This window comes from Triticum aestivum, chromosome 2B (assembly GCF_018294505.1).
Source record: "Triticum aestivum cultivar Chinese Spring chromosome 2B, IWGSC CS RefSeq v2.1, whole genome shotgun sequence".
Lineage (NCBI taxonomy): Eukaryota > Viridiplantae > Streptophyta > Magnoliopsida > Poales > Poaceae > Triticum > Triticum aestivum.
Genome location: NC_057798.1, coordinates 119,383,943 through 119,456,031, shown reverse-complemented (window position 1 = coordinate 119,456,031; position 72,089 = coordinate 119,383,943). Strand labels below are relative to the sequence as shown.

General features: G+C 48.0%; 2 protein-coding genes across 2 annotated transcripts; one reads left to right on the top strand and one right to left on the bottom strand.

The window, feature by feature from the left end:
- Positions 1-13,409: 13,409 nt before the first annotated feature.
- On the top strand, positions 13,410-22,033 carry LOC123043822 (4-alpha-glucanotransferase DPE2). The gene is made up of 23 exons (XM_044466414.1): positions 13,410-13,698; positions 14,243-14,562; positions 14,814-14,931; positions 16,205-16,257; positions 16,393-16,520; positions 16,612-16,741; positions 16,992-17,188; positions 17,293-17,371; positions 17,492-17,530; positions 17,781-17,900; positions 17,982-18,083; positions 18,241-18,324; positions 18,406-18,648; positions 18,734-18,859; positions 18,949-19,023; positions 19,107-19,178; positions 19,404-19,523; positions 19,663-19,760; positions 20,139-20,298; positions 20,386-20,484; positions 20,644-20,841; positions 21,165-21,258; positions 21,703-22,033. Exons 2-23 carry the CDS (start codon positions 14,245-14,247, stop codon positions 21,816-21,818), a joined length of 2,769 nt encoding a protein of 922 aa, XP_044322349.1. The 5' UTR covers positions 13,410-13,698; positions 14,243-14,244; the 3' UTR covers positions 21,819-22,033.
- A 5,060-nt stretch (positions 22,034-27,093) lies between these two features.
- LOC123040761 (uncharacterized) lies at positions 27,094-28,631 on the bottom strand. Its single transcript, XM_044463522.1, has 2 exons — positions 27,782-28,631; positions 27,094-27,578 (listed from the first exon to the last, which is right to left on the bottom strand). The coding sequence occupies exon 1, from the start codon at positions 28,344-28,346 to the stop codon at positions 27,873-27,875; it is 474 nt and encodes a 157-aa protein (XP_044319457.1). The 5' UTR covers positions 28,347-28,631; the 3' UTR covers positions 27,094-27,578; positions 27,782-27,872.
- Between the last annotated feature and the right edge of the window lie 43,458 nt (positions 28,632-72,089).

The following is a 72,089-nucleotide window of genomic DNA, read 5'->3' as shown; positions in this document are numbered from 1 at the left end:
AGTCTTTGGTTGGTTTCTGCTCTCGGATCGGCTCAACACAAGGAACATGCTCAAACGGCGTCACTACAATATTGGTAACAACTTTGATTGTCTTCTTTGCGGGCAGCACATTGAAGAAACGGTGGAGCATCTCTTCTTTCATTGTACCTTCAGTCAGGAATGTTGGGGCCTGCTGAATATATCTTGGGCCGCACACGGGAATAGGTTGCATCTGCTAGAGAACCTAAAGACGCAACACCCCAGGAAAATGATCATGGAAATATTCCTCACTACTGCTTGGAGCCTTTGGAAGGAACGCAACAACAATTACTTTAGACGTGTGTTGCCCTCCGTTCCCTCTTGGTTCACTAGATTCAAGGAAGACTTTGGCAATATCAGCTATAGGCTGCCTAGTAGAAAGAAACATGTTGTCTCCTCCTTTTTACAAAATCTACCACAACTTAGTTAGGATTGTGTCTTCCTGCTAACCCTTCCCCCCCCCATTGTAAAAATCACCATGTAACTGCTCCTTTGCTTATTTATATATACATGTAGTAGGAGCCTCTCCTACTGTCTTAACCCTCAAAAAAAATCTTCTTTCTCCACGGGTTCTGTAGTCGTTGTTCCAGTCCGAAAACCCCTCATACCACGGAATAGAGCCCTTGCCTCGTGTTCTTCCCGGGTGTTCAAGATTTCCCAGGGCATGCGTAAGCTCGTCGTTCTCTCTGTTGGGCTGGAACACCCCCGATCGTGCCTCTTCTATTGCAACAAGTATCGCATCGTCGGCTCCCTTCAGACTTGCCCTCGTCGAAACATTGCCTGTCTTCGGGTCCAACTCCCCCTCATGCGCATAGAACCAAGTCCTGGCCCTGGGGGGCCAGCTCTTAGTAACCGGAGTGGCACCTGCATCCTCCATCTCTTTCTCAGACTTATCCCACTTAGGCATTGCCACCGCATAGCCACCTGGCCCCAGCTTATGGAACTTATCCTTTTTTTCGGCATTCTTCTTGTTTATTCTCGACCGTTCCTTAGCTAATTCCGAATCCTTGAATTTCATGAAATCGTCCCAATGAGCACGTTGGTTCTCTAGTGTTCCCTCGAATACTGGAGTCTTCCTTCCTCCCTTGACGTACTTGTCCCATTCATGATTCTTGTGGTTCTTGAATGCAACCGCCATCTTCCTAAGAGCAGCGTCCTTGACTTTCTGCACATCTGCTTCTGTGAAATGATCTGGTAGGGTGAAATGTTCCATGAGAGTATCCCAAAGCAGATCTTTTTGATTCTTGTCGACAAAAGTAACATCTGGACGTGGAGCAGCGTCCTCTTTGCCTTTTTGTCTTTTGTCTTTTGCTGGCTCTCTCCATTCTTGAAGGGAGATCGGGAGTTGGTCCTTCACAAGAACTCCGCACTGACGAACGAACTTGTCCGCAATCTCCTTAGGCACTAATGGTTCGCCATTAGGTCTGACTGCCTCGATATTGTACTTTACGCCCTCGTTCAACTTTTTGTTCGGGCCTCGTTTCATCGTTTTGCCTGAAGATTTGCTCGATCCGGATGGCTGAAAGAACAAAGATCAATTCGTTAATATATCTTCAAGTCATTTAAAACATGTGATGATCACCAGATACCTGCTTATATAAATATATATACCTCGCCGGTCTTTGTTGTTTCAGGATCAACATGTTCTTCGTCATCGTCATAATCGTAGTTCATGACTTCATCAATTCGGTCGTCGCGGTCGAATATCATATCACTCTCTCCGGTGTTGTTTAGAAATTCGGAGCCGTCATAATCTTCTTCATTCTGATCATCATCTGGCCCGCGTATCATATCGAACATGGTCTGTTCTCCCTCTCTGTCGGTATTGTCTGCCATAGCTTTTATTTAACTAATTCAAAAGAAATATAAAACAATTTAGTATTCAAATTACATCGTCTCGAATAATAGATATAATCTCGAATACTTCGTCTAGAATAATAGATATAATCTCGAATACATCGTCTCGAATAATATATAATATTGAATAGTACATCACTGGCTAGCTAATTAAAGATCGAATACTACAGAAGAATCTAGGACACTCGCGGTTCCTGCGGCGCGGGCGGTGGACACCCAAAGAGAAGGAACCCTCACAGGATCATAGCTGAAGTGAGATCCCCGAAGATACTGCCAGGTATTGGAGAACCTGCCGTCCTCTAACGCAACCATGTAGCGATGGACGTGCTCGTCCTCCTCCCTGACACGGCGACGTACCACCTCCAGCGGGGCCGGATCCCTCTGCACCGAAACTGGTCCACGCAAACGCCACCAAACGAGATCAGGGTCGACGACGGGACCCGGGGCCGGGTTCCTCATCAAGCGGCGCGCCCCTCCAGGCAGCACCTCCCAGTGCCAGCCCGGCGGAGCCCAGTCCCGGACATGGGTCGGCTGGACATCGTCGCGGACGGGTCGACGGCGAGGATGCGGGCCGGGCATCGTCGAGAACAAATACTAGCTATATGCACGCAAAAAGTAATATTTTTTTAATGATTGGATTTTGATAACTAAAATTTCTAACATTTCTACTATTTCAAAAATCTATATACTATTTCATACTAATTAAGCATCTAACACTAAAAACAGAAAACACAACTTCTATACATCCATTAAAAAACTGAAAAACAACATTATATAAAAAATTTCCATACTAATTAAACACTAATTATATACTAATAATAATAATCTAAATTATATACTAATTAAACATAAAAAATTTCCATACTAATTAAACACTAATTTCCATATAAATTTTTTTGATAACTAAAACAATAATAATCTAAATAATCTAAACTAATTAAACATACAAAATACGTATATACTAATATATACATGCCTTAATTCATACATATGTGTGTGTGTGTTCCATATAAAAAAATTTGATAACTAAAACAACAATAATCTAAATAATCTAAATTATATACTAATTCATGCTTGTGTGTGTGTGTTTTGATAACTAAAACAATAATAATCTAAATAATCTAAATTATATACTAATTTATGCGCTTGTGTGTGTGTGTGTGTGCTCAGGGCCGGGAGGGGCGGCGCCCATGGTGGCCGCCGGGGGCGAGGGAGAGAGGTTAGAGGGGGAGAGCTCACAGCGGGGCGACGGCGACGGCAAGGCGACGGCGGCGACGGGGACGGGGGCGGCGACGGGGATGGGGGGCGGCGACGGAGACGAGGGCGGCGACGGGGACGGGGGCGGCGACGGGGACGGGGGCGGGCCCGGGGCGGCGACGGAGATGACGGCGGCGGCGACGAGGGGCGGGGACGGCCGGGGTCGGCGACGAGGGGCGGGGGCGGCGACGTCGACGGGGACGGTATCGATTGGGGCAGGGCGGCGCGACTGAGAGGGAGAGGAAACAGAGGGAAGAAACAGAGGGAAACTGAAATTTTTTAAGTGTTGTATATATAGGATGGACCTTTACTACCGGTTGGAGCCACCAACCGGTACTAAAGGTCTGTTTTGGCCAGGCCAAGCGGCGGGAAGCGACCCCCTTTAGTACCGGGTGGTGGCACAAACCGGTACTAAAGCCCCCCCCCCCTTTAGTACCGGTTTGTGCCACGACCCGGTACTAAAGGGGGTGCGCTGGCGCAGGTGCGGTGCGGCAAGTTTAGTCCCACCTCGCTAGCCGAGGGGCGACCGCACTGGTTTATAAACCCCCGTGCGGTCGCTCTCTCGAGCTCCTCTCCAAAGCAGGCTTACTGGGCCTACGTGTTCTTTGCAGCCCTGTGGGCCCACTTGGCCTTTGCGGGCCTGCATCCTGGCCCAACGACAGGTTGGGTTTCTAGTCATATGTAGGCCGCTCTGGCCTAGTAGGCGGGCTTTTTTTATTTTATTTTTTGCTTTATTTATTTTTGTGTTTTTTTTGTGTATTTAGAGTTTCTTTGTGAACATTTTCGTTTTAGGTACAAAAAATTACAAACTTTCTGTTAGGGCTTTTTTTTATTTTTTTGATTTATTTATTTTTGTGTTGTTTTTTGTGTATTTAGAGTTTCTTTGTGAACATTTTTGTTTTAGGTACAAAAAATTACAAACTTTCTGTTAGGGCTTTTTTTATTTTTTTGCTTTATTTATTTTTGTGTTTTTTTTGTGTATTTAGAGTTTCTTTGTGAACATTTTTGTTTTAGGTATAAAAAATTACAAACTTTCTGTTAGGGCTTTTTTTATTATTTTTTTGCTTTATTTATTTTTGTGTTGTTTTTTTGTGTATTTAGAGTTTCTTTGTGAACATTTTTGTTTTAGGTACAAAAAATTACAAACTTTCTGTTAGTGCCCGTAGTTTTCAAATTTGAATAGTTTAAATTTTGAATTATTTGAAATTAGTGTGAATCACTAGTTTGTGAATAACTTAACTTTAAAAATCAGTAAAGGCATGAAAGAATTTGTTTGCACATAAAATTTCTTCGCGTTTCAAATGCCAAAACACATAACTACCCTAACTATTATAGAGATTCCCCTCTCGGTGCGAAACAGAGAAGAAAGTGATGATAATGAAGCCGATCACATCCCAGATCTTTGGGTGTGAAACTTTTTCTTCGTGTGTGTCCCTTTGCGCCGTAACCATGGAAAATCTTCATCATTTAACGGGATGCTCGGGTCAATATTCACTGTGAATGGAGCAATTTCATCAAACTTTTCATAATCTTCTGACTTGTCTGTCTTGTCATCCACTCCCATGATGTTTCTCTTCCCAGAAAGAACTATGTGCCGCCTTGGCTCATCGTACGATGCATTCGCTTCCTTATCTTTTCTTTTTCTTGGCTTGGTAGACATGTCCTTCACATAGAAAACCTGTGCCACATCATTGGCTAGGACGAATGGTTCGTCTGCATACACAAGATTGTTGAGATCCACTATTGTCATTCTGTACTGCAGGTCTTCCGTTACCCCGCCTCGTGTCATATTGACCCATTTGCACCGAAACAAAGGGACCTTTAAACCACGTCGATAGTCAAGCTTCCATATGTCCTGTATATAACCATAATATGTTTCCTTTCCCGTCTTGGTTTCTGCATCAAAGCGGACACCACTGTTTTGGTTGGTGCTCTTCTTATCTTGGGCGATCGTGTAAAATGTATTACCATTTATCTCGTACCCTTTCAAAGTCATTATATTCGAAGATGGTAACTGGGACAGCAAGTACAGGTCATGTTCAATAGAGGTGTCATGCATGGTACGTGTCTGCAACCAGCTGGCAAAACTCCTGGTTTGTTCACGTGTAATCCAGTCATCAGACCGCTCCGGGTGTTTGGAGCGTAGCAAATTCTTGTGTTCATCCATATACGGAGCCACCAAGGCGGAATTATATAGAACTGTGTAGTGTACTTCAGTGAGAGAATGTCCGTCCATACATATTATTTGTTCCCCTCCTAGCGTGTCTTTTCCATCCAGTCTGCCCTTATGCCGCGATTCAGGAACACCAATCGGCTTAAGGTCAGGAATAAAGTCAATACAAAACTCAATGACCTCCTCATTTTGATGGCCCTTGGAGATGCTTCCTTCTGGCCTAGCACGGTTATGAACACATTTCTTTAAGACTCCCATGAACCTCTCAAAGGGGAACATATTGTGTAGAAATACAGGACCCAAAACGTTAATCTCTTCGCATAGGTGAACTAGGACGTGCGTCATGATGTTGAAGAAGGATGGTGGGAACACCAACTCGAAACTGACAAGACATTGCACCAAATCATTCTGTAACCTTGGTAAGATTTCTGGATCGATTACCTTCTGAGAAATTGCATTGAGAAATGCACATAGCTTCACAATGGCTAATCGAACGTTTTCCGGTAGAAGCCCCCTCAATGCAACCGGAAGCAGTTGCGTCATAATCATGTGGCAGTCATGAGACTTTAGGTTCTGGAACTTTTTCTCTGCCATGTTTATTATTCCCTTTATATTCGACGAGAAGCCAGACGGTACCTTAATACTGAGCAGGCATTCAAAGAAGATTTCCTTCTCTTCTTTGGTAAGAGTGTAGCTTGCATGACCCTGATGTATGCCGTCTTCTCCGTGCATACGTTGCTGGTCCTCCCGTGCCTCAGGTGTATCTTTTGTCTTCCCATACACGCCCAAGAAGCCAAGCAGGGTCACGCAAAGATTCTTCGTCACGTGCATCACGTCGATTGCGGAGCGGACCTCTAGGTCTTTCCAATATGGCAGGTCCCAAAATATAGATTTCTTCTTCCACATGGGTGCGCGTCCGTCAGCGTCCTTTGGAATAGGTTGTCCGCAGGACCCTTTCCAAATATCACCTTCAAATCCTTGACCATATCATGTACATCAGCACCATTCCGCTGGCGAGGCTTCGTCCGGTGATCCGCCTCACCTTTGAAATGCTTGCCTTTCTTTCTTACGGGATGCCTGCTCGGAAGAAATCGACGATGTCCCAGGTACACATTCTTCTTACAACTATTCAAATATATATTGTCGGTATCATCCAAACAGTGCGTGCATCCGTGGTATCCCTTGTTTGTCTGTCCTGAAAGGTTACTGAGAGCAGGCCAATCATTGATGGTCACGAACAGCAATGCCTTTAGGTTAAATTCTTCCTGTTTGTGCTCATCCCATGCACGTACACCTGTTCCATTCCACAGTTGTAAGAGTTCTTCAACTAATGGCCTTAGGTACACATCAATGTCGTTGTCGGGTTGTTTAGGGCCTTGGATGAGCACTGGCATCATAATGAACTTCCGCTTCATGCACAACCAAGGAGGAAGGTTATACAAACATAGAGTCACAGGCCAGGTGCTATGGTTGCTGCTCTGCTCCCCAAAAGGATTAATGCCATCTGCGCTTAGACCAAACCATATGCTCCTTGCGTCATCTGCAAACTCCTTTCCCGTACTTTCTTTCGATTTTTCTCCACTGCGACCCGTCAGCGGGTACTCTCAACTTTCCTCTTTCTTATGGTCTTCTCTGTGCCATCGCATCGCCTTGGCATGCTCTTTGTTTTGGAACAAACGTTTCAACCGTGGTATTATAGGAGAATACCACATCACCTTGGCAGGAATCTTCTTCCTGGGGCGCTCGCCCTCGACATCACCATGCTCATCGCGGCTGATCTTATAGCGCAATGCACCACATACCGGGCAAGCATTCAAATCCTCGTACTCACCGCGGTAGAGGATGCAATCATTAGGGCATGCATGTATCTTCTGCACCTCTAACCCTAGAGGGCAGACAACCTTCTTTGCTTCGTACGTACTCTCGGGCAATTCGTTGTCCTTTGGAAGCATATCCTTTATCATTACCAGCAACTTTCCAAATCCCTTGTCAGATACACCATTCTCTGCCTTCCATTGCAGCAATTCCAGTGTGGTGCCCAGCTTTTTCTTGTCACCTACGCAATTCGGGTACAACAATTTTTTGTGATCCTCTAACATGCGCTGCAACTCCTTCTTCTCCAAATCACTTGCGCAGTTTGTCTTTGCATCGGCAATGGCCCGACCTAGATCATCAACGGGCTCATCTGATGCCTCTTCTTCAGCTTCTTCCCGCATTGTCGGCTCAGCTTCTTCCCGCATTACCGGCTCAGCTTCTTCCCCCATTGTTGTATCATCGTATTCAGGGAACCCATGGCCAGGATAGCTGTCGTCGTCCTCTTCTTCTTCATTGTCTTCCATCATAACCCCTCTTTCTCCGTGCTTGGTCCAAACATTATAGTGGGGCATGAAACCGGACTCAAACAGGTGGACATGAATGGTTCTTGACGTAGAGTAATTGCGATCATTCTTACAGCCAGCACATGGACAAGGCATAAAACCATCCGCCCGCTTGTTTGCCTCAGCCGCAAGCAGAAAAGTATGCACGCCCTCAACGAACTGGGGAGAGCATCGGTCATCGTACATCCATTGCCGGCTCATCTTCATTACACAACACCGAATAGACCAAATTAATACAAGTTCATACATAAAGTTCATACAACACTTACATGCAACAAACAAATAACTCTCTAGCTAAAGCATTTAAATGCAACAACAAATGCGATCAAGATCGCAACTAAGGTAACAATTGATCCAACAGCATAATGATACCAAGCCTCACTATCGATGGCATATTTTCTAATCTTTCTAATCTTCAAGTGCATTTTCTCCATCTTGATCTTGTGATCATCGACGACATTGGCAACATGCAACTCCAATTCCATCTTCTCCCCCTCAATTCTTTTCAATTTTTCTTTCAAGTACTCGTTTTCTCTTTCAACTAAATTTAACCTCTCAACAATAGGGTCGGTTGGAATTTCCGGTTCACATACCTCCTAGATAAAAATATCTATGTCAACTTGATGGGCATAATTATTTGTCATAAACACGAAATGCAACAAATAGTTTTAAAAGAGAATATACCACATCCGAATCATAACAAGGACGAGGGCCGACGGGGACGGATATCAAAACCATGGCACTATGTATAACAAACAACGTACGAGTAAGATAATTATTATACGAGTAACTATATATCCAAATCACACAAACATCATTTTTTTATATAAAATTTCATGAACAAGAGGCTCACCACAAGGTGGTGCCGGCGACGGGACGGTGCGGGCGATCGACGGTGGTTACGACGGAGATTTAGAAGGCACTAAATAAACCACACCTACATATGCAAACTAAGTGTTATTTTGACCTCAAATTGCATATAAATCAAATACTACCACATATAATTCCTCCAAAATTACTAAAACCCACAATTAATCACTATATAAACCAATGCAAGAGCTAATCTAGCAATGAGAGATGAAAGGACAAAGTTGCTAACCTTGGTGATCATTTGAATGGATGAGGGCCTGCAAATCTTGACAAATTTGAGGCAATTTTTGTGATGAACTCGAGAGGAAGAAGGGAAGAACAAAAGAGAGGGAGAGGGGAAAGGGGGAAGAACAGAGTGCGGGTGGACGAAGGATTTATATAGGACGACCTTTAGTACCAGTTCGTGCCACGAACCGGTACTAAAGGTGCTAGAAGGGCCCCACTCTGACAACATCCTGCCACCACTCTCATTAGTACCGGTTCGTGGCACGAACCGGTGCTAAAGGTTTGCCATGAACCGGTACTAAAGAGCTCCTCCCGGCTAGCCGTTGGAACCGGCACTAATGGACATATTAGTGCCGGTTCTGTTACAAACCGGGACTGATGTGTCTCACATTTGACCCTTTTTCTACTAGTGCAACTTATGCATGAACTCGGCCATTTTCGTCGAAATTTTTACAAAAACTTAAAAACATGCATGAACTAACTTAAAAACAAACTAAAAAGCCTAGCCACTGCCGCCACCGTCGCCGCTGTCGCCGTCTACATGCCAAGAAGCCTATAGAAGCGGGTGTAGTCGTCGCCGCTGCCGTCGTCGTTGTCGTCGCGCGCCTCGCCTGCGACGTCCCTGCTGCATCCCTCGCCGTGGTCGCCGACAGCGCTTGACGGCCCGGCCTCGCCCTCGTCGTCGCTGTCGATGACGATAACGCCGCCCTCCTCGATGCGGCAACGCTACTCGGCGCGGCGACGGGCCCCGGCGCGGCTACTGGCCTAGGTCTCCAGGTACGCCCGACACTGGCGGCGCACCTGCTCGCGGACGTAGTCCTCCCTCGCCCATTTGAGGGCGGACTCATCGTCGAGGGCCATCATGCCGGCGTGCTCCGGCTTCACGGGGAGCATCTCCGGCTCGGGTTTCGGCCGGACCAGGCGGAGGGAGCGCCTCGCCGATGCCGTCGCAGGTGAGGGCTCGTTGATGACGAGGGTGCCGATGCAAGCGCGACGCCCGAGCGGTGTCTCCTCCGGCTCGGGTTTGACGGGGCGGGGGGCTGTTGAGCCAGAGCCCGACGACGAGGACGACCCCGGCTCCATGCGGGGAGGGGGCGCCTTTTATAGCCGAAGCGGGGTGGTGGGGCGGCATGCGGGAGGACGCGTGGCGCAGGTGGGCGGGACGCGCGTCGGCGGCATCTTCACTGCGCCGCCCGTGAGGCATCAATGGAGGTTGACCGGTGCGACAGCGCGGCAACCTTTGCATTAATTCCCGCGAGAACCGAGGCGATGAGGTCGAGGAAGCGGCCGTCTCGCTGACTCGGCAGGCCCGCGACTGTTTTGCGCCAAAACACTCGCCCCGGCGCCCCCGAGCATCCCCTGGCGCGTCAGGTTCGCCTGGGTCCGCCGGCGCTGATTTCGGCCCAAGCCGGCGAAAAACAGGCTCCTGGGGGCGCGACTGGGCCGTTTTTTGGCGCCTGCGCAAAAAATCGCCTGGGGAGGCCGTTGTGGGGGCGCGGCTGGAGATGCTCTTGTCCCCTCCTCTTTCTTCTCGTACTCTCGTCCTCTCGTCCTCTTTCAGAGCGTAACCCACCCACCCACCCCCCCCCCGCTCCAGATCGGCAAGAAAGCCATGGCTACCACCTGCTCCTCCCGACCAAGCTCACGCAAATCGCCGGGAGGCGACCACCACCATGCTTTTCCACGCACACGAGACATGAACTAGGGCGAGGTGCTCTATGCTCGAGCAGATCGCCTAAGGAAGGAGGAGATGATGCAGCAGGGGAGCTGCAGGCGCTGCTGCGTGCCGGCGGTGCTACGAGGTCCTGTACCACGCCGGCGATGGCGAACCTCCCATGCGCAAAACCGGCGAGCGTCGAAGCTGGCCCTTACTATGGCGGAGTTGCAGCCGACAAGGGACAAAAGCTGCAACCGGTAAGCGGCGGAGCTGGAACCATGTCCCAGTTTTGCTACAACAAGCATTTTTTTCTTATGCATGGGAGATGATGCATCATTGTTGTTTTTGCTGGAACGATGTCCCAATTTGCTGGAACCATGCCCAAATTTTGCTGGAACCGACATTTTCTTCTGATGCATACGAGAGTCTGCATCGTTGTTTTTTTGCTGGAACAATGTCTTAGTTTTGCTGGAACCGATAATCTTTTTGATACATGGGAGAGGCTGCATTTTTGTGTTTTGCTGGAAATCCATTTTCATTGTAGAGCTGTGACCTATGATGGTCGGGCGATGATGATATTTTGCTACAACCATCATCTCCTTTTGCTACAAGCGGGGGGTTATTTGCTACATCCATTCACGGAGCCGAGACGGCAGCCAGATGATTTTTGCTACAACCGCCTTCATGTCTTGCTACGGCCAACGAAGCTTTTTGCTACATCCATGCATGGCACCAGAATCGGCGAGAAAGACAGGAAATGATGACGGCGAGGGGCGGCAACCGGCGGCGACCGGCGGCAAGGGCTAGGACCAGCGAGACGCGAGCGTCTGCTGCAGGTCACGGAGGCAGCGCTGCGTTCCCACGAGGAAGGAGGAACCGAGATCGAAAGCGGAGCGCGATGCACTTTTTTTCTATTCCGAGACCCAAATCGAACGGGTCAAATACATTGAATCGGTTGCTCGCGCGATGACCGGCCCAACTGTTCGGCCGGCGCGCCGGCGCCTATGAGCGCCCAACTCGAAGCACTTGCGCTTGTGCACGGACGAAGCCGCACTCCTCACCAGCCACTGCAGTAAACAAGCGGTGGTTCGTGTGCTAAGGCCAACTCCACCGCGCGACACCATCCTGTCCGGGCCCATCCGTTTGGGGTAAAATGGACAAACCAGGCGGCCCAGCGCGCGGGAGTAAACGGACTTTTGTCCGTTTTGTGTCCGCTTTCGACCCATCCGCGGCCCAAGTTTGGCGCCGCTTTTGGGGTGAAACGGACACCACGCGGACGCGCCGTCTGTTTGCGCGTGTCCTCCCCTGGCCCGCCCGTCGGTGGCATAGAACGGGCCTTTTTCTATCCGCCCCCTCCCTCCCTCCGGACGCATCCCGCTCCACTCTTTTCCACTCTTCACCACTCTTCCCCTCGCCGCCGCCGCCACCACTGCCATTGCAGCCGTGCAACTCGGACGCGCGCTCGCCCAGCCCCTTCCCCTCGTCGCCGCCGAGCTACCCAACCACGGTCACCAGGTTTGCGCACCCGCCGGCCGAATTTGGGACGGATCCGGTCGGTCTTGAGCTCGCCCGGCTGTGGGAGGCCGGGCCGCGCCATGGACTGGCTGGGCACCTCGCCGGAAGGCCCTGGCAGGGCCGCAAGGCCACATGCAGGCAGTGGCTCGTCCTCTAGCCGCTCGGATCTGCACCGTCGGTGGTCCGCTGGCAGATACACGAATGGCGGCCAGCCGGGCTCGGTGCTTGCCCAAAAGCTCGTCGGCGCACCGTTGCCCCTCATCAAGTGCGACCACTGCCCAAGGATGGTCGTGCGCCGCATGTCCACAACGCCGGAGCATCCCGGATGGGTGTTCATCAAGTGCTTAAACGATGGGGTATGTGTTCTTTTTAGCTTCGATTTGTGCTCTGGGATTAGATTAGTTGTGCTAACTTTAAATTTTATTGTGTAGAATGGATGCAAGTTTTGGTATTGGGAAGAAGAGTACATCGATATATTGATAGAGCGAAATTTAGTACATATTTGTGCACTTTTAGCTAGCCTAGAGGCTGTAGATGAGACAAGTGCACTTGTTGCTAGATTAGAGGCTAGGCACGATACTACGTGTGAGGAAGCAACATCGACTTCTGGCTTGAAGAAGAAAGGAGGGTCCAACGTCGAGCCTCCTCCACAGATCAACAATGAGTGCATCGAGAAGACCCTAACCCAACTCAAGGAAGCAGTTATGGAAGTTGGGTATCTTCTCAAATGTATTCTTTATGGTTCTTGTTTTTTTGACCTTATTTTACTAGTCAAAATGCGATGATGTATTGTCATGTAACAAAAATGAATGATAAAAAAGTTTAAGGGCTTGCAAAGAAATGTGCACACGGACAAGATGCGGCCGGGATGCGGCCGCGCGCTGAGCGCACGGCCACCGCATCCCGAAAACTGCCCAGACACGACCCCATTGCCCTACTCAAATAGACAGAATCCGGACAAAACGTACGTCCCTTTGAGGTCGCGCGGTAGAGTTGGCCTAAGTTTTGCCTGAATCGGCAGTTCCAGATCCCATCAGCCATGCCGTTTACGGCGAGAAAATAAACTTATCTTGGGACCAAATCGCACACTGACAGACTGCCAGTCTGACGCGCAGTTTAATTTACGGTAAAGATTTCAGATCGGGTACAGCCCAGATTTGTTGCGCTCCTCATCCCTTCCAGATGGGACAACTTGCCCTATGGACACCCACAGCCACACACAAAAAACCTCTCTCTTCCCCGTGCAGATCCGTCTCAAGTTGCAGCCGTAGGCAGCCGTAGCAGAGCAGAGCATCGAGACGGACGGCATGGCATGGACAACTGCGGTTCGTCTCGTCCTCACGTGTCGCCGTGTCAGCGGGAGCTACCTCCTCCCCAGCCACACAAAAAATGGCGAGCTTTTACCGCCTCGGGCTCGCCGCTCTGCCCGTGTGGCCGTCCGGGGAAGAAGCGTTCCGCCCGTCGCCCGCCCGGATCCACAAACCCGGGGGAAGGGAAGCAACGGACCAGAAAGGCCGCCTTTTTTTAGTCCCGTCACCGCGGCTCACAGGTGCCGCTGCCCATGCCCGCCCGCCTCGCCCTCCGTCGTTAACGTCACCCTCACCCCCGTCCTCTTCACCATCCCTTGGCACCTTCTCCCCCGTGCCTCCATCCATGCTCTCACTCTCCTGAGCCTCCTCCCTCCTTGTTCTGCCGCTGATTCCCTCCCCGTCCGTGGCCGCCATTGGCGCCGTCCGTGCTCTGTGAAGGTAACCTCACCCGCTTCCTCCCTCCTCCTCCTCCTCTGTTTCTCGGTTCGTAGGCAGGCAGGGCCTCGGTGAGTGAGCGAGCGAGTGAGCGGTGCTCTGATTCGTTCCTCCGTTCGCCTCTGAGCTACCTTGGCCGTGGCGGCGCCGGGATGGGGGGAATTGGTAGAATGCGGGGGGATTCGGCGATTCTCCGAATCTGGTCCACGTCTCTCCGCCGCGAAACCAAAAAAAGATGCACACTACTGAGTACTACTGATTCTCGAATCTCTCTACGACGCTGATAAGATATTCGGAGGAATGGGGAGCGGGAGGGCCGGAATCACGGAAACATTTAACAATGAGTAGTGTGCGGGGATCACAGAGCCACCCCTCCCTTGGATCCGTGATTCATCTCCAAGGAACAAATGGCGGATTCATTCTTTTTTTTTCGAGATTGAATGGCGGATTCATTCTTACGCTAGCAAATCTTCTTTTCTTTGTTTGCCATTGATGCATTCAGCTCCTAACCTTGCTGCGCCTGTGTTTCTGCCTGCCTGTTCTGAAGAGATGGCGAAAGTGACCCTGATCTTCAAGCTACCGTACTACACGCAATGGGGGCAGAGCATCATCATCGCCGGCTCCGCGCCGGCGCTCGGGTCCTGGAACGTCAAGCAGGGGCTGCCCCTGAGCCCGGTTCACGAGGGGAACGCGCTGGTCTGGCGCGGCCAGGTTTTAGTCCCCGCTGTCTTCACCTGTGAGTACAGCTACCATGTGGTGGACGACCACAAGAACGTTCTCAGATGGGAGTCTGGGGAGAAGAAGAAGCTAGTGGTGCCGGAGGGCGTCAAGGACGGCGACGTCGTCGAGGTCCGCGACTGGTGGCAGGTACTGATTTTCAAACTTCCATGTGTTCATTCAACCGTCTTCTTACTTGTTACTGTATATTTGCATGCTGTACAAACAATAGTTGCATTAGCAGCAACCATGAGGCTTATCAACTTAGCTGAATGCTATGTATCTTTTGTTGGTATGTTACTGCTTCTATGACCACTTGGCAATGCTGTTCGTCAGACTAGTCCTAGAAGCTTGTTGTTCCTAAAAATTGCCGTTTATGATTGGCCGTCGTCTGGATTCAGGATGCTTCTGAAGCTCTTTTCCTCCGAAGTGCGTTCAAGAACGTCATTTTCAGCGCAACTGATAATGCTAAAAGGCAATTGCAGCCTTCTTCCCTCAACAAAAGTTTGGATCCTGAAGGTACTATTTTAAAACTGAAAGTCTCAAACCGATGGAATCAACTGGCACCGGAGAAGTCAATCAACACATACCTGATTTTAAAACAAATGCTAGCTAAATGCTCGTGCGTTGCTACAGAATTTATATCTGTTGTATATTATTCATTGTTTAAATGCTTGTGCCGCCATAGTCCACGAGTTCGTGCAAAGTGAAGAACTATTATCTGAATATCTAGATCAATGGAAACAACCATACGTGCTCCGTGCTAATTTTGTAATAACTTAAGAGGTAAATGAACCGCCAACCAGCTCAGATCTTTATAAGAGTAAAGGTACTGCTAGGAGCCCGTGTTGCTACGGGTCGACAATAAATTTAGTTGAAAGATTACTTGAAACCTGTTAAAGTATTTATAATAATCATGCAAGTCCAGTTGGATTGATTGTCAAGTCACTGGCTCCAAATAGTAAAAGGTCATCGTAATTTGTTGAAGAAAAATGCTATGAACATTAGTTTTTGCAGATTGCCTTATTGGCAATGCTTGAAACATCGGGATCTCTACAGGAATCAAGATAAATGCAATAATTTTTTTAGATTTTAGGACTGCCGTTTGATGCATTTCTGATGGTTGGTATAGTCCGAGATGAGCGGACTGCCGCCACAATAATAAACAGCCACTGCAATTATTTGAAGAAAAATGGTATGAACATTATTTTTGCAGATTGTTTATTGGCAATGCTTGCAACATTGGCATCTCTACAGGAATCAAGATAAATACAAGGACACAAAAATAGGGTATAGGACTGCCGTTTGGTGCAGATCTGGTGGTTGGTATAGTCCAAGATGAACGGACCTCCGCCATCGGTTTTGATCTTTACAAAAGTAAAGATTTGCTGAATAATAAAGAATGTAGCATAAGCTCTTTCCATGCTAAATACATGTTAAGTAAAACTTTGTTTTCCTTCCTACTTTATAGCATTTGTAGAACGTTCCAGGTGATGTCTCGTGCTTGTAATATTTACTATTTAAAGGAATTTTTCTAGTTAGTCTTTACCAATGGAGTATCTGAAAGTAAACAAAGAAATGAACTAATTCTGCTTTGATGGTTAGATACAACATTAGCATTGAGCTGTGCCCTCAGCAGAACCTTATCGTACTTGGTGTGTGTGTGGCCTGGACTTGTTTGTTACCTTGTTTGGCTCTGGTGGTTTGCTTTATATATAAAGCGGGGCGAAAGCCTTTTTCGGTACAACATTAGCATTATTTGAATTTGTCTTATATGATCTTTGTTGGACAGATATTGTCGTGCAATTTATTATCAGTTGTCCTCGGCTAGCAGCTGGTTCTACTGTAAGTATTATTCGTACACTTATGTTTCCGTTTATAAGCTATGATTAGTTGTACTTAGCGCCCTTATCGCATCATAGTTCAATGAGTTATACTTACTTGCTGGTGTCCTAACTATTGCCAATCACAAAACTTCAGGTTGTCGTCACAGGAAGTAACCCCGCGATAGGAAATTGGAAAGAGCAAAATGGTCTCAAGCTCAACTATGTTGGAGATTCCATTTGGAAAGCCTACTGTGTGTTGCGGAAGTCTGAGTTCCCAGTAAAATATCCTTGTGCAAAAAACTATTTTCTTAGTTCGTTATTTTGTATTATTTGTTGTACCAACACTAATGTGTTGTCCTTAATAATATTCCACATATAAGTACTGTCAAGTTAGTGAAGCAGGAGTCTTTTCATTGGAGTTCGGCCCAAACAGAGAGGTTGATGTGGATTTATCATCACCCAAGCCATCCAGACACATCTTATTATCTGATGGCTCCCTCCGGGTAACGTCTGCATTCATAATGAGTCATCCAATATGAATGTTCTAGCAATTCATATATTCCTTGCCAGAAAGCTTGGTAGGTACATGCTACTATTTAGTTCCCGCAACCGTTTACCATGCTATGGTGTATTAGGAAATGAACCATATTCAGATAGAACCCTGCCACGTTGTGCTTAGGCAAGAAAGCTGAGGATGTAGTATGCATCATACACAACTAGCGTGTCAGACTAATTTATCATTTGTTTTATCAGGAAGCACCATGGAGGGGTGCTGGTGTTGCCGTACCGATGTTCTCAATCAGGTCAAATGAGGATCTTGGTGTTGGAGAATTCCCAGATCTTAAACTTCTTGTTGACTGGGCAGTCAATTCGGGTTTTCATCTTGTTCAGCTCCTTCCTATCAATGATACTTCTGTTAACAAGATGTGGTGGGATTCATATCCATATAGGTACTACTAAGATACACTGCTTCATCCTCCCTTGTGCTTTCGCTTGAAGTATGAAAGACACATTTCTGAAGAGAAAATAATGTCCTACATGTTTTTATTTACAGCTCACTCTCCGTATTTGCGTTGCACCCCTTGTACCTGAGAGTGCAGGCACTTTCAGATGCTATTCCAGCAGATGTTAAGGTATAACTTTGTGTGCCTTTAATATTAACTTTTATACTAGTCTGTTTTGGCCTCTCGTTTCACTGATCTCTTCAATTCTGAATCACTTGATCCGGTACTCAATTTTTCATATTGTCACAGGAAGAGATTTCGAAGGCAAAGAAGGAGTTGGACAAAAAGGTAAATGCATTTTCACGTGTATAAAGTATCATTTATTTTCTGTCATCACTGCAAATGTAAAGATCTGAATATGCTTTGCATTTGGGCTGGATGCACTTCGTGTCCTTGCTGCTCTTTTGCTATGCTTGCTCTTTAAATCAGATCATCCACTGTATTTGAAAAACTTCAAAAAGTGTGAATTTGCTCATGGAACCCAAATGGTTCTTGGAGTTTTTTGCAGATCTAACATTTTCCCCTAATGTTAAAATAGGACGTCGACTATGAGGCAGCATTGGCCACGAAACTCAGAATTGCCCAAAAAATGTTTAATTTAGAAAAGGACAAAGTGCTAAATTCAGCTCCGTTCAAGCAGTTCTTATCTGAAAATGAGGTATAACTACTGGCATTTCATATTTTTTTAGTCCACTTATTTCAAACTACATTTGATTGCTTTCATACCATGTTTCAATAGGAATGGTTGAAGCCATATGCTGCATTTTGCTTTCTTCGGGATTTCTTCGAGACATCAGATCACAGCCAGTGGGGTCGGTTTTCTCAGTTTTCCAAGGAGAAGGTATTGGAAATGATATGCTAATAATCTCATATTTCCTGCATAGCTTGCTAATAACATTCTATTTAGTAAATTCTGCGATTTGGTCTAGTTCTTTCTGAGAGCGCATATGGAAAATACACAGCTACTTAGAGATGTCTCTTTATGCAATTTCTTGCAGCTTGACAAGCTAGTCGCAGCAGATGCTTTGCACCATGATATTATACGCTTCCACTACTATGTCCAATATCATCTATTTACACAAGTAAGTATTGGCCGTTGTCATTCAGAACTCTATAAATGTGTATATATTTGTGGACATTCATTCTCATTCCCTCCTTATTAGTTATCAGAGGCAGCTGCATATGCAAGGAAGAACAAGGTTATTCTGAAAGGAGATTTACCTATTGGTGTTGATAGGAACAGTGTGGATACTTGGGTATACCCTACATTATTTCGCATGAATACCGCTACTGGTGCACCTCCAGATTACTTTGCCAAAAGTGGACAAAATTGGGGTTTTCCTACATATAACTGGGAGGAGATGTCAAAGGATAATTATGGGTGGTGGCGAGCTCGTCTGACACAGGTTATTAACAGCGCTGTTTTATTTTTTTCCCTGTCTGGCAGTCACATTTGCTTGCCATTACTCATCTGCTATTAGCATGTTGCAGCTATCAAAATTCTTCACAGCGTATAGGATAGACCATATTTTGGGTTTCTTTAGGATCTGGGAGCTTCCAGATCATGCTGCCACAGGTCTTTGTGGAAAATTTAGACCTTCAATTCCTCTTAGTCAGGTTTGTTTCTTATCCGTTAAAAAAAACAAAATGGACCAGAGAAAACCTCTATAGTAGTTTATCTGACTTGTTTCTGAGTTCACTTACAGGAGGAGCTTCTAGGTGATGGTATCTGGGATTTTGATCGGATGAGCCGCCCATATATTCGTCAGGACATGCTGGAGGTAACCATGTTCAAACCGATGTTCTGGAATTGTTTCAATAAAGATGAGGGTGCCAGCAGCATGACGTTTCTATCATTTTTCAGGAGAAGTTTGGATCTCTTTGGACAGTTGTTGCAGCCAACTTTCTGCACGAGTATCAGAAACACTGCTACGAGGTAATGCAAAGCAGTTATATTCTCCTTTTATAACAGTTGGACATATGGGCTACTTGAGTCTGCATGTCAAATTATTATTGATAGCAACATATTATTAGTTCAGTAATTATTACAAGCATATCTATTTCTCAATCTAAGGCATGTGAAATTTTTCCTGATGTTCTTTTACATGCCATTGCTTCCTTTAATTTCACTTGTCTTTGACTGGTTCATTCATGCATATAGTTCAAAGAGGAATGCAACACCGAGAAAAAGATTGTTACAAAGCTTAATACCAGTCCCGAAAAATCACTCTGGCTGGAGAAAGAAGACAGTATTCGGCGTGGTCTGTTCGATCTTCTACAGGTAATTCGGCCTTCTGTTGTGCACACACTGTATCCTCGTGTTAATATTTTTCTCCTAACATCCACCTCATTTTTTTTAACAAAATTTGACTATTATTTTTGAAAACATATTAAAGTAGATCTGTTTGTTTGTTCTGCAGAATATAGTCCTCATCAGAGATCCCGAGGACTCCACAAAGTACTATCCCCGCTTTAACCTGGAAGATACTTCAAGTTTTAGGGACTTGGATGAACATAGGTAATATTTTTTTTCACAGTTATACGTGCTTCTGGTTGATCTGTAAAGTTTCTTCTGGCTTGTTGATATTGATTAAGTATTTAGTGCAACAGACTAACGGCATATGAGCATTGTGATGTTGTAACCTGGAAGATACTTCAATTTTTATCTTCATCGTACTGCTATAACCTCTTAGTTGCATAGTCATGGTTCATATTATGCATTTCCTCAAGGAAAATGAATTATATCTTTAGTAGGCAGTTTGCTATCAAGATAATCAAAATAGTGTTCAACCAACTTTAGTTTCTTGCTTATAGTACGCTCTTGATTTTAACATTATGTCCTAACCAAATCTGTATTTATTGACTATTTCATCTTCTCATCCATGTTTTTTTACAGCAAAAATGTCCTTAGAAGATTATACCATGACTATTATTTCGTTCGCCAAGAAAATCTTTGGCGACAAAATGCACTGAAGACTCTACCTGTTCTATTGAACTGTTCGGATATGTTGGCATGCGGGGAAGATCTTGGCCTTATCCCTGCTTGTGTTCACCCTGTATGGCATCTTTCCTGCACATGCTAAAAAATAACTATTGGGTCATGCTGACTATGTTCTTAAAATAACAGTAAGATATTTATCCAGGTTATGCTAGAACTCGGGTTGATTGGATTGCGTATCCAGAGAATGCCTAGTGAACCAGGCTTGGAATTTGATATTCCGTCCAAGTACAGCTATATGACGGTGTGTTTCACTTTTTTGCCAGTATTACACTCTAAATTTTTAGAAGAAAATTTACAGTATTATGTTCTGATTTTTTAAGAAAAATTTTAAAGTAATAGTTGGAAATATAAGTAAAAGTATGCTACATCACATGATAAATTGTGTTGGATGACCTTCCAGGTTTGTGCTCCCTCATGTCATGATTGCTCCACATTACGTGCTTGGTGGGAAGGAGATGAAGGGACAAGAAGTCGTTTTTACAAGACTGTAATTGGCAGCGACAAAGAGGCCCCATCTCGTTGCACCCCAGAAGTAGTGAACTTCATTCTTCAGCAGCATTTCGATGCACCGTCAATGTGGGCAATCTTTCCGCTACAGGTATAGGACTTCAACCTGTATCATATAGTCCATCCAGTAAAAACATGTCATTTGGACATAATTTTGGCTAAACTTTTACAGCATTGACAGCCAATAAATTTGAAAATATTGGATTGGATTTGTCTCAAAATTTATTTTCAAATGTTAACATTTTTCGGTTTTTATAATTATATTGCAGTACAAAATAATTATCAAAGTTATCTTTTGGAGACTATCAGATGTCCAAACATCATATTTTTAAGTACTGGAGGGGGGGGGGTACTATGATTGGGTTTTTAACAGAAACAAGTACATGAATATACCTGGGGTTTCTTCTTTACCAGGATCTGCTCGCGCTGAAAGACAAATACACCGCAAGACCAGCAGCGGAGGAAACAATCAACGACCCCACTAACCCGAGGCATTATTGGAGATTCCGTGAGTTGTTTTTTCCTGACACAATGCCTCTTTTTCGTGCAAATACAATATACTACCTGTTTCGTGATTTGTCTGGTTTTAGTGGCAAGGTTGAAACATTTTTACAGTTCAGCATATGTGCTGCTGCCTGTGTCTACTTAACCATTTGATGTGGAGCTATACACATCACTGGAGGTGGCACGGTGGACCAATTTAATATCTGGGGACAAAAGCATCATCAAAATGCTGTCCCATCAACTTCAGACGAATAGATAACACCCGGCAGAACTTGTAGGACACTATCGTTTTCGAACGATTCGTCAGCGTAGCCTTTCTAAGCTAAAGCGACACCTTTGAAGCCTCGCATGCGATTTGTGTTCCCATTGTGTATACTATTTAACCCCGGAAAGCATATCTTTTTTCCCCTTGGATCTAACTTCTTCTCCCAAAATACATGTGCTGCAGGCCTACATGTGCCACTGGAGTCCATACTGGAGGACAAGGACATCCAGGCGAGCATCAAGAACCTCGTCACAAGCAGCGGGAGGTCATTCCCTGGCAAGAAAACGGACAAGGCCTAGTCGTCGCCGGGCGGGATCATGATCATGAGGAATATATAGGATAATAAGGTGGTGTATTACCACCATGCCCGTTGAGCTGATGTTTGTTTCAGCTAGAGAAATCGTTACGCCCGCTCATAATTCCTTTTTCGACGCTCTGGAGAATAATAACTACTGGTATATCATTCTATATCAAAGCCGGCTTGTGAAATAAATGATCCGCCGTCTTGCCTTCACTTGTTTTTGTTTTCCGCGTGTTTTTTACTTGTGTGTGTGTGATCCAAGGCCCTGAAATGGAGTTCCTGATGCAGCTTCTGCATGTTTTCATTTGCTCTTTGCTCTCTCAGAAAGCTGTTTTTTTTTGTTTGTTTTTTTATAATCCTGTTGTGAACCGTGACCTCTGAAGTCTGAACGTGGGTTCTGGCTAAGATGCGATTCCATTTTCTTTGGTGCGGAGCGAAAGGGAAAACAGAAACGTCACCTTGTTGCTTTGCATCATGGCCCTTTATTATTCTATGAAAAAAGGGTTAGCTTTTTGAAGCTTAGGTTTAGTTAGGTTGTACCAGATGCCAATTCATCGCTGAAACATTTAGCGAAAAGTGTCGCTGGCTTTTTGAAGGTTAGGGTCGCACTCATCCTGCCTGTGAGATAAGCATGGCTGGCCGTGCCGTGCGTAGTTAGTTTAACTGTTCCCTTCCATACCGGCATGGCGTATGGTGGATCTTGCTTGCTTGCCCTTTGTTGGTAGCACGGTGGCACCGCAAGGTGCGGCAGCACTAGGGATTCTACTCCTACATGACTTTTATTTGTGGACAGGTGGCGTGCCATCTTTTGCCGCCGGCCATTTTGATGGCAACAGAGAAAACTTCAGAAACTGAAATTGACGCAAGTAGTAGATCCGGCTCTGCTCGCTGGCTCAGCAAGCACTTGTCCGGAGAGGCGTGGCCTAAACTAGGATGTAGTGCTCTCTATAGTATCACTAGTTAATTGCCCGTGGGTTGCAATTGTGGCCAGTTCAGCACTAGTTATATCTGACATATGGCTTACACCCATCACATTCTTCGTTTTGATAAGATTTAATCTGAATGCAACGAAAGGTTTGATTCAGTTAAGGTTTTGATAAACAGTTGATTTGATTTGGGTATTCGTAGGGGAGGGAAAGGAAAGCTTTGATATTATTGTGATTTTGAAAAGATTTAATTTGATTGAGTTAATGCAGGATGTGATTTTGGGAAAGTACCGATTTGACTTAGATTATTCCAGATTTCTCTATTTATGTTGGTTCAAATTTTCCACGGCATCAGTTGAGATATCAAAAAATCAACTGAAAACTAAGAGGGACGGGATGCGTGGGGACCAAAAAAACAAGGATGGGGGGGGGGGGGGCAACTTTTCTATAAAAGCATAAGTCTATAATACAAATGTAGTACTCGGTCTGACCGTGAAAGTTTGAAAATGTTAACGCCCACACGTGTGGGCGTTTGCACATCGCCCACACGCCTACATCACCACTCATTTTGCCACGTATGAATAGTTGACATCAGCAGATTTTTTTTGGTTTTCGGCTTAAAAATATTGTATCTCCTAAATAAAAAAGCGAACTAAAAATCCGTTTTCACCATTAAATCCGTCTCGACGAGATCTTCAAAACTAGACCCCATGTTGATATGTTTCAACGAATTATTTTTTTGCCAGAAGTTGCCACGATGTTTACACTGCAGTTGCCATAGGGCTTAAACTAAAGTTGCCATGTGGCAATTTTAGTTTGTAGATCATGGCAATTTTAATATTTTGATGATGGCAACTCCAGTACTTTGACCATGAAAATTATTTTTTGTATGAACCATGACAATTTTACGTGCATGTATCATGGCAATTTTTGTTTATGGTTCATGGCAAGTCTAGTTTCTTAATTCCCCGTTTTATAAATGTCAAAATTTACTTTTAAATGTAGAAGAAAATAACTGAAACATATCATGGCAACTTCAGTGTAAACATCATGGCAATTCATATGCAATAGACATGGCAACTTTTAATCCAAATTTTTTTTCATCAAAACATATCAACATGGGATCTAGTTTCGAAAATCTCATCGTGAGGGATTTAATGGTGAAAACGGATTTTCAATCGGATTTTTCGTTTAAGAGATAAAACATTTTAAAAACTGGAAATCCAAAAAGATTCCTGCATGCATGCGATGACGTGGCAATCTGTTTACATTAGAGACGTGTGGTGGCTCGTGGATTAAGGACATGGATCATGGACGGTTTGTTTCCGCAACTACCCTAATAAAATGCATCTCTTCCTCGCTGGTAGCAATGTGTGTCTTCCCGTTTCCCGTGTCAGCCAATTGAGAAAATAGCATTGTTGTTCTTTTATTAGAAAACGTTTCCTTTTACCCGATTATAATCTATCGGCCCATCGGCTGCCTTCGATGCCCTTGGATCTCGCTCGATCGTGCGGCATAGAGCGCTCATCTCTCTCGGCAAAGCACCAATGTGAAGTACGCTTGCAAGGTAAAGTTGTCACCACGTACACAGTGGCGGAGGCAGGGCGTCCAGCATGGGCCAAGGCCCTTCCCAACATGATGACTTTGTTGCTATATGCATGTGAACACTAGCATTTTATTTTGTTTTTTCCTTCAACCGCCCCTCTTCCACACAAGGATTTGACGAATGCTGCCTCCGCCACTTGCACGCACCCCATCATTCCCCACTAATCAAAAAACACCACCCCCTCATCTTCCGTTTATTGCTCTTTTGGCTCTTCCTATTGACTATCGTCCCCATCTCTCTTCCCAGCGCCCTTCCACCTAATCGAGCAAGCTAGCTGACTCGATCGTGTGCACGGAGAGCTGGGGAGACGCCGAATGCGATGCTGCAAGCCCAACCTCACCATCGTCTTGCGAGCGAAGAAGATGTTGCAAGTCGTGTTGCCCGGGCGCAACAATGTTGCAAGAGGAGGCGTTGTCGCTGCTCGTTGTGTGCTCATGCCAATCCAGGTGTCAACGCTATAAGGTTGGGCTCGGCTGCTACAAGGAGTGGAGGACAACCACCTGGTGCTTTATGGGCACCCCCCTTGTTTCCAACAACTCTAGTGTTGCAAGGCCCCGGCGAGTGCACAAACCCTCCATTCCCCTTCTCTATCAACCGGATGGGGTACCTGATGCTACAGGGGACAAACATTGCAACCGCAGAACCTCACTGGAGTGGTACAACCAGTGGTCGGTGTTACACGAAGTGATAACAACAACCATTATTCCTCCAAGGCAGTGAATGATGCTGCAAGGTGGCTCTCTCTCAACGGTGTTGCAACCGCATGACCTCGTGGCCACTGCAACCATAGAGTGCATCACCGCTGCAAGGGGTGGTCGTAGCAATCATCGTTGTAACGAGGTACAACCGGCACTGCAAGGGGCTAGTCATAGCATCGACGTTGCTACAATCCAGTGTTGCAAGGATGGACGCCTCGTCGATGTGCTGTGGGGGGTAGGCACTAGGATGTGCAAGCGATGCCGCAATGTTTTAAGGGGTTGCTGCAAGTGTCCAAGGACGTTGCGAGGTAGGCCGGCGCTGTTGTGTGGCCGTAGCGCTGAGCGAGCGGAGATGGACGCCATAATGATGGTTGATGCTGCAAAGGGGGCGGCTGTTGTGCGTGGCGGGGAATGGAGCACGGGCGATGCGAGGCGGGATGAGGACGATGTGGTGCATGGGATGCGAGGGTGCAAGGTCTGGAGGACGATGCGCTGACTCAAACGGACGGCCATACACGTGATAATCGGATGGTTGTATAGGTGGCTGGCCTTTTCTTCCCGTACAACCGGTTGACGCCTAGCGCTCTCCTTTTTGGTTCACCGGGTAACAAGGACAGTTCATGCAGTTAGCACAAAGTTGGGATGTGACACCCTTCTTTGACGAAAAAATGCGAGATCGTGTACACCTTTGCCTAAGGATGAAAACTGAGCGAAAACAGACAGAACTGAATGCTGCCGCATTTGTTTTTATTTTCGAAGGCGGAAGCTAATGCAAAAGCCTCGGAAACAAATAGTACCAGAAACAAAATCGAAGCGAATACAGAATGGAAACTGAGATGAAATCGAGTGTTCACCAAAATTAAAGACCCCTTGAACCGTAGAAAAATACACAATGAAACCAACAAAGTACCATTGAACTTTGACAACACAGAACTTAGAAGGCATTAAAATATTAAGATATGCCGTGGATATATAGTGAGATGTCAATTTGTGCATAATTATACAACTTTGGCAACATAAAAACCTGGAAACCATCAAACATCCAAACATTGCATCTCAAATCACAATAGTGCTCATACGGTCATACTGGTGACATACTGAATTGACAACTTGAGGTCTCCTTTGGTTCATAGGGTAGGAAAATTATAGCAATAGAAAAGTCATAGAAAATGAGATGACATGTACCTCAAATTCTATGAGTAGGAATAAGAAAGGAGATGCCCTTTAATTCACATCATATGATTTTTTCATTGAGTCTAGGCTAATATTTATTTTCCTATGAAATGTGAATGATAGGAAGAATTCCTCCATAGGAATAGGATTCCATTCCTACAAGCCAAAGGGCTCTGAAGGAATTTTTCCTATAGAAATCCTATCCTATGAAATTCTTACAAGATTACTCTAGACCAAAGGAGAGCTGAATAGTACTCCCTTCGTCCCAAAATTCTTGTCTTAGATTTGTCTAGATGCGGATGTATCAAGTCACGTTTTAGTATTAGATACATCCGTATCTAAACAAATCTAAAACAAGAATTTTGGGACGGAGGGAGTAGTATTGTAGCAAGAATAGTGTCCACGATGCATTAGTTCTATGGAAGTTGGGCCATATGGGTCATTCTGCTCACTATCCGAAGGGCCTAATTATGTGTTTGTTGGGCTACAAAATAGCCATATGATATTCAAAACAAAAATTCCCACATGAATGAATTAACAAAAATGGAAAATTCCGTTTCTGCGTCCGTTCCACCAGAAAAGGCTGTTCCGTTTCCGCACAAAAAAAATCCATTTCCGTTTCTGTTTTGTGAATTGCGCTTTCATTTTCCTTTTTTCCTCTCCATTTCTATTTTCCTGCTGAAAAAACCGGAAAGTTTCCGCTTCATTTTCGTCTCTTCATATGCCTGTTTTTTAAGCGACGAGTTTCCTGGGAAGCCGGCACCTATGACAATGCCTCGGTGCTAGGCATTCTGGAAAACATGGTCAAGGGCGTGCCACACGTGCTGTCTTTGTATAAGCCAACTACAGTACTAGCTGTAGCTCGGAAAGAAAGAAAGAAAGAAGCCACCGGTTTATAACATAATTAAAAGGGAAAACCATCTTTCCATTGGACAAGCAACCGCAGCTTGGCTTTGCCCCCTTTAAATAACTCTGGCCGCTTTACGCACCAAACCCATCATAAACACACATGGTTACGCGGCCGAGCTTGGACCATACTCGCCACCGGTCGTTGGCGCGCGCAACTGACGCACGTTCCACAGGCCCCGCGATCCGGGCTAGGACCTACATGAACATGAGCCTAGGACGCACGGACGGACGGAATGCGATGCTCCGTCGGTGATCGGCCACCGTCTGTCTGTCCAATTGGGAGTTTGACGAGGAAGGGCGGGAATTTAAAGCGGACGAGAGATCTCCTTGCCTGCCACCTCTCCTGCACCCATGTCCCATGTCTCTCCACCGGTTGGTGGCCGCCGGCAATGCCATTGGCCACTGGCTTTGGCGTCCCACCGCTGCTTTAATTGACCACCCCCCATCTAAAACAAGGAACAAAAATGCACAGTGTTTTCTACTTACTAGGTTTGCACAGAAATTCAATCCTTTCACCCTCAACAACAACTAAAGAGAAGATCAATTCTTTCTGTAAAGCTTGCGGGGGTCAAAATACGCCACCCAATGACTTGTTGAGGAGTTGAATATTCTGTACAAAGAAAAGAAACAAAAAAAAAGGTAGACATACGCTTGGGTCGGGCTGCAGTTTCGGTTAGCGGCGCTCATGGCTTTTTGCCATGGCCTTTGCATGCCGAGCTATGGCTTCCCCCGGGGTCCGTTCATGGGTACCCTGTGGCGAGGCAGTCCGCCCAGAACTTGCGGTCCTCCTCCTGCCGCGCCGCCGCCCGCTTCGGGTCCTCCGCCTTCTTCTCCTCCCCCTCACGCCCCACCGCCGAGGGGAACGCGCCGCCGGCCCTACCAGCCGCCGCCGCCGCCCGTTTCTTCTTCCACCAGACGCTCGCCGTGCTGACCTCCTCCTCTTCGTCGGCTTCCTGCGGATGCTGCTGCTGCTGGTAGTACCCCCAGTACTCGTCCGCCTCCACGCAGCTGCCGCTGCACCCGTCCTCCTCCTCCTCCTCCTCGTCCCCGCTCGCCGTCGGCCGGCGCGGGTGCGGGCACGACGACTCCGCCACGCTCTCGCTGTCGCTGCCGCCGTCGTCGGGGAGGAGGGCGACGGCGCTGTCGGCGGCGTGCGGCCTTGGAAGCGCGTGGGCGATGGGCGGCGGCGGCGGGTAACAGTGTGCCGTGGCCATCGGCGCCGCGCTCGCTGTGGAAGGAGGAGGGGAGGGGATGCGTGGGTTTGGTGGTTGTCTCCGGCGGCGAGGTGGACGGAGACCCTTGGTATTTATAGCGCGCACCCACGGTTTTAAAAAGGATGTAAATGGAGTGCGGTCGATGGCACGAGTGCTGGAGTTTCCCACTGCTTCCCACACGCAAAAATTGTAAAAAAGACGATGCCGATGCCGATGCCGATAAAACTATTGGATTTTAGTTGGTCTACTGAAACCCTCAGATTATGTTGGACAGTTGGTGTGAGTTCAGGATAATATATATAGGAAATCCTTGGTCAGCCTTTGCATCATTTCTATTGTACTTCTTTAGAACAATGTACTCCCTCCGTTCATAAATATAAAATCTTTTGGACATTTTAATATGATCTACACACGGACTAAAATGAGCGAATAAACACATTAAAATATGTCTATATACATTCAATTCAGAAAAAGTTAGAATATCCGTTCCGATTTACTCGTCATGGTTTTAGTAAAACCACGACGAGTAAATCGGAACGGATGGAGTATTTGTGAACGGAGGAAGCAATGGTCAATCTTGTTTACGATTTCCCTGCAATTTTTTGTTTGGCATTTTTATATGAGGATCTTTTTTTCAATTTTTAATAATTAATGACATTGATCATATAATCTTCACCTAGTACGTACAAGTATGGAAGAAAATAATATGTAATTAGTAGATGATGCTAAATAAGTAAATAACAATGGTAATTGATGATATTGATCATATAATCTTCACCTGGTACATATAAGGAAGATAATATTGTGTAACCAATGGTTGAGGCCTTGAGGGTACGTAAGCAAATAACCGTGGTAATTATTGATATTGATCATATAATATTCACCTCGTTCAAATAAGGAAAAATAATACAAAATTAATGGCTGGTGATAATAAGGAAATGTAACAATGGTAATTATTGATACTGATCATATAATCTACACCTTAGAAAAATAAGGAAGAAAATAACACATAATTAATGGATGATGATAGGTAAGGAAAGTAAACAATGGTAGTTATTGATATTGATCATATAATCTTCACATTGCACAAATAAGGAAGAAAATAATACATAAATAATACTCCCTCCATAAACTAATATAAGAGCGTAACGCTCTTATATCAGTTTACAGAGGGAATAGATGTTAATAAGTAAGGAAATACAAAATTAATAATTAGAAATATTGATCATACAATCTTTACCTTGTACAAACAAAGAAGAAAATAATTGTACATTGTTGGAAATATGCCCTAGAGGCAATAATAAATTAGTTATTATTATATTTCCTTGTTCATGATAATCGTTTATTATCCATGCTATAATTGTATTGATAGGAAACACAGATACATGTGTGGATACATAGATAACACCATGTCCCTAGTAAGCCTCTAGTTGACTAGCTCGTTGATCAATAGATGGTTACGGTTTCCTAACCATGGACATTAAGATGTCATTGATAACGGGATCACATCATTAGGAGAATGATGTGATGGACAAGACCCAATCCTAAGCCTAGCACAAAGATCGTAGTTCGTATGCTAAAGCTTTTCTAATGTCAAGTATCATTTCCTTAGACCATGAGATTGTGCAACTCCCGGATACCATAGGAATGCTTTGGGTGTACCAAACGTCACAACGTAATTGGGTGGCTATAAAGGTGCACTACAGGTATCTCCGAAAGTGTCTGTTGGGTTGGCACGAATCGAGACTGGGATTTGTCACTCCGGTAAACGGAGAGGTATCTCTGGGCCCACTCGGTAGGACATCATCATAATGTGCACAATGTGACCAAGGGGTTGATCACGGGATGATGTGTTACGGAACGAGTAAAGAGACTTGCCGGTAACGAGATTGAACAAGGTATCGGGATACCGACGATCGAATCTCGGGCAAGTACAATACCGCTAGACGAAGGGAATTGTATACGGGATCGATTGAGTCCTTGACATCGTGGTTCATCCGATGAGATCATCGTGGAACATGTGGGAGCCAACATGAGTATCCAGATACCGCTGTTGGTTATTGACCGGAGAACGTCTCGGTCATGTCTGCATGGTTCCCGAACCCGTAGGGTCTACACACTTAAGGTTCGATGACGCTAGGGTTATAAAGGAAGTTTGTATGTGGTTACCAAATGTTGTTCGGGGTCCCGGATGAGATCCCAGACGTCACGAGGAGTTCCGGAATGGTCCGGAGGCAAAGATTTATATATGGGAAGTCCTGTTTTGGTCACCGGAAAAGTTTCGGGTTTTTCCGGTAACGTACCGGGACCACCGGGAGGGTCCCGGGGGTCCACCAAGTGGGGCCACCAACCCCGGAGGGCTGCATGGGCCAAGTATGGGAGGGAACCAGCCCTAGGTGGGCTGGTGCGCCCCCCACAAGGGGCCCAAGGCGCAAGGGAGAGTGAGAGGGGGCAAACCCTAGGGCAGATGGGCCCTAAGGCCCACCCCAGGCGCGCCTCCCCTCTCTCCCCCTCTGGCCGCCACCCAGATGGCATCTGGGGGCTGCCGCCACCCTTGGGGAGGGAACCCTAGAGGGGGCGCAGCCCCCTCCCCTCCCCCTATAAATACTTGAGGCTTGGGGGCTGCACAACATACGAGTTTCTCCCTCTATTGGCGCAGCCCTACCTCTCTTACTCCTCCTCTCCCGCGGTGCTTGGCGAAGCCCTGCTGGACTACCACGCTCCTCCATCACCACCACGCCGTTGTGCTGCTGCTGGATGGAGTCTTCCTCAACCTCTCCCTCTCTCCTTGCTGGATCAAGGCGTGGGAGACGTCACCGGGCTGTACGTGTGTTGAACGCGGAGGTGCCGTCCGTTCGGCACTAGGATCTCCGGTGATTTGGATCACGACGAGTACGACTCCTTCAACCCCGTTCTCTTGAACGCTTCCGCTTAGCGATCTACAAGGGTATGTAGATGCACTTTCCTTCCCCTCGTTGATAGTCTCTCCATAGATAGATCTTGGTGACTCGTAGGAAAATTTTGAATTTATGCTACGTTCCCCAACATACATAATTGATAAGTGGTGAAGCTTTTAAAATTTCTTATTTAAAGGCATCATCACAAGGAACATGTCTATGCAAACGAACTTTAAATTGGACTTTTGATTCAGAAAATAAAATAAAATAAAATAAAATGTGAAAGTAAAGAAAAATATTGTGAGTGCTCCCACACCTGTTACTGCAAATCGCCTCCCTGTAAACAATGGGTAAGAAAATAGAAGGAAAGGAAGAGTCAAAGAGGTACACGAGTGGTCGGCAGAGACGAGGACTCGATGCTTGGAGTGAGGTGGTACAAGTTCTTAGCTTGACACATGGTGACATTAGAATCACCTTGTAACACGGTTGCGCTGTCCGTGGATGGCTCATATGTAGAGGATGGCAGCACCTAGGATGTAACTCTAGGCTCATAAGCTTATAGATTCGTATTTCCTATTTTTGCACATGGGATGTGACTCCAGGTCCTTCCGCCGCCGACCTCCGATGGCTCCCCACCGCTGGTCGTCTGTGGTGAGGGGGGCCGTCGGATCCACGCGTGTGGATCATGCAGCTTTAGGTTTTAGGCCTTGATAGCTTACATTTTTGGGCCGTTCATCGTTGGCAGCGCTCAATAAAAAAGTTTCAGATCCTCTCCGGTCAAGGCGATCTGTCATGTGGTTGGGGATGATTTTAGAAATTAGTTTGTTCAAACAATGATGGTGTGACGGCGGCGACATCCTCATGGTGGACTTGTGTCCTCGGGTTCCACTGTTGCGACGACATTTGCTCCAATGCCGACATGGGGCTTGGGAGGTAGTCTAGGAGCGGATGCAGATTGTGGTCTGCATCGGCGGCATCTAAAAGATGGTGGATCGTGTGCTGGGTTTGTGGTTTGTGGCTGACGGGTATAATTCACTTCTCCGACGTCTTAGTCGTGCGAGGGTGCCAGATCTGGAGTTTGATGGCGTGTCCGAGGTGTTTTCCCAGTCTAATTCGTTCAACTGCAATGGCTTCAACATTGATGAGCCACCTTGGAAGTTCGCAAAGCTGCATCTCAGCGATGGAGCCGCGTTGAGCTCGATGAGGAGGTGATCAATCATTTTTTCTTTTGGCGACTGCTGTGGTGGTGCCGAAGGCAGGTGACGGGCGTTGGTGTAAAGCTCAGTGGTTTCTTCAGTCTTGATTATATTTTTTTCTTTCTTGGCTGGTGTTTCTTTGTGCAAAGACTAGCGTTCTGCTATCATTTTAATCTTATCAGATCAAAGTGTACGTGACTTGTACTATGATCTTTATGCTAAAATAAGACGTATATTACCATAAAAAGAATAAAATTCCTATTTCACAACGATGTTGCGGAAGTGGATCTACATGCATTGATGCAGGGCATGACCCATGCAATCCAACAGACCGAGCTTCTGTTGCAGTCAGATTCTTCTCAAGTACTATCTCTTATTACAGGTCTCAAACTTGACTACTTAGTCTATGGACACATTGTTCTATAGATTACAGCTTTATCGTCAGATCAGGAGTTTATTTTGTAAAAACTTCATCGTGATCAGAATAGAGTAGCAGATCAATTGATGAGGTACAGTTGTACTGAGTGTAGCACCTATGTTTGGTCACATAAAGGGTCCCTCTGTATTGAGGATCTCTTGCCTCTAGATTATAACTCTATCATTATGGAACAAAACTCATTTTCACCCCACAAAAAAAAAGTATCACTTTCGCTCATATCATATGCATGAAGATGTTTTTTTCTTCTTTCCATAGAAACGCATGTCTCCTATGTTTTATCTTAGTGTCATAGAAATGCACTAGTATTTAGCCAGTGATGTTAATCTTTCGGTGTATACCATATATTTGAATGTCATGCATATGTTAACTATATTCGTCGAAAAGAACTTTTTTTCATTAAGCAGTCACAAAAGAACTTTTAATCAATAAAGAAGATGCAGAGGCCGAGGGTCATCCTCCTTTTCAAAAAAAAAAAAAACAGTCACAAAAGTAGTTGAAGAAGAAAATGTTGCCTACTACTAGAAACCCAAACTCTATTGATGTTGACACGAAAATTACCAAGAAGCTGCTGCTATTCAGCTATTCTAGAACGGGATCCCACCGACTTTGACCACTGCTTGACGCTGTGAAAGTTAAAAAAAGAAGATGAAATTCCACTTTGACCCTGTTAGTAAAATTTTGTTGCAGAGACTACTACTACTGTTGTGGGACGGGGTTCGCATCGGCCATGTGGGAAACGACATGCATGCGTGTACCGAGTAGTCCTGCGAATACTGTTGTCCTTTTCGAGCTGGACGGGGCGCCAACAGTATTCGTCAATCGGTCTCACACTCTCCCGGTGGGTTTACACATTCTAGACGGATAAGCCAAGGAGCAGCGGCAGCGGCGGCATCACGTACCGAAGACGAAACAAATTCAATTCCTTTTGGCGTCTGCGTGCGTTGTCTGCCAGGCGAGGATTCTAGAAGGGTTGATTGACCCGGCCCGGTATCATCTTCTAGACGCCCACTGGCGTCCACGCCTCTATCCCTCTCTCTGCCGTCAGGAAAAAAAAACGGACAAATCATGCGCGATAACGCGGCTCGCAACCACTGCAAGCTGGCGGCCTTTTCTGCACTCAAACGGGCGGGCTTAATCATGCACCCAACCACGCCGTGGAATGGGATGCGATGCCCGCTTTTCGATCGGCGAGTCGGGCCGGCGAAAGGAACGGCACACGGCCGGTGCCGGTGCTGGTGCGTGTACACGACCGGGCGAGCAGGTTTCCGATGCGCGCGGTGTCTTGCACGTACGTTTACGTGTGGGGCGCGCGGGTGGCGACTTGACAGTGGTCTGACACTTGGAAGAAAACTGGTTGCTTTCAGGGATCTGCCCGCCATCCGAATGTGAAAAAGGCCTTTGACGTGTACGTGGAGGTTTAGGGGAAGATGAAGTGAAAATAAATGGATGGGCCGTGGGCGTACGGTACTGGCTAGGTGACTGATGAGGATATGTATCTAGGGTAGGTAGGGTCATAGACCTATCTAGGATACCATGCCCAAAGACATCCTTAGACGAAGCTACCTTCCAGTCGACCAAGAGAGACTCCACTCGACCGGCTAGAAGACACTCGACAAACCTGAAGACACTCGACCATCAAGACCCACTCGACCATCAGGAGTTCAGGATCTACTCTGCATCCAAACGGTCTGTAATTAAGTAGTCTTAATGGTCATGATGACACTTTAAGTAGGGCGTTACCAGTAACGCCCGGCCTTAATGTACTTTAATCCTCTGCTACGTGGGATGGCTGGGGTCCTGGCGTCCTCTATATAAGCCACCCCCCTCCACTGGTAGAAGGGTTCGCACCCCTGTAACTCATATACACAGAAATCAGTCGACCGCCTCCGGGCTCCGAGACGTAGGGCTGTTACTTCCTCCGAGAAGGGCCTGAACTCGCTAAACACTCGTGTGTACAACTACTCCATAGCTAGGATCTTGCCTCTCCATACCTACCCCCATTCTACTGTCAGACTTAGAACCACGACAGTTGGCGCCCACCGTGGGGCAGGTGTCTTAGCGACTTTTTTGGAGAAGTTGCAATTTGTCCGATCGCCTTCATCATGGTTTCCGGCGGAGCTCTGGTCGAGGGCCACGAGATCCGTCTCGGTGCGCTCACTTTCATCGCCGACGACTCCGCTTGGCTCCAGGAGGCACCACTCGACATCGACGCGCTCCCCGTCCGCGGGGCGACGCACTTTCGGGCGTGTGTCCGCGGCGTCTTGCTGCGGCAGCCGTCGACCCCATACCGGTCGACTCCTGCGCCGTCCTCCCTCCCTGTCTCCCGCCAGCGCAAGCGCTCCGGTCGGTCGAGGCTCCAGCGATGGGTGAGACACGCAGTGGCTCGCCAATCGGCCACCACCCAAGTCGCGGCGATTGAGCCCGACGAATCTCTCTACGGCCTGTTCGACCTGTCGACTGGCTCCGTAGAGACTGCATCCGAGTGCGATAGCAGTGATCCAGCGGCGGAGGTCCTGATGGTCAACGGGCCCCGTAGTCCTCCCGGTTTCCCCCGCGGCGACGGGATGGACGACGAGGACGACCCTGCTCAAGCCCATGAAGAGTACCAACCCGAGCCGCTCACTTCCCAGCAGAGGGAAGAACTTCGCCGCCGGAACATGGATGCCCTGCATACTCCCATTGCAGGAGAAACTCCTGAGGCTCGTGCCCTGGAAGAGGCGCGTTTAGCCAACCTGGCTGAACGCACTCGACTGGAGAACCTCCAGCGAGCACTCGACGAGCGTGCGCGTCAACGAGTGACCAACTCCAACCGACGTCAGCTCTTTCCGCAACCAACTCAGGTATATCGAACCCCAATTCAGAATTTGGCAGCTGCAGCCCGCATAGCGGAGTCAATTCAGCCCTCTCAGTCAGAGGCTGGAAGAGGCTTGATGCAGATCAGAGATTTGCTCCGGGCGGCAGGAGATCAGAATTCAGCTGTGTCACAGTCGCGCAACAGGATTCACAGTCGATCCGTCGCTGCGAATACTGTTCAGTCGGCTCACAGTCCAAGGTCGCCTCCGAGGCGCATGGGACGTGAAGGCCGGCGGGACCACTATGATGATCGATTTGATCGTGATGACAGGCGTCGAGTGCCCACTCCTCCTCCGAGAAGTGGGTCTAACGCCCATCGGCAGCAAGATGACAGACGCCAGCTCAGTGTTGGGCGGAGAGCTCCAGTCGACCCCAGAGAGCCAGGCTTTGACGCGAGATCCATCATCGTGCAAGGTTTGGTCGACCGAAACAGAGCTCATAGAGGTGGTCATGACAGAGATGTGCCCACAAGCAGCCGAGTCCATGTTTCAGGTCCAGAATGTTTTAGCAGAGCGATCAGAGCCGCAGTGATACCCCCCAACTTCAGGTTGGCGACTGGGGTGAGTAAGTTCACCGGAGAGTCTAAGCCTGAAACTTGGCTCGAAGACTACCGAGTGGCTGTTCAGATTGGTGGCGGTAATGATGAGGTGGCCATGAAACATTTGCCACTTATGCTAGAGGGTTCGGCCAGGGCGTGGTTGAATCAGTTAGCTCCTAGCAGCATTTACACCTGGGAAGATCTTTCTCGAGTGTTCGTCAGGACGTTTGAGGGAACTTGCAAGCGACCTGCCGGATTGACTGAGCTGCAAGTTTGTGTACAAAAGTCGAGTGAAACACTGAGGGATTACATCCAGAGGTGGATCACTTTGCATCATACTGTAGAGAATGTGTCAGACCATCAAGCGGTTTGCGCCTTCAAGGATGGCGTCAAGAACAGAGAGTTGAGCCTGAAGTTTGGTCGAACTGGAGATATGACCCTGAGTCGGATGATGGAAATAGCCACCAAGTACGCCAACGGCGAAGAAGAGGACCGACTCCGGAGCGGCAAGTACAAGCCGAGTCAGTCGGATAAAGGAAACTCCAGTCGGAAGCAAAAGCGGAAGGCCGAGCCAGCAGCTCCTGGAGAGGCTCTGGCCGTGACTCAGGGCAAATTCAAAGGGAAGCCCAAAAGATCTTGGAACCCCAAGAAGGTAAAAGATAAGGAAGGTAATGATGTAATGGATCTACCGTGTCATATCCACACGAAGAAAGACGAAGAGGGTAACTTCATCTACCCAAAGCATACCACTCACCAGTGCCGGCTCTTAATCCAGCAGTTTCAAGGGAAACAGCCGAAAGATAAAGAGAAGGAGTCGGACAAGGCTGAGGACAACTCCACTCTGATGATTTTTGCTGATGTAGAGAGCAAAAGTCGACTGAAAGTAATCAACCGTGAGGTCAATATGGTCGCCCCGGTGACACCAAACTATCTGAGATGGTCGCAAACTCCCATTACTTTCGACCAGTCTGACCATCCTACTCACATTGCCACCCCTGGGAGGCAAGCGCTGGTGGTCGACCCGGTAGTCGAAGGCACTCGACTGACGAAGGTATTGATGGATGGCGGCAGCGGGTTGAATATACTGTATGCAGAGACGCTCAACGGAATGGGCATTCCGATGTCCAGACTCAGTTCCAGCAACATGAGTTTTCACGGAGTCATCCCAGGAAAGAAGGCCGAGTCACTCGGCCAAATAGCTCTGGATGTGGTGTTCGGCGACTCGAAACATTTCCGCAAAGAGAAGCTGACATTTGAAGTCGTGGATTTCCAGAGCGCCTACCACGCCATTTTGGGAAGACCAGCCTACGCCCGCTTCATGGCTCGACCATGCTATGTGTACCTCAAGTTAAAGATGCCTGGCCCCAAAGGCGTGATCACCATCACTGGCAACCGGAAGAAAGCGGAAGAGTGTTTTCAGAAAGGCTCAAAGATTGCGGATGACCAGATAACAGTGGTAGAGCTAGAGGGATACAAGAAGAATGCAGATCCGAGTGATTTACTGCGGGCCAAGAAGCCCGCCACAGAGTCAGCATTTCAGTCGTCCGGTGAGACGAAGCCAGTTCATATCCACCCGACTGACCCCAATGCAGCTCCGACCCATATTTCCACAACACTCGACTCTAAATAGGAAGAAGCGCTCATCCAGTTCCTCCGTGAGAACTGGGACATCTTCGCATGGAAGCCAGCTGACATGCCGGGTGTTCCCAGGGGACTGGCTGAGCATCGCCTTAGAGTCGATTCAAAAGCAAAACCTGTTAAGGAACATCTTCGACGGTCCGCCGTTCAGAAGAAAAAAGCCATTGGCGAGGAGGTGGCTCGACTCCTTGCAGCAGAGTTCATCCGAGAGATATACCACTCCGAGTGGCTCGCCAATGTCGTCATGGTTCCCAAAAAGGACAATTCCCTTCGTATGTGCATTGATTTCAAACATATCAATCGGGCCTGCCCGAAAGATCATTTTCCTCTCCCTCGCATCGACCAAATTGTCGACTCGACCGCAGGGTGCGAGAGATTGTCTTTTCTAGACGCTTATTCCGGGTATCATCAGATCCGTCTGTATGGGCCCGACGAAATCAAAACAGCTTTCATCACTCCATTCGGGTGCTTCTGCTATATCACCATGCCATTCGGCCTCAAGAATGCCGGAGCCACGTTCATGAGAATGATTCAAAAGTGTTTACTCACTCAAATCAGTCGGAATGTGGAAGCATACATGGATGATATCGTGGTCAAGTCGCGAAAGGGTTCCGACCTGTTGACTGACTTAGCTGAAACATTTGCCAATCTCAGGAGGTATGATATCAAGCTCAATCCATCAAAGTGCACATTCGGAGTACCTGGCGGAAAGTTACTCGGTTTTCTCGTTTCCGAACGAGGAATCGATGCTAACCCAGAAAAAGTTGGTACCATACTCCGAATGAAGCGCCCTGTGCGTGTGCACGACGTCCAGAAGCTTACTGGATGCTTGGCCGCGTTAAGTCGATTCATCTCTCGCCTCGGTGAAAAGGCGTTGCCTCTTTACCGACTGATGAAGAAGGCAGACAAGTTCGAGTGGACTCCAGAAGCTGATGCAGCGTTTGCCGAGTTAAAAACTCTGCTCTCCACCCAGCCGGTGCTTGCTGCTCCAATCAGCAAAGAGCCTCTGTTGCTTTATATTGCAGCCACAGGACAAGTCGTCAGTACAGTACTTACGGTCGAGCGGGAAGAAGAAGGGAAAGCCTTCAAAGTTCAGCGCCCAGTGTATTATCTCTCTGAAGTTTTGACCCCATCGAAGCAAAGATATCCTCATTATCAGAAGCTCGTATATGGGATCTACATGACCATGAAGAAGGTTGCTCATTATTTCTCTGATCATGACATTACAGTCGTCAGCGACGCACCATTGTCAGAAATTCTGCACAACAGAGATGCAACTGGTCGAGTGGCTAAATGGGCGATTGAACTCCTTCCCCTTGATATCAAATTCGAGGCAAAGAAAGCCATTAAGTCCCAGGCTATAGCAGATTTCCTTGCCGAGTGGATTGAGCAACAACAGCCGACTCAAGTCCACTCGGAGCATTGGACCATGTTCTTTGATGGCTCTAAGATGTTAAATGGTTCTGGTGCTGGGGTCGTTTTGGTTTCCCCCCGAGGAGACAAGCTCAGATATGTGCTCCAGATCCACTTTGATTCCTCCAACAATGAAGCAGAATATGAAGCACTCTTGTATGGATTACGCATGGCCATTTCACTCGGCGTCCGTCGCCTTATGGTCTATGGCGATTCAGATTTGGTGGTCAATCAAGTGATGAAGGAGTGGGACGTTAGAAGCCCAGCCATGACTGGATACTGCAATGCGGTGAGGAAGCTCGAAAAGAAGTTCGAGGGGTTAGAGCTCCACCACATACCCCGACTGAAAAATCAAGCAGCTGACGATCTGGCGAAGATAGGATCCAAGAGAGAAGCTATCCCCAGTGATGTGTTTTTGGAACACATCCACACTCCGTCAGTCGTAGAAGATCCTTTTACCGATGAAGCCCCGCAACCTAAGAGTGTCATGGACCCGACTGAGGTTGAAGTCCCAGCGGTGGTCGACCTGATCATGGAAGTTCTAGTGATCACTCCAGATTGGACAGTACCATATATCGCGTATATCTTGAGGAAAGAGCTCCCGGAGGACGAAGAAGAGGCTCGACAGATCGTCCGCCGATCTAAAGCCTTTACCGTGATAAAGGGACAGTTGTACAGAGAAAGCGCGACTGGAGTTGGTCAGAAATGCATAACGCCAGAGGAAGGTCGAATAATCCTTGATGACATTCACTCGGGAACCTGTGGCCATCATGCGTCCTCTCGGACCATCGTGGCCAAAGCATACCGAGCCGGATTTTATTGGCCAAGAGCGAATGAAATGGCGAAGGAGATAGTCGACAAGTGCGAGGGATGCCAATTTTACTCCAATATGTCACACAAGCCCGCGTCAGCTTTGAAGACTATACCACTCGTCTGGCCCTTTGCAGTGTGGGGTTTGGATATGGTCGGTCCTTTGAGAACAGGCAGAAGCGGTTTTACCCATGTGCTGGTAGCAGTCGACAAGTTCACTAAGTGGATCGAAGCTAAACCCATCAAGAACCTCGATGCCGGTACTGCTGTCAGCTTCATCAGAGAATTGATATTCAGATACGGGGTCCCGCACAGCATCATCACTGACAACGGGTCAAACTTCGACTCCGAAGAGTTCAGAGCTTTCTGCACATCTCAAGGCACGCGAGTCGACTACGCTTCAGTCGCTCACCCACAGTCGAATGGACAAGCAGAACGAGCCAACGGTTTGATCCTCAAAGGGTTGAAACCCCGTTTGATGCGTGATCTTAAGCATGCGGCTGGTGCATGGGTCGAAGAACTTCCCTCAGTGCTTTGGGGGTTAAGGACCACGCCCAACCGGTCGACTGGGAGAACTCCATTCTTCTTGGTCTACGGGGCTGAAGCAGTCTTGCCGAGTGACCTTCTCCATAATGCTCCCCGAGTCGAGCTCTACACTGAAGCAGAAGCAGAACAAGCGCGGCAGGATGCAGTCGACCTTTTAGAGGAAGAGAGGGAGATGGCTCTGATCAGATCGACCATTTACCAACAGGACTTGCGTCGCTTCCACGCCAAAAACGTGAAGAGTCGAGCCTTCCAGGAAGGAGATTTAGTTCTCCGAGTGGATCAGCAGAAACCACACAAGCTTGCTCCTTCTTGGGAAGGTCCCTTCATAGTCACCAAGGTTCTCCACAATGGAGCATACTGTCTTTACAATGTCGAGCATCAGATCGACGAGCCCCGAGCTTGGAACGCGGAACTTCTCCGCCCCTTTTACACCTAAGTATTCACTCGGACGAGTTGTAATAAAAGTACTTCTGTAGTTTGTTTATTAAAGACGAAAGCTTTATAATCTTCCCTGTAATCGTTATTTCTTTTGTCCTCTCAAAACAATCCCCCAGTGGGTGGCTTGGCTGCGAATCCGATTCGCCCAAGTCTGTAAAAAAAATCCTAACTGAGTGGTGAGCCAGTCTCCCACACGAAGGCTTAGCTGCGAAATCCGTTTCGCCTAAGATAAATAAAATCCTACCAAGTGGTAAGCCAGTCTTCCACTCGGAGGCTTAGCTGCAGTCCAAGTACTCGCCTAAGATAAATAAAATCCTACCGAGTGGTAAGCCAGCCTTCCACTCGGAGGCTTAGCTGCAGTCCAAGTACTCGCCTAAGATAAATAAAATCCTACCGAGTGGTAAGCCAGCCTTCCACTCGGAGGCTTAGCTGCAGTCCAAGAACTCGCCTAAGTACAAGTACAACATGTGTTCTGCAAGGAGGACGAGGTGCAGGTCGACTGCTACCCTCTCCCTCCGAGCTGCGCCACCAATTCAAAAATCCTACCGAGTGGAGAGCAGACCTCCCACTCGGGGGCTTAGCTGCAGCCCAGTGCTCGCCTAAGTATCTGAAATCCTACCGAGTGGAGAGCAGACCTCCCACTCGGGGGCTTAGCTGCAGCCCAGTGCTCGCCTAAGTGTCTGAAATCCTACCGAGTGGAGAGCAGACCTCCCACTCGGGGGCTTAGCTGCAGCCCAGTGCTCGCCTAAGTGTCTAAAATCCTACCGAGTGGAGAGCAGACCTCCCACTCGGGGGCTTAGCTGCAGCCCAGTGCTCGCCTAAGTGTCTGAAATCCTACCGAGTGGAGAGCAGACCTCCCACTCGGGGGCTTAGCTGCAGCCCAGTGCTCGCCTAAGTATCTGAAATCCTACCGAGTGGAGAGCAGACCTCCCACTCGGGGGCTTAGCTGCAGCCCAGTGCTCGCCTAAGTGTCTAAAATCCTACCGAGTGGAGAGCAGACCTCCCACTCGTGGGCTTAGCTGCAGTCCAGTGCTCGCCTAAGTATCTAAAAATCCTACCGAGTGGAGGGCAGACCTCCCACTCGGGGGCTTAGCTGCAGCCCAGTGCTCGCCTAAGTGTCTGAAATCCTACCGAGTGGAGAGCAGACCTCCCACTCGGGGGCTTAGCTGCAGCCCAGTGCTCGCCTAAGTATCTGAAATCCTACCGAGTGGAGAACAGACCTCCCACTCGGGGGCTTAGCTGCAGCCCAGTGCTCGCCTAAGTGTCTGAAATCCTACCGAGTGGAGAGCAGACCTCCCACTCGGGGGCTTAGCTGCAGCCCAGTGCTCGCCTAAGTATCTAAAAATCCTACCGAGTGGAGGGCAAACCTCTCACTCGGGGACTTAGCTGCAGCCCAGTGCTCGCCTAAGTGAATTGGGGGACAAGTCGATGGCAATAAGCGCTTCGCTTTAACCTGCAAAAGACGCCTCAAACCAAATGCAAACATATTCAGCGACGAACCCAAGTTCGGATAACACCTAACGGAACCGAAAGTGCTCAGGCGCTAGGCCTGTTAAGGTTTGTCGGTTACAAAACTCACTCGGCATACCGAGGCAAATTTAAAGTATCAAGCTCAGAAGTTTTTTACCCCTCCTGTGGAGGGCTGGAAGGTGCCACAAACTCGTCCAGATCAATTCCATCTGCAATCCGAGTGGCAGCGGCAATGAAGGTCTCCATGAAAGATCTGAAATCGTGCTTCTTGGTGTTGGCCACCCTAAGAGCCACCAGCTTGTCCTCTCGTGCATCCTTGCAGTGAACGCGGACCAGAGACAGAGCAACATCCGCGCCGCACCTGGCCGAAGACTTCTTCCACTCCTGCACTCGACTTGGGACCTCGTTCAGTCGAGTCATCAGAGACTCGAGGTCGTTCTGGAGTGTCTCTCTTGGCCAGAGTGTTGTGTCGATGCGGGAAGTTGCGACCTTCAGCCTTGCGAGATAATCGATGACGGCAGCAACACGAGATTCAAGTCGGAGCACGTTCATGGCGACTTCATCTTTCACAGGAGAGTTGATGGGGTCCAGGTTTACTTCCAGTCGACCAGTCTCCTCTTCAAAGTTCTGACAAAATTCTGCAAGCACAACCACCGAGTCAAGACAAACAGTCGGAGGTTACAATTAAAATATTTGTTTGATACAAAGGATTACCTTCAAGCATGAGGAACAACTTCTTGGCGAGTCCACCCAGATAAGCCTCTAGATCATTCTTCTTTCTCTTCAACTCACTGGCCTTGTCATTCAGGGTGGTCTTGTCGCTTTTCAGTCGACTGACCTCCTGGTTGGCAGCATCAAGAGCAGCTTTCAGATTGGTGTTTTCTTCTTCAAGCTTAGTCACTGAAGCCAGCTTCTCATCCGCAAGCCTGGTCTTCTCTAAAGCAGTTTTTTGCATCTCAGCCAAGTCAAGCTCTTGTTTCTTCAGGGCATCCCTCACTTTGCCTGCAAAGTTACAGTGAGATTAGATTCGGAAACAAGTGAGAGGCAAAGGCAGTCGTCAAAGGCCTCACCAAGCATACCTTTAGCTTCCTCCTTCGCCTTCGTCAAGTTCTCTTGGGCCAGTTTTAGATCGAGCTCGAGCTGAATGTGTTTGTTCTCCAACTCAGTATAACGAGCCGCAAGGTCACATGATTTCTACGAAGAACCAATCGACAGATGTCAAAGACAATTCACTTCCGAGTGAGTAAGGAAAAATCATAGCGTTTCTAAGACTACGGCCGAATGCAAACATTCGACCATAGTCTCGGGGACTACACCCAGTGGGTGCACTCAGCGTGCCCCCACTAGTTTCATCAGTTAGAGTCGACCAGTCGACCAACAACACACAAAAAAACCGGAGGTGTTCTTCAGACTATAATCGACTGCAAGCAGTCGACCACAGTCTCGGGGACTACACCCAGTGGGTGCACTCAGCGTGCCTCCACCGGTCTATGAATCTATTCGACCTAGTCGAGTAAGGAAAAAACTTAAGACATGAAGACTATAGTCGACTACCAGCAGTCGACCATAGCCTTGGGGACTACACCCAGTGGGTGCACTCAGCGTGCCCCCACTAGTCCGGAATTTCAATCGACACACCCAGTGGGTGCAGGACAAACTCTAAGAATTGCAGAAAGAAGAGTTTACAGATATCATATCCTAACAGAACAGGCAGTGACCGAATGACCTGAACATTGCTCTGAAGAGCCGAACTGGCGTCATAGGCTGCCTGGCTAGCTTCTCGTATCGCCTTCACTTGCTCCATCATGACCCCCGCTTAGCGTATCGCTTCTCTAGCAGCACTGGCTTGGTCTTCTGGAATGGGGTAGGTGGAGAAAAGCGAGGGTTGAGCAGCACTCCACGACGAAGGGCGAGCACTCGTCAACGGCACCGCGAAGGTTACGGTGGGTCGAGTGACATTGTCTCCCTCCACGACCAACGTCTCGGGTACCGGCACATCCAGAGTCGCCTTGCCAGCAGACGTTTTCTTGCTTCTCCTCGGCCGTGGTGGTTCTTCGTCGTCGTCGTCGTCAGGAAGGTCAATAACAATGTTAGCTGAAACTGCAGAAAGAATCAAAATTAGAGACAATAAGTCAGTCGACTGAAAACGGCAGCACAAGAGTCATACCAGGTTTCGAGGTTGCAGCATCCTCCATCTCGTGGTCTTCGACCCTCGCCGAAGTGTTGGAAGTAGCAGCTCTGCAGTTCCAAGAGTCCGTCGATTGGCCCATGAGTCGACCAAGAACAAGTTCATGAAACAGGGAAAGCTCAAAACTACCATTACCCTGAGATAGTGGGGATCACCATCTTCATCTTCGGCAAGACCTTTGCAGGCTTCGACGGTGCCACTCGAGATTGCTTCGGAGCCTTCTCAGTCGGTGCCGGAGAAGTAGTCCGAGGGCGCTTGGTCGACTGGGAAGCGGTTGCGACCCCCTTACCCCGCTCAGTCGCAGGATCATGGGCAAGCTTCGAGCGTCTTTCCGAGCGGGGAGGTGCAACTTCCTCCTCCTCCTCCTCTTCTTCCTCCTCACCAGAGTCATCACCCTCGTCGTCGTCGTCAGCATCCGAATCCCACTCCTTCGGGCTTTCGCCCCCGCTTCCTTCCTCCTCCTCAGTCGGCGTCTGCGCCCCATTGGGCATCGAGTACAATTCAGTGGTGGCCTGTCAGACAACAAAGCAAAACAAAGATCAATCGACCAATTCGCGGCAAAGCAGAATGGATAAAGCAAGATCACAATCGGGGATAAGTGGCCATACCGCGTCCGGCGTATAAGTACAGTCGAGTGGCGGGATCCTCCTAGCCCCTCGAGGGTTGTCCTTGTTCCCTGTGATGGCGGCCACCCACCTCTCCAGCGTGGCATCGTCGACTGCTTCTGGATGGACCCGAGTGGTGTCTTCGGTACCGCAGTACAGCCACATCGGGTGGCCTCGGTACTGGAGCGGTTGGATGCGCCGCCTAAGGAAGACTTCCAGAAGATCCATGCCCGTCACTCCGTCCCGAACGAGTTGGACCACGCGCTCCATCAACATTTTTACCTCGGCTTTCTCCTCAGGAAGCACCTTCAGAGAAGACGGTTTGTCCACTCGGTCCATGGAGAACGGAGGGAGACCAGTCGACTGCCCCGGCGTCGACTCGTCTTGGCAGTAGAACCAAGTCGACTGCCACCCTCTGACCGACTCAGGAAGGGTCATGGCCGGGAAAGTGCTCTTATTCCTCAACTGAATCCCAAGACCCCCGCACATCTGAATAACCTTGGTCCTCTCATCATCCGGACTCGCCTTTTTTACTGTCTGTGAGCGACAGGTGAATATGTGCTTGAAGAGACCCCAGTGCGGTCGACAACCCAGGAAGTTCTCGCACATGGACACAAAGGCAGCAAGATAGGCGATGGAATTGGGATTGAAATGGTGGAGTTGCGCCCCAAAGAAATTCAGAAACCCACGGAAGAACACACTCGGCGGCAGAGAAAAACCACGATCTACGTGAGTGGCTAAGAGAACGCACTCACCCTCCTGCGGCTGCGGTTGACACTCGGACCCCGGGAGCCTCGCTGACCCGTGGGGGATCAGTCCCTCATTGGCCAGGTCGTTGAGATCTTTCTCAGTGATGGTCGAGCGGATCCAATCCCCTTGGACCCAACCCTTCGGCAGGCGGGACCTCGACGAAGATCCGCCCCGACTGGACGGTCTCCCCTTCGCTTGCCCCGTCGCCGTCGCCTTCTTCGCGCGCTCTAGGGCCGCCATCTTCTCCTTCACCATTGTCGCCGGCGAAGCGCGCGAGAGGTGGATAGGCGGAGCCGGGAGCAGGCGCAGTGGGCGGAGGCAGAGAGGGAAGAGAGAAGAATGGGAAGGCACTGTTCAAAAAACCCTCCCCCGGCGCTTTATATAAGGGCGTTTCCGAGTGGCTGACGAGTGGGTCCGAGCGATCCTGTCACATCCCGAAACAGTCGCGCACGCACGATACATGGCGAAAAAGGTGGCGCAGAAATCGAGGCATCCACGCCTTATCCCGTCCGATTGCCGCGGACCGCCCCGCTTCGCGCGCTTCCCAAATTTCGGGTCCCGCAAAATCCGCTAGCAGCAGATCAATCTGTCAGACAATATCTTTCCCGCGATCCGTCGCTCGGGAGTTCTCCAAAGTTCAAAAGTTCACTCGACAGAAGATAAGAATGGATCAAGGCGACTGAAGTAAAAGTTGACGCCAACACCGAAAGAAAAATCGCCAATCCAAGATACGACACAATCAAAGTGCAAGAAATGGGTCGAAGAAAATCATCAACTCCTTCCTCACTCGAACCTCAATCTATTCGGGGGCTAATGATGAGGATATGTACCTAGGGTAGGGTCATAGACCTATCTAGGATACCATGCCCAAGGACATCCTTAGACGAAGCTACATTCCAGTCGACCAAGAGAGACTCCACTCGACCGGCTAGAAGACACTCGACAAACCTGAAGACACTCGACCATCAAGACCCACTCGACCATCAGGAGTTCAGGATCTACTCTGCATCCAAACGGTCTGTAATTAAGTAGTCTTGATGGTCATGATGACACTTTAAGTAGGGCGTTACCAATAATGCCCGACCTTAATGTACTTTAATCCTCTGCTACGTGGGATGGCTGGGGTCTTGGCGTCCTCTATATAAGCCACCCCCTCCACTGGTAGAAGGGTTCGCACCCCTGTAACTCATATACACAGAAATCAGTCGACCGCCTCTGGGCTCCGAGACGTAGGGCTGTTACTTCCTCCGAGAAGGGCCTGAACTCGCTAAACACTTGTGTGTACAACTACTCCATAGCTAGGATCTTGCCTCTCCATACCTACCCCCCATTCTACTGTCAGACTTTGAACCACAACAGTGACGACTGTCAATTCCGCACTGTCAGCAGGGAAAGATGGCCGGCCGGCCGTCGGGTGGAGCTCACGCGGAGACTCGGCCCGTCGGCCGTACGCTAGAGCGACGACTTTGCAGCATGGGGAACTGCCGTCGACACGACTTGGAATTCTGTTGGAGCCTCGTATAATGCATTTCACAACCGGATATTTTAAATTAGAAACCTCAAATCCATATTGTTACGTGCGAAGAAGTGATCTTTGAGCGGATCTCGTTCGGCTCCTCCGTGCCCATGTTCGGCAGCCGGCTCCGTCCCTCAGAGTGTTGGTCCGGTCGCTGGCAAGTCAGAGTAGGGCATGGGACTCAAGGTGCCGCCGTCTCTCATGCCCTACTCGTCCCATGCCCTACTCTTTCTCGTCGGAGCCTGGAATCCAACCGGTGCCGGTGGACGTAAGATCGATGATGGATCCTTTCTGGGACGAGTCAGCGACATCCACCACAACGAGGTTGCGGAGCCTGAACTGATGCACCATAATTGCGCTGGAGAATGTGACTCCGCCTCACCGACATCCACCGCCGTGAGGGCTGCCGCCGCCTCCCGCACCCGCTGCCTCGCATGGCGGGCACGCCGTGCCATGTTTGCGTCGGACAACGCCCATGGTGTGTCCATGGCCTCGGCGCGCCAACAGAGGGGTTGCGTGTCCGCCACCATATTTGGACGCCAGATAGACCGCACCAGTGAGGCAACGACGACACACCTAGCGCCAGATCCATGCCCTTTTGGGCGGAATCCCGACGGAAGAAGCTCAAGCGTTGCCATGCACGGGCCTCCTCCCGAGAGCAGCAGAGCGCAAACCGGTCGTCGATCTCCTCCTCGGGGCCGTCTGGGATGAGCTCGGGTCGATAGATCTGGCGGTGAAGGACTTGGATCCGCTGCCTGCCATGTCGGGGACGGCAGGAGACTGCCAGACAGGAGCTTTGGGGGGGGGGGAGTGGAAGGGAGTGGAGCAAAGTGGCTAGTGTTTGGTCCGACGAGCAGATGGGAAGGAATATATGTGGGGTTGGGTGGGCCAGCGTGGGCCGGGTCTGACATGGCGGACGCGTCCGAGCGCCCTCATATCCCTCTCATATTTGGGGTGGATACGAGGGGTGCTCGTCAGCCTGGGCGTTTGAGACCCGTTTAAGGCGCCCGTCTGTGTCGAAATTGCATGACCGGTAAGTGACCGAGCGGCCCGCCCGAGCGTTCGAGGCGGCTTTGGGGCGCCCAGCTATCGGCTATAGATGCTCTTATATATTCGGATTTGCTAAAGCACATTTAGATGTGCCATAAGTATTGCACGTTTAAATTCTATGTCATTGATTTTAAGCGGAGATTTATATGGGTATTTTTTTTTACTTTACGCTTGATTATCTCACTTAGATGTCCAATAACTTAGGTACATGTAGATGTGACCAAGACAACACAGTTTTTACTGCAACCCGGTCGACTCGGACCCGAGACAACTTGCAACCAAAGCTGCCTTCTTCTTCGCTTGGAATATATCGAACGAGAGAAATCGTTCGATCTTTCGTAATCAATCTTCAACGACTTACAATGTGGTGTTTTTTTTTGACAAACTCTGACACTAAGAGCATCTAAGCCGGTCGCCTCGAACACCCGTCAAACGTTCGGGCCCCTCAAAAAAGGCCTCAAACCCCCTAACTAACCGGCATCCTTCATATCCAGCCCAAATCTGGGGCGGATATGAGGAGCCACGGGCGCGTTCGTCACATCGGTCTGACGCTCTAGTTCCCACACGAAAACACTTCGAAACCGGCGGTCCGAATCTCGTCTTCTCCTTCTGATCGGTGGTGTCGCGTGGCGCGCTCCGACGGGCTGTGTAGCCCTAGCCTAGCTATTTAAACCGACCGCTGGCATCGATACCCTACCCGTCAACATTTCCTCTCCTCCCGTGCGTCGCCACCGCCACTTTCCACTCGCCGGTCGTGAGCCATCCGCTGCCACTTGTAGCCTTGCCAGCACGCCGTTGGGTAAGGAACTACCCATATCTAGGTGGAGCACCGGCTGCAGCCCCTTGAGCAGATCCGGGCATGGCGCGAAGCTCGGATCGCCGCGGGGCTACCTCCGGATGCTGTGGATCCAGAGGAGGACGTGGAGCTGAAGGAGAACAGGAGGAGGATGTGGGGAACGTTGGGGACACCGATCTGCAGGCGGACCAGCAGGCAATACTCGATTCCCTCCGGTCGAAGGCTGGCGGAGGCCAACCGCCGTCATTTGCAGGAGGCGGAAGCGGAGCACACCATGGCCGTCAAAGAGATGCTTGCGTATATGGATGAAGAGGAGAAGCCGGAGCCCTCCTACGCGCCCATCTACCCGGTGCCCGACACGGACATCGTGGACATCTTCGACGAAGAAGTGTAGTTTAGACTAGCGTGATTTTATAGTACGTATGATTTGTTTTGCATGATTTGCATGGATTTAGGGGATAGAATATGAGGTACTTGAATGCATAACACCAAGATGAGGTTTGGCCGATCAGTGCCCGCAAACGTGCCGAGAGGTCAAATTTCGTGTCTGCGGGTGTAGAAGCTCTAAGCAGCATATGATGATGCATATTGAGAATTAGAGAGCATGGTGTATTAAAAGAACTGAATTACATCTGAGTTTGTGTGAACAAACACCAACCAAACTGCATACATAAAAGTGAATAAGCATAGTCTGAATACTTGTGTTCTTTAGGCCTGTTTGTTTGGAATTTTGCTTCTGCTTTTACAGCTTTTACACTTTGGCCAAAAGGTCATAAAAACTCCTAAATAGGTGCTTCTTTAAAAGCACCTATTTAGGAGATTTTATGGCTTTTTCATCAAAGTGAAAAAGCTGCAAAAGTCCAAACAAACAAGGCCTATACCCGTTGTCCGGATTTAATTCGTAGACTTGGTACGCATGGTTATACATGTAGTGGTGTAATGTGTTTGCCAACTACCAAGTATGACTTCGTCAATTTCAAGATCTACCGGTTCAATCTTTCGAAAGTGTTCATATAAATAGGATGTGCCTATATATTATGAGGGTGCATATGTACAGTGTTTAAAAAAGAATAGGTGTAAAAATCTCATGAAACTCGACCAGTTTCCTGCCGCCAGTAGTTAGTCACCATGAACTCAAGTTCATGCATGTTGCCGCAAAAAACGTGGATCGTTTGGTTAAAAGTTATACAAATGGAAAACCCTTATGCTTGGACCAAGGGGAAACGTGGATTCGCTTTTGTTACCGCCAGAAAAACGTGGATCCGTTTGGACGGCGCATGCAGATTCTAGAACATTTTTATAGCTTACCTACCATATTCTACCTACGGTTTGCAAGCAAGTACTACTAAGTATATAAAAATAATGTAAGCAGCAAATAGTGTGACTAGTCTGACCATTGACTAAAACCTCTCCCGGGTCAATAACCACTAAACAAAACCGATTGATGCATTTGGGCTAAGAACATTCTACCCTCCGCAAGAAAAATAAAGTGACAGTGGATCGATGGACTCTAACAAAAGATGAATCAGTGGCTAGGAGGAACTAGCCAATAGATGGATCGAGCAATATTGCAATCAAAAATGCTACACTAACGGAAAGTGTCTACGGATTAGGCTTACGGACTCGTCTCTCACCAACCAACTTCCCTGATTGTAGCTTGTGGGACCTCTTCTTCCTAATCTTCTCCAACAATAACTCTCCACGTGATTCCGTAAGTCTAATCCGTTGCAATCCCTCCGTAAGTGTAGCATCTCTCGATTGCAATATACTACACACTATACACTATCCTCACTAATTTTTAAGGCAACCAATTGAGATTTTTAATTTAGAATCGGATCACCTGATTTTGATCAGGTCAATATTATTCAACAAGCACTCCCATTCAAAATTTTAATACACTATGCTTCCTAGTTCTTAAGGTCTCGCAATCAATAGATGTCTTTAATTTGGAGATGGGTCATCTAATTTTAATCCGGTCAACAATTTCTCAAAGAGCTCTCTCATTCTGTTTTTTTATTCACTATGCTCTCTAATTTTACATTCTTCCATTTGATTGAGGAATTCAATTTTGGATTTGGATCACAATTTTGACCGAGCCAACGATTTTTCAAATCAATCAATAGCATCCGGCCTATAAAAACATATCAACCCCACACAGCCTCTCATGACCTAAAAAAAAGCGTCATCATGTGATATTATAGCACCAATATAGTAAGAGGTATCTTGAGCTTCCATAATTTCTTTTTATTATCAACAGGAACATCACTTTGGGCAGTCGTCTCATATAAAGGCTTGACAGAAAACCAGTCAGTCTGAAGCAGGTTCCACCGAAATTCGTTTAATTTGTGCAACAACTGAATAAGTTGCAGACGTGCGAGCAATTCATTTCACGTTTAGACGCGAGACCCTAGTAGGTCTTTGTGAAAAGAAACATCAGGATTTTTTCTTGACAAGACCTGTTTAATTGTGATGAATTCATGTCTAACAATCTGATACAAGCTCAGATATTGTATGATGGGTGTGGCTAGATCTCAGTTGACTGAAACTTAACCAAGTCTTAGTCAAGTAAGATAACATGTAAAAAAACTGCAAAAAAAATACGGATCTTAATATAGATCTCTTGAATATAGCATCGACTGAGACATAATAAAATCTCAGTCGACTGAGATTTAGCAAGACTTTTTTTTTGAATATCAGTACAGACACACCGTAGACGCCCCTCTAACCATCCAATCACATGTTGATTCGCAATTTAGCAAGACTCTTGTATGGTACTATATGGGATGATGATCAGCCAGTCATCCTCTCAAAATCTAATCACGGAACCACAACTACAATCAAGAAAAGTGCCAAAATGAAAACAGTATCCCAACCACACCGTGGAATACGATGCGTTTCATCGGTTCGTCGGGCCGGCGAAAGGAACAGAACACGGCCGGTGATGGAGCGTGTGCACACACGATCGAGCAAAGTTTGCCTCCATCCATCACGGATGCGCCCAATGTCTTGCACGTACGTTTACGTGTGTGAGGTGGTGTGCCCGGCGACTTGACAATTGTTAACGATGGCTTGACACTTGGAGGAAAACTGGTTTCTTTCTGGGATCTGTCGGCCATCCATTTGTTAAAAAGGTCTTTGACGTGTACGCGGAGGTTAAGCGGCAGATAGACCGATCGACGGGCGTACGGTGCTGCCTAGGTGCGGTCAATTCCGCACTGTCTCTGGGGAAAGATGGCCGGCCGTCGGGTACGCCAGAGCGACGACTTTGTGTCATAGTACGAGCAAATGCCATGACGTCTTGGAATTCTAGGTCTAGCAATGTCACATTTTGCCATACAATATTATCAAATTTGTCTAAGGTTATAGCATCTACAGCAGGACTCAGTAAATCCGAACCTTCAAACGCCTACGGACGTGTCCGGGCACGTCCATGGACACTGACTGGGCACTCCCTATATCCGCGTCTTCACACCCACATATCTCATATTTCGTCCTCTATGTTCATACTAAACCATGCAATATTGATAAAAACTATGTAGATCATGAGCGGAAATACAAATGCACAATCGGTTCATCAAAAGATCACAACCAGATCATCGATAGATAACCAAAGTTCACATAATACACATAATACGACGGACAAATTCAAACTAGAACTAAAAACTTGAAATAAAGACGGATCTTCACCACTTCCTCGCCGGCCCTTTGCCCTTTCGGTCGCCGACACAGTTGTACGATCCGTGGCAGGAGGTGGGTCCCCGTCGGAGCCGTCGGACCCATCGAAGGAGGAGGAATCAGAGATGACGATGAAGCCTTGCAAGCTCCGGATGACGCGGTCTTGCTTGCGCTTGAGCTTGGCCACCCTCGCCGCCTTCACCGCCTCCCGCTCGGATTGCTCAATGCCGAGCCAAAGTTGCTTGGCGTTGAGCCTCCAGAGCCGTAGAGCCTTCGACTCTCCCTCAGTCAGTGACCGGCGGCACGCCCACTCGAAGAGACGGTCCTCCGCATCGGGCACCCTGCTGCGGCAGGCGGAGTGCGCAGACCCGTCGGACCTGCCTGCCATCTCCCTTGCCCTCTGCTTCTCGCGGCTGGCAGCTCGTGCCTCCGACTCTGGTGTCCGCATCCGCGGCGTCGACTGAGCGGGCACTTGACCCAGCACTGCCCACGCGGAGCAGCGGCCGGAGGTGGAGGAGGCCGTCGGGAGGGAGGAGCAGATCAGACATGCCTCGCAGATCCGCGCGCGGGGCGGGAAAGGCCGGCGCCAGCATCGACGCTGCCGCGACGGGTGACAAGGGCCGTCGCACCGGACTCGGAGCTGCCGCCCGTATTGACCCACGAGCACTCGATACGAAGAGACAGCTCATCCTCGTCTCTGGAGCTGCTGTCGGAGTGGTTGTCGGTGCTGGACATGCTAGCCGGCGCTAGGGATTTGGCAGATTGAGGAAATGGGAGTGCCGAGGAGGGGAATGGAGCAGAGCGGAGTGAGCCAGGGTTTCTGTTGGACGGGGGTTTTTGTGGGGTCGTGGTGGGCCAACGGTGGGTCGGGCTGACGTGCGGGCGCGTCTGGGCGTGCCTGGGCCGCCTCATATCCGCCCTACATTTGGGATGAATATGAGGGGTGTCGGTCAGCCCGGGCGTTTGAGGACCGTTTGAGAGCTCCGGTTGGGTCGGTATTTTGTGACCGATCAGTGACCTAACGGCCTTCCCGGGCGTATGAGACGGATATAGGGCGCCCGACTGTAGATACTCTTAGTTCTTTAAAATGAGAGTCACAAATTGACAAGCCTAAAAGAATCTTGTCACACTTTTTGAGTGTATGTGATGTGGGACTCAAATATGACTTGTCTAAGGTGTGGTTTTTATAAAACACCCATCTAAGTTGGTCAAACTTGTCTAACCTTAGGTATGGCAACTATAGGAGAGAAAAAATTGCGAGGTAACCATAGGAAAACTTAGAGCATCTCCAGCCGTTTGGCCCCCCAGGGGCTTGAAATAGCGCCGCCTGGGGGCGAACCGGCGGAAAAATCAGCGTGGGGGCGGTCAGTTCTCAGCCGCCGCCCCAAGGTCGTCCAACACGTCGTTTTTTTTAAAACATACTCGGCCAAAATTAGGACAAACATGACACAGAATTTAGCGAAATTTAGGCATTCCATTGGTTTTTACATATTGCAAACATAATTTAGAAACAAAATAAAAACAACTACTACTGCACCGCCGCCCGCCCTCGTTGATGATGAGGGCATCGCCGCAGGTGCACCGCCCGAGCGGCGTCTCCACAGGCTCGGCCTTGACGCTAACGAGTGTCGGCGAACCGGAGGAGCGGGAGGAGGAGGAGGAGGAGGAAGATGATCCGGCCGCCATGCGCCTCGGCAGCCAAAGGCCGCCGCTCCGGCGAGGGACTGGGGCCGGGGCCGCCGGGTACTCGAGCGGCGGCTCATTGCCACCCTCGAGGTGCTGGAGGACGAAATGGAGCATGCACCCGGGGACACCCCCTACAGACGGCGGTCGTCGCTGTTGTTGTACCCCCTCACCAACGCGTTGTCGGTGGAGGTGAGCCGCTCCTCGTGCCGGTGTTGGAAGTACGCCGCCTAGTGCGCGCAGTTGCTGGCGGCGTACTCCGGGCAGCCCCGTACCTCCTCCGGTAGGGAGGCCCGAATGTGCGTGATCTTGCCATGGAAACGGTCGGTGTCGGGCTGTGGTAGGACGGGGATGCCTCCGGCACTGAGTCTCCACCGCCCTGGCACGAGCATGTTAGGCAGCGCAGGATAGTTCGCCTCGTGGAGGAGGTACACCTCCCACTTGTGCAGGGTGCGGCGGCCGAAGTCGTTGGCCGCCGCTCCATCGCCGGGGAAACGCTCTCCCATCGGCGGCTGTAGATGGGTGGCTGTAGACGAGGAGAGAGAGAGAGGGAGAGAGACGCGATGGGGCTTCGGTGGCAAGAGAGGGACTACGGGCGAGAGTGCGTCCGCGGGCAAGGGAGGGGCGACTTTTATAGCTGCTGGGAGGCGGTAGGCGTGTGACGCGTGTCGGGAGGGGAGGGCGCGTCGCCGCGCCATCACTGCGTCGCCCGTGAGGAATCAATGGAAGGCTGACCAGTGAGAGCCTTGGCGTTGATTCCCCGCGGAAAAACGAGGCGATGAGGAACACGAGACGCGGCCGGTCGCTGACTTGGCGGGTTCACTGGGCTTTCGCGCAGAAAATGTTTCCCCCGGCGCCCCCGGACGCCCCCAACGTGCCTGGTTCGGCCTGGGTCGGTCGGCGCTAAATTCGGCCCTAACAGGCGAAAAAAGTGGGCTTCTGAGGACGCGACTGGGCCGAAATTTAGACGCCGACAATAAAAAAGGCGCCCTGGGGGGAGGCTGGAGATGCTCTTAGTCTCAGTCTTCCAAACAGCCCCTAGGTCACTGTACTTATGAATAGAGCAGTTGGGGGATTTATATTGGCTAAACTAGAGAATTATGCAGCAGGACAGGAAGGGTGATCTTTTTTTTGCATGATAATATGTGTCTCATTTATACAGAATAAAGATCAAGTTACAAGGCACGTAAGCACCGACCATACATGACTGAAAGATAGGAAAATCCTATACAAAACACCAGCACATGTCCCTTTCTTTCGACACCACCGAAGAATCCACCAAAGGGTAGAAAGACAGATAACCTCTTCACCCAAGCTCGACGCGGCTCCATCACTGATCAGCAGCTTTACGAACCTCCAAAGTAGTTTGCCAGAAGCAAAACCATAGCCACTAAAAGAATCAGACCGGGGCAACAATGTCCCCGGACACGTCATCGAACTTCAGAACTGACACCCCCGCATGAAGACGACGTCGGAGGAGGAAACCAGAACTGTCATCCTTCGACCACAGACCCAACACAAGATACTCCATCTTCCAGCTGTCACTTGCGTAGACAACTGCCTGCACATACTTCTGAACGACAAAACCTCCCTGCTCCACCATGACGTCAGAGACAATGCCACATCAACAAGGACAGAGCAGAAGGAGACACACACCTGATGGAGGCGCCGCCGCCGCCGCCTCGCCAACACCATCCATGAATCCTAACGCTGCCGATCTGAGGGATCGACAGAGACACGATGCCATCAACTCCGAGACGCCGCCATGAAGGGCACCGCCGGTGTGGGAGCGGAGTTGAGGAAGATTTATTCGTTCAGGCGCTGCTCCCACACCCCAACGACGCACCACGACCTACAGATCCAAAATCTAACTACAGAGCAAAGGAACAGTGTTCCCCCTTCCTCCTGCCGTCGGAGCAGCGACCGAAGGGAGAGGGGGCCAGCGCCCCGGCCGGTGGAGATCGGATGAAAGGTTTCGCCTCCCTAGTCACCTGGTGGTGGCAGCGGCTAGGGTAGGAAAACGATAGGTCGGCCCCACATCTACAGGAAGGGTGATCGTGATACCTAAATTGTTTGAAGATACGTGTGGAGTAGTGTATATAGACATGGTATGTGCACCAGCGACAACCAAACTGAGTACTCCATTTTCCTGGTGCTGGTCACTATGGAGTAAAGTTCATGCATGTGGACAGAAAAAACGTGGATCTAGAATTTATCGGTACAAAGAATTGAAGACCTCATGCTTGGACCAAGAGAGGCAAAGGTAGAGAGTCTTTTGATTCACAGTCCGTAATTCTTGGGATGATGATCCTCCTGATTTTCTCTTAGCTCCACTTGTTAGGCTAGCCATAGTGGGGGTAACATAAGTAGTATCATGCACTTGGGACTCGCAAACATGCTTATATGTCAGGCAATTAAAAAAGAAAGAGAGAGATGGTTATAGTAACATAGGTAGATATCGTAACATAATAAATGTGATGCTACTACGTGTCATGCATGACAATAAATGAGACCACCTATGATACTATGCACTATAGAGGTAGTAACATAGACTAGTAACATATGCATGTTACTAGTCTAAGTTACTCCCCACTATGACCAGCCTTAGACTAGCCACAGTGGAAGTAACTTCAGCAGTAACATCGAGTCTAACTCAACAAATTTGCTTATGTGGCAATGAGTTAGTGAGGAGAGAGATAATTATAGTAACTTAGCTAGTTACTGTAACATCACATGCCCCAATGCAATATGAGTTTATAACCTAATAAATGAAGCTTTGCATGTTACCACACTTATGTTACTACCCATTATGTTACTACCTTCATAGTGGGTAGTAACATAGTCTAAGAATATGTGTATGTTACTAGTGTATGCTACTTACCATTGTGGCTAGTCTTAAAGATATAGTAGTTGTTATCTGAGTTCAATAAAATTTGCCACAAAGTTCGAAAACAACGCGATAGCTTTTGTTATCGACAAAAGACCGTGGGTCAAACACCCCTAAACATGCATAACTGGTCATAGTGGGGAGTAACTTAGACTAGTGTCATGCATATGACACTAGTCTTTGTTACTACCTTCATAGTGCAAAGTAACATACAAGTAGTATCATAGATGATTGCATTTATTACATTATAGACTCATTTTGCTTTGGGTTGCGTTATGTTATAGTAACATATTATGTTATTCCAAACACCTCTTTCTTCATTAACTATATGCCACATAAGCAAACTTGTCTTAAATGCGCTATGTTACTTGCTAAGTTACTCCTATTATGACCAGCCTAATCGACTGATGAATTGGGCTAAGAACATTTGACCTTCGACAAGAAAGTAAAGGAAAAACGGATATATAGGCCCTACAAATGATGAATCAGTGACTATGAAGAACTAGCCAATGGCTCGAGCAATACAATGAGAGTGACGGTTCCATCCCAGGCCGGCTTCGTCACAATCACACACGACAACTTCATCCCAAGGTGAGGTTTCTAACTTGATGTATGCGCGCGGAAGACATCATGCACATGTATGTTCCTTCGAATTCTCCTCCAAATGCATGATCAAGTTCCTATATGGGTGATCACTTAAAAATTTAAAAATTAAAGTACAACATATTTTTGTTAGAGATATTTACAACTTCAATTTTTTTATTAAATTTTTGTTCATTTTAAAACTAAAGAACATATGGACCGGTCCCGCAAGTAAAGAAAAAAAAGGAAAAATGGATACTTCGTTGCCTCCATGCCGAGGTGGGTTTTCTAGCTAGTCGCACCCTCTTAGAGCATCTTCAACTGTGCCTCCGGAACGGCCTTCCCAGGCGATTTTTTTTTTGCCGGCACCGAAAAACGGCCCAGTCGCGCCTTCAGGAAGCAGCCGCGGGCCCGCCGAGTCAGCGAGACGGCCGCTTCGTCGACCTCATTGCCTCGGTTCCCGTGGAAATCAATGCGTAGCCTGCCGTGCTGCCAAGCCAGTCAGCCTCCATTGATGCCTCACGAGCGGCGCAATGAAGACGCCGCCGACGCGCGTCCGCTTGCATGCGCCACGCGTCCACCCGCATGCCGCCCCCGCCCGCCACCCGCTTCGGCTATAAAAATGCGCCCTCCCCGTCGATGAGCGCCACAACCTCTCCTCTCCCTCCCGCGAAAGCTTTCTTCCCGCCGACGAGCTCTCCCGCCCACTGCCTTCCCCGCCGACGAGCGAAATGACTGAGAGATACCCAGAGGACGGCGCAGCAGCGAATGGCTTTGGCCGCCGACACCTCCAGGAGCCGGAAGTGTGCCTTCTCTACGAGGCCGAGTACCCGGCGCCCCCCAACATGTGCGTACCGGGGGCGTGGAGGCTGAGTGCCGGCAGCGTCTCGGTGCCGCCGGTCCCCGAAGGAGCCGCACGGCTGGCGGAGATTGCCCGCGTCCGCTCCTCGCTGACAGAGGAGCAGCGAAGCGAGCTGACGTACACGCCCGACAGCGAAATGCTGTGGACGTTGTACTTCCAGCGCCGCCGCGAGGAGCAGATCGCCTCCATCAACGGCATCATCCCGCGCGGCCGCCTCAACTCCGAAGGGCGGCGCGAGTGTTGGGCGTCCCCGGCCGCACACTCGATGTCGTCCTCGACCACATCGAGACCAGCAATGTGCCGCGGCTGGACTACCCGACGCCCCCCTCCTTCTCTCGCCACCGCGGTAGTTCTTGGATACCGCGGCGAATGGAGCCGGGGTCGTCCACCTCGTCGGGTTCCGGCTCGCCGGCCCTACGCCCCGTCAAGCCCGAGCCGAAGGAGACACCGCTCGGGCGTCGCGCGCGGAGCGGCGCCCTTGTCATCAACGAGCCCTCACCTGCGACAGCGCCGACGAGGCGCTCCCTCCGCCTGGTCCGGCCGAAGCCCTAGCCGGACATGCCCCCCGTGAAGCCGGAGCACGCTGGCATGATTGCCCCCGACGACGAGTCCGCCCTCAAATGGGCGAGGGAGGACTACGTCCGCGAGCAGGTGCACCGCCAGCGTCGGGCGTACCTGGAGACCCAGGCCCATCGTCGCGCCGAGGCCTGTCGCCACGCCGAGGAGGGTGGCGTTATCGTCATCGACAGCGACGACGAGGTAGAGGCAGGGCCATCGAGCCCTGCCGGCGACCCGGGCGAAGGGTGCAGCAGGGACGTCTCGGGCGAGGCGCACGACGACGACGACGACGACGACGACAACAGTGGCGACTACACCCGCTTCTACAGGCTTCTCAGCATGTAGGTGGCGGCGACGGCGGTGGCGGCAGTGGCTAGGCTTTTTAGTTCGTTTTTAAGTTAGTTCATGCATGTTTTTAGTTTTTGTACAAATTTGGATGAAAAATGGCCGAGTTCATGCAAAAGCTGCCGAGTTTGGAAAAAAAGATGAACTTCGCCGAACCTGCGGCGACCGTGGGCGTGTGATTGGGAGCGAACCGAACTCCAAAGGCCGAACTAGCGGCGGCTCGCCTCCAGGGCGCTCTTTTTCAGCGCCCTGAGGGGTCGAACGGCTGGAGATACTCTTAAGCCCTTGATTTGAGACGATGGAATCCATAGCTATATTTCTCTTACAGCAAGCTATATATGGCGGTCCCCCGGTGGAGGGTGTGCGGGTGTGGCCGGTTTTCATCCGGCCTTTATATCTTTTGCCCTAAATTCCCTCGATGTGATTTTTTGATGTTTTTATTAGAAACAGTTTCGTTCGGTTTTTACCTTTGACTTTATTTATTTATTTATTTATTTTCACTACTCCTATTCCCTTTCCTTGTTTTATTTCCCCCTGAGTTTGTTTTTCCTAAAATAGTTTTTTTTACAAATAACAAACTTTTTTATGAAGACATAAACACACTTGTGAACAATAAGTTCATTTTTTCAAATTGAATGTGCATTTAAAAAGATGCGAACTCTTTTTAACAAAATGAACATTTGCCAATAGGATTGGACACTTTTCAAAAAACACATAGACATTTTCAGAGGTGTGAATTCATTTTTAAGAACTACATGATTTTTACAATAAATAGGTGAACACTTTATAATAGTACATGAAAATTTCCTAAAATACCAGAGCACTTTTTTAACTACATAAATATCTTTTAATAAATTAACACATTTTTGAATTACACAGACAAGTATTTACGAGGCGTGAACACTTTCTAAAAGCATCAACAATTTTCTTACAGTTAAAAAATATATATAATAATAAGTAGAATAAATATTATCTTGGGATTTAATGAAAAGAAATTGGAAATTACTGGTAATGGGCCGCGCCAAAAGATAGGTCCAGGTAGCATTTGCTCTTCTTCTCTTTTTTTGGTAGTTTTTTTTAAATCACTATTTTCTTAGATTTTTTTTGGGCAACGCTAGGCGCCGGCGCACCAGCCCAACAGTTGGGCCGGTCCAGCCCTGGCCGCCCGATGCAGCGATTAATGACCGTGTGATCTGTCCCTCGCTTCGTCCTCCTCACGAGTCGTTTCTCCAAAATAAAATTCCAACGGCCCGAGCGCCGCTGACACCACTCCATATCCCCGCGAGAAAACGGCCGAGCTTGAAGAACCACCGCGGCGTTCCTCATCGCCGGTGGGCGCCCTCGCCGCCCGTTCGCGCTTGCCCGAGATCCGTGCTCTCCATGGGTGCAGCTTCGCCGCCTGCGCTCGTCAGAGATCTGCGCTCACCATGGATGCAGCTCCTATTGGGGAACGTAGCATGCAATTTCAAAAAATTTCCTACGATCATGCAAAATCTATCTAGGAGATGCATCGCAACGAAAGGGGAAGTGTATCTTCATACCCTTGAAGATCGCAAAGCAGAAGCGTTTATCAACGCGGTTGATGTAGTCGTACACCTTCACGATCCGTCCCGATCAAGTACCGAAAGTACGTCACCTCCGCGTTCAGCACACGTCCAGCTCGATGACGTCCTCGCCTTCTTGATCCAGCAAGACAGGCGAAGTAGTAGATGAGTTCCGGCAACACGACAGCGTGGTGATGGTGTTGGTGAAGAACAATCTCCGCAGGGCTTCGCCTAACACTACAGAAACTATGACGGAGGATAAACTAGAGGGGACGGGGTTACCGGCACACGGCTTGGTGTTTCTTGGTGTGTCTTTGGTGCTAGCCCTGCCCCTCTATTTGTATGTTGAGCCCTGGGGTCAAAACTTGGAGCAAAAGCCTCCTCAAAATTGGTTTTGCCCGAAAGGCAAGAGTCCCACTCGGATTCCAGGACCAAACGCCACAATCCTTGGCGTCTGGCCCAGACGCCATGGGCCTCGGCATCTGGTGAGGTCTCCGGTTTGGCCCCCTGGCCTCCGCAAAACTCCTTTTGCACTGACTTATCATCCCGTGGGCCTGACCCCTTGGCCTAATCATATCATCCAATATATAAATCTTTACCTCCGGACAATTTCGGAGCTCCTCGTCATGTCCATGATCTCATCCGGGACTCTAAACAACATTCGATCACCAACATACATAACTCATATAATACTATATCATCAACGAACGTTAAGCGTGCGGACCCTACGGGTTCAAGAACTATGTAGAGATGACCGAGACACCTCTCTAGTCAATAGCCAATAGCGGAACCTGGATGCTCATATTGGCTCCCACATATTCTATGAAGATCTTTATCCGCCGAACCATTATGACAACATACGTTATTCCCTTTGTCCATCAGTATGTTACTTGCCCGAGATTCGATTGTCAGTATCTTCATACCTAGTTCAATCTTGTTACCGGCAAGTCTCTTTACTCGTTCTGTAATGCATCATCCCACAACTAACTCATTAGTCACATTGCTTGTAAGGCTTCATATGATGTGCATTACCGAGAGGGCCCAGAGATACCTCTCCGAAACATGGAGTGACAAATCCTAATCTTGATCTATGCCAACCCGACAAACACCTTCGGAGACACATGTAGAGCATCTTTATAATCACCCAGTTACGTTGTGACGTTTGATAGCACACAAGGTGTTCCTCCGGTATTCGGGAGTTGCATAATCTCATAGTCTGAGGAACATGTATAAGTCATGAAGAAAGCAGTAGCAACGAAACTGCAACGATCATAATGCTAAGCTAACGGATGGGTCTTGTCCATCACATCATTCTCCTAATGATGTGATCCCGTTCATCAAATGACAACACATGTCTATGGTTAGAAAACATAAACTGTTGGGGAACGTAGCAGAAATTCAAAATTTTCCTACGTGTCACCAAGATCCATCTATGGAGAAACCAGCAACGAGGGGAAGGAGAGTGCATCTACATACCCTTGTAGATCACTAAGCGGAAGCGTTCAAGAGAACGGGGTTGAAGGAGTCGTACTCGTCGTGATCCAAATCACCGGAGATCCTAGTGCCGAACGGACGGCACCTCCGCGTTCAACACACGTACAACCCAGTGACGTCTCCCATGCCTTGATCCAGCAAGGAGAGAGGGAGAGGTTGAGGAAGACTCCATCCAACAACAGCACAATGGCATGGTGGTGGTGGAGGAGCGTGGCAATCCTGCAGGGCTTCACCAAGCACCTGCGGGAGAGGAGGAGGTGTCACGGGAGGGAGGGAGGCGCCAGGGCTTCAGGTGCGGCTGCCCTCCCTCCCCTCCACTATATATAGGGGCAAGGGAGAGGGGAGGGGCGCAGCCTCGGCCCTTTCTCCAAGTAAGGGTGCGTCCAGGGAGGAGTCCATCCTCCCTAAGGCACCTAGGAGGTGCCTTCCCCTTTTAGGACTCTCCCTTTCCCTTATCTCTTGGCGCATGGGCCTCTTGGGGCTGGTGCCCTTGGCCCATATAGGCCAAGGCGCACACCCCTGCAGCCCATGTGGCCCCCCGGGGCTTGTGGACCCCCTGGTGGACCCCCGGACCCCTTTCGGCACTCCCGGTACAATACCGATAATGCGCGAAACTTTTCCGGCAACCAAAACAAGACTTCCCATATATAAATCTTTACCTCCGGACCATTCCGGAACTCCTCATGACGTCCAGGATCTCAACCGGGACTCCGAACAACATTCGGTAACCACATACAAACTTCCTTTATAACCCTAGCGTCATCGAACCTTAAGTGTGTAGACTCTACGGGTTCGGGAACCATACAGACATGACCGAGACGTTCTCCGGTCAATAACCAACAACGGGATCTGGATACCCATGTTGGCTCCCACATGTTCCACGATGATCTCATCAGATGAACCACGATGTCAAGGACTCAATCGATCCCGTATACAATTCCCTTTGTCTAACGGTATTGTACTTGCCCGAGATTCGATCGTCGGTATGCCGATACCTTGTTCAATCTCGTTATCGGCAAGTCTCTTTACTTGTCCCGTAACACATCATCCCGTGATCAACCCCTTGGTCACATTGTGCACATTATGATGATGTCCTATCGAGTGGGCCCAGAGATACCTCTCTGTTTACACGGAGTGACAAATCCCAGTCTCGATTCGTGCCAACCCAACAGACACTTTCGGAGATACCTGTAGTGCACCTTTATAGCCACCCAGTTACGTTGTGACATTTGGTAAAACCAAAGCATTCCTACGGTATCCGGGAGTTGCACAATCTCATGGTCTAAGGAAATGATACTTGACATTAAAAAAGCTTTAGCATATGAACTACGATCTTTGTGCTAGGCTTAGGATTGGGTCTTGTCCATCACATCATTCTCCTAATAATGTGATCCCATTATCAACAACATTCAATGTCCATGGTCAGGAAACCGTAACCATCTATTGATCAACGAGCTAGTCAGCTAGAGGCTTACTAGGGACATGGTGTTGTCTATGTATCCACACATGTATCTGAGTTTCCTGTCAATACAATTATAGCATGGATAATAAATGATTATCATGAACAAGGAAATATAATAATAACTAATTTATTATTGCCTCTAGGGCATATTTCCAACATAAACATCTTTGATTAACGAGCTAGTCTAGTAGAGGCATACTAGGGACACTATGTTTTGTCCATGTATTCACACATGTACTAAGTTTCCGGTTAATACAATTCTAGCATGAATGATAAACATTTATCATGATATAAAGAAATAAATAACAACTTTATTATTGCCTCTAGGGCATATTTCTTCAATCTCCCACTTGCATTAGAGTCAATAATCTAGTTCACATCGGCATGTGATTTAACACCAATAGTTCACATATGTATGTGATTAACACCCATAGTTCACATCGCAATGTGACCAACAACCAAAGGGTTTACTAGAGTCAATAATCTAGTTCACATCGCTATGTGATTTAACACCAATAGTTTACATCTGTATGTGATTAACACCCATAGTTCACATCGCAATGTGACCAACAACCAAAGGTTTTACTAGAGTCAATAATCTAGTTCACATTGCTATGTGATTAACACCCAAAGAATACTAAGGTGTGATCATGTTTTTCTCGTGAGAGAAGTTTAGTCAACGGGTCTGCTAAATTCAGAGTCATATGTATTTTGCAAATTTTCTATGGCTACAATGCTCTGCATGGAGCTACTCTAGCTAATTGCTCCCACTTTCAATATGTATCCAGATTGAGATTCATAGTCATCTGGATCGGTGTAAAGCTTGCATCGACGTAACTCTTTACGACGAAATCTTTATTACATCCATAACCGAGAAATACTTCCTTAGTCCTATTAGGTAACTAAGGATAACTTTGACCACTATCCAGTGATCCACTCCTGGATCACTATCGTACCCTCTTGCCAAACTCATAGCAAGGCACACAACTGGTCTGGTACATAGCTTGGCATACTTTATAGAACCTATGACTAATGCATAGGGAATGACTTTCATTCTCTTTTATATCTTTTTCCGTGGTCGGTCTTTGAGTCTTACTCAACTTTACATCTTGTAATACAAGCAAGAACTCCTTATTTGACTGATCCATTTTGAACTCTTTCAAAATCTTGTCAAGGTATATATGTACTCATTGAAAAATCTTGTCAAGTGTCTTGATCTATCTCTATAGATCTTGACGCTCAATATGTAAGTAGCTTCACCGAGGTATTCCTTTGAAAAAATCCTTTCAAACTCTCCTTTATGCTTTCCAGAAAATTCTACATCATTTCTGATCAACAACATGTCATTCACATATACTTATCAGAAAGGTTGTAGTGCTCCCACTCACTTTCTTGTAAATACAGGCTTCACCGCAAGTCTGTATAAAACTATATGATTTGATCAACTCATCAAAGTGTATATTCCAACTCTGAGATGCTTGCACTAGTTCATAGATGGATCGCTGGAGCTTGCACACCTTGTTAGTACCTTTAGGATCGACAAAACCTTCTGGTTGCATCATATACAATTCTCCTTAGAGATATCCATTTAAGGAATGCAATTTTGACATCCATTTGCTAGATTTCATAAAATATGGCGATTGCTAACATGATTCGGACAGAATTAAGCATCGAACAAGTGAGAAAATCTCATCGTCGTCAACACCTTGAACTTGTCGAAAACCTTTTTCCGACTAGTCAAGCTTTGTAGATAGTAACACTACCATCAGCGTATGTCTTCCTCTTGAAGATCCATTTATTCTCAATGGCTTGCCGTGTTGGAAATATGCCCTAGAGGAAATAATAAATTAGTTATTATTATATTTCCTTGTTCATGATAATCGTTTATTATCCATGCTATAATTGTATTGATAGGAAACTCAGATACATGTGTAGGTACATAGACAACACCATGTCCCTAGTAAGCCTCTAGTTGACTAGCTCATTGATCAATATATGGTTACTGTTTCCTGACCATGGACATTGGATGTCATTGATAACGGGATCACATCATTAGGAGAATGATGTGATGGACAAGACCCAATCCTAAGCCTAGCACAAAGATCGTGTAGTTCGTATGCTAGAGCTTTTCTAATGTCAAGTATCATTTCCTTAGACCATGAGATTGTGCAACTCCCGGATACCGTAGGAATGCTTTAGGTGTACCAAACGTCACAACGTAACTGGGTGGCTATAAAGGTGCACTACAGGTATCTCCAAAAGTGTCTGTTGGGTTGGCACGAATCGAGACTGGGATTTGTCACTCTGTATAAACGGAGAGGTATCTCTGGGCCCACTCGGTAGGACATCATCATAATGTGCACAATGTGACCAAGGGGTTGATCACGGGATGATGTGTTACGGAACGAGTAAAGAGACTTGCCGGTAACGAGATTGAACAAGGTATCGGCATACCAACGATCGAATCTCGGGCAAGTACAATACCGCTAGACAAAGGGAATTGTATACGGGATTGATCGAATCCTTGACATCGTGGTTCATCCGATGAGATCATCATGGAACATGTGGAAGCCAACATGGGTATCCAGATCCCGCTATTGGTTATTGATCGGAGAACGTCTCGGTCATGTCTGCATGGTTCTCGAACCCGTAGGGTCTACACACTTAAGGTTCGATGACGCTAGGATTATAAAGGAAGTTTGTATGTGGTTACCGAATGAGATCCCGGACATCACGAGGAGTTCCGGACATCACGAGGAGTTCCGGAATGGTCCGGAGGTAAAGATTTATATATGGGAAGTCCTGTTTTGGTCACCAGAAAAGTTTCGGGTTTTATCGGTAATGTACCAGGACCACCGGGAGGGTCCCGGGGGTCCACCAAGTGGGGCCACTGGCCCCGGATGGCTGCATGGGCCAAGTGTGGGAGGGGACCAGCCCCAGGTGGGCTGGTGCGCCCCCCCACAAGGGCCCAAGGCGCCTAGGGTTTGGGGAGGGGGCGCACCCACCTAACTTGGGGGGCAAGTTTCCCCTCTCCCCCCCTTTGGCCGCACCCTAGATGGGTTTGGGCTGGCCGCCGCCCCTAGGAGTGGAACCCTAGGTTGGGGCGCAGCCCTCCCTCTCCTCCTATATATACTTGAGGACTTTGGGGCTGCCAACAGATGAGTTTGACCTCTCCCTGGCGTAGCCCTACCTCTCTCCCTCCTCCTCTCCCGCGGTGCTTGGCGAAGCCCTGCAGGATTGCCACGCTCCTCCATCACCACCACGCCATTGTGCTGCTGCTGGACGGAGTCTTCCTCAACCTCTCCCTCTCTCCTTGCTGGATCAAGGCATGGGAGACATCACCGGGCTGTACGTGTGTTGAACACGGAGGTGCCGTCCGTTCGGCACTAGGATCTCCGGTGATTTGGATCACGATGAGTACGACTCCTTCAACCCCGTTCTCTTGAAAGCTTCCGCTTAGCGATCTACAAGGGTATGTAGATGCACTCTCCTTCCCCTCGTTGCTAGTCTCTCCATAGATAGATCTTGGTGACTCGTAGGAAAATTTTGAATTTCTGCTACGTTCCACAACAGTGGCATCATGAGCCAGGTCTATTGCGTAGATTCTTTGCACGAGTAGAACACAAAGTAGTTGTGGGCGTTGATTTTGTTCAATATGCTTACCGTTACTAGTCCAATCTTGTTTCGACAGTATTGTGGGATGAAGCGGCCCGGACCGACCTTACACGTACACTTACGTGAGACAGGTTCCACCGACTGACATGCACTTGGTGCATAAGGTGGCTAGTGGATGCCAGTCTCTCCCACTTTAGTCGGATCGGATTTGATGAAAAGGGTCCTTATGAAGGGTAAATAGCAATTGACATATCACGTTGTGGTTTTTGCGTAGGTAAGAAACGTTCTTGCTAGAAACCCATAGCAGCCACGTAAAACATGCAAACAACAATTAGAGGACGTCTAACTTGTTTTTGCAGGGTATGCTATGTGATGTGATATGGCCAAAAAGAATGTGATGAATGATATGTGATGTATGAGATTGATCATGTTCTTGTAATAGGAATCACGACTTGCATGTCGATGAGTATGACAACCGGCAGGAGCCATAGGAGTTGTCTTAATTTATTGTATGACATGCGTGTCATTGAACAACGCCATGTAATTACTTTACTTTATTGCTAACCGGTAGCCATAGTAGTAGAAGTAATAGTTGGCGGGACAACTTCATGAAGGCACGATGATGGAGATCATGGTGTCATGCCGGTGACGATAATGATCATGGAGCCCCGAAGATGGAGATCAAAAGGAGCAAAATGATATTGGCCATATCATGTCACTATTTGATTGCATGTGATGTTTATCATGTTTATGCATCTTATTTGCTTAGAACGACGGTAGTAAATAAGATGATCCCTCATTAAAATTTCAAGAAAGTGTTCCCCCTAACTGTGCACCGTTGCGAAAGTTCGTCGTTTCGAAGCACCACGTGATGATCGGGTGTGATAGATTCTTATGTTCACATACAACGGGTGTAAGCCAGATTTACACACGCGAAACACTTAGGTTGAGTTTACGAGCCTAGCATGTACAGACATGGCCTCGAAACACAAGAGACCGAAAGGTCGAGCATGAGTCGTATGGTGGATACGATCAACATGAAGATGTTCACCGATGATGACTAGTCCGTCTCACATGATGATCGGACACGGCCTAGTTGACTTGGATCATGTAATCACTTAGATGACTAGAGGGATGTCTATCTGAGTGGGAGTTCATTAGATGAACTTAATTATCCTGAACATAGTCAAAAACCCTTTGCAAATTATGTCATAGCTCGCGCTTTAGTTCTACTGTTTAGATATGTTCCTAGAGAAAATATAGTTGAAAGTTGACAGTAGCGATTATGCGGACAGTAGAAAGCTTATGTCCTTAATGCACCGCTCAGTGTGCTGAACCCCAAACGTCGTTTGTGGATGTTGCGAACATCGGACATACACGTTTTGATAACTACGTGATAGTTCAGTTAAACGTTTAGAGTTGAGGCACCAAAGACGTTTTCGAAACGTCGCGGAACATATGAGATGTTTCGAGGGCTAAAATTGGGATTTCAAGCTCGTGCCCACGTCAAGAGGTATAAGACCTCCCACGATTTTCTTAGCCTGCAAACTAAGGGAGAAAAGCTCAATCGTTGAGCTTGTGCTCAGATTGTCTGAGTACAACAATCACTTGAATCGAGTGGGAGTTGATCTTCCAGATGAGATAGTGATGTTTCTCCAAAGTCATTGCCACCAAGCTACTAGAGCTTTGTGATGAACTATAACATATCAGGGATAGATATGATGATCCTTGAAGTATTCGCGATGTTTGACACCGCGAAAGTAGAAGTCAAGTAGGAGCATCAATTGTTGATGGTTTGTAAAACCACTAGTTTCAAGAAGGGCAAGGGCAAGAAGGGATGCTTCATGAAACGGCAAAACGGTTGCTGCTCTAGTGAAGACCCAAGGTTGAACCCAAACCCGAGACTAAGTGCTTCTGTAATGAGAGGAACAGACACTAAAGCAGAACCACCCTAGATACTTGGTAGATAAGAAGGCAGGCAAGGTCGACGGAAGTATATTGGATATACATTATGTTAATGTGTACTTTACTAGTACTCCTAGTAACACCAGGGTATTAGATACCGGTTCGGTTGCTAAGTGTTAGTAACTCGAAATAAAAGCTACGGAATAAACGGAGACTAGCTAAAGGTGAGCTGACGATATGTGTTGGAAGTTTTTCCAAAGTTGATGTGATCAAGCATCGCACGCTCCCTCTACCATCGAGATTGGTGTTAAACCTAAATAATTGTTATTTGGCATTTGCGTTGAGCATAGACATGATTGGATTATGTCTATCGCAATACGGTTATTCATTTAAGGAGAATAATGGTTACTCTGTTTATTTGAATAATACCTTCAATGGTATTGCACCTAAAATGAATGGTTCATTGAATCTCGATCGTAGTGATACACATTTTCATGCCAAAAGGTATAAGATAGTAATGATAGGACCACTTAATTATGGCACTGCCATGTAAGTCGTATTGGTGTAAAACGCATGAAGGAACTCCATGTTGATGGATCTTTGGACTCACTCGTTTTGAAAAGTTTGAGACATGCGAACCATGTCTATTGGTGTATACGCATGAAGAAACTCCATGCAGATGGATCGTTTGGACTCACTTGATTTTGAATCACTTGAGACATGCAAATCATACCACATGGGCAAGATGACTGAAAAGCCTCCTTTTCAGTAAGATGGAACAAGATAGCAACTTGTTGGAAGTAACACATTTTGATGTGTGCAATCCAATGAGTGCTGAGGCATGCAGTGAATATCGTTATGTTCTTACTTCACGGATGATTTAACTAGATACTGAGTATATTTACTTGATGAAACACAAGTCTGAATTATTGAATGGTTCAAGTAATTTCGGAGTGAAGTTGAAGATCATCGTGACAAGAGGATAAAATGTCTATGATATGATCATAGAGATGAGTATCTGAGTTACGAGCTTTGGCACGCAATTAAGACATTGTGGAAAATGTTTCACAATTAATACCGCCTGGAACACCATAGCGTGATGGTGTGTCCGAACATCATAGTTGCACCCTATTGGATATGGTGCGTACCATGATGTCTCTTATCGAATTACCACTATCGTTCATGGGTTAGGCATTAGAGACAACCGCACTCACTTTAATAGGGCACCACATAATTCCGTTGAGACCACACCGTTTGAACTATGGTTTGGAGAAACCTAAGTTGTCGTTTCTTAAAAGTTTGGGGCTGCGACGCTTATGTGAAAAAGTTTCAGCGTGATAAGATCGAACCCAAAGCGGATAAAAATGCATCTTCATAGGACACCCAAAACAGTTGGGTATACCTCCTATATCAGATCCGGAAGCAAAAGTAATTGTTTCTAGAAACGGGTCCTTTCTCGAGGAAAAGTTTCTCTCGAAAGAATTGAGTGGGAGGATGGTGGAGACTTGATGAGGTTATTGAAAAATCACTTCAACCAGTGTGTAGCAGGGCACAGGAAGTTGTTCGTGTGGCACCTACACCAATTGTAGTGAAAGCTGATGATAGTGATCATGATGCATCGGATCAAGTCACTACCAGACCTCGTAGGTCGACAAGGACGCGTACTACTTCAGAGTGGTACGCAATCATGTCTTAGCGGTCATGTTGCTAGACAACAATGAACCTATGAGCTATGGAGAAGCGATGGTGGGCCCGGATTCCGACGAATGGCTCGAGGCCAAAAAATCCGAGATAGGATCCATGACTTTGGAAGAAATACTTGATGGTCGTAAGGCCATTGGGTACAGATGGATTTTAAAAGGAAGACAGACAATGATGGTAAGTATCGCCATTAAGAAAGCTCGACTTGTCGTTAAGATGTTTTCCGACAAGTTCAAGGAGTTGACTACGATGAGACTTTCTCACTCGTAGCGATGCTAAGAGTCTGT

What these genes read in the sequence shown, in the direction of transcription:
- LOC123043822 (XM_044466414.1), top strand. Translation starts at nt 14,245, where the DNA reads ATGGCGAAAGTGACCCTGATCTTCAAGCTACCGTACTACACGCAATGG. An exon ending in TATCTGATGGCTCCCTCCGG is followed by an intron (nt 16,742 to 16,991) that starts GTAACGTCTGCA and finishes TTGTTTTATCAG; the next exon opens with GAAGCACCATGGAGGGGTGC. An exon ending in AATATCATCTATTTACACAA is followed by an intron (nt 18,325 to 18,405) that starts GTAAGTATTGGC and finishes CCTCCTTATTAG; the next exon opens with TTATCAGAGGCAGCTGCATA.
- LOC123040761 (XM_044463522.1), bottom strand. Translation starts at nt 28,346, where the DNA reads ATGGCCACGGCACACTGTTACCCGCCGCCGCCGCCCATCGCCCACGCG.